Source organism: Nannobrachium achirus (genome assembly GCF_963921795.1).
Source record: "Nannobrachium achirus genome assembly, chromosome: 19".
Lineage (NCBI taxonomy): Eukaryota > Metazoa > Chordata > Actinopteri > Myctophiformes > Myctophidae > Nannobrachium > Nannobrachium achirus.
In genome coordinates this window covers 46,490,843-46,562,931 of record NC_137826.1, presented here as the reverse complement: position 1 = coordinate 46,562,931, position 72,089 = coordinate 46,490,843, and the positions used below count along the sequence as shown (strand labels likewise).

Genomic DNA, 72,089 nt, shown 5'->3' with positions numbered 1-72,089 from the left:
CATGAAAAGAGGGCATTTGCATTTCTTTCACCATAGTGAAAACTGCATTCATGGTCTGGACTGGAGAGGGCACTTTTTTTACAGACGGAAAAAAGGGCAGGGGCTCAAGCCCCCTTTTCATGTCTATGTGTGCACGTGCCTGCCCCACACCACCACCACACACCCACTAGCATTTTCCCTCCCAACATCCCCGCACCCTGGAGCTGCTGGGATGAGTTCAAACAAGAGAAAACAGTTGGCAGGAAAAAGAAAACAGGGACCAGAGAGCTAACAGGTGTTGTACGTTATCCTATACCCTACCTTCCCGCCAGAGCAGGGCTAACATACAGCACCTCAGTATAACCTCTATATGGTTGTTGGTCTCTCTCTCTCTTTATCCTTCTGCATGCTGCATAAAAAAACATAACAGATAGATGTACATTGTGATAAACAGTTAGTCTGTAGTATAACACAAAGCAAGTTCCAGGACATTCTGTGGTCTGGGCAGAGACCAGAGAATCAAACTCAACTGTCAGCACTTACAATAGTAAACAAACACACACACACACACACACACACACACACACACACACACACACACACACACACACACACACACACACACACACACACACACACACACACACAGAGAGAGAGAGCACATGAACACATTACACAGTATTACATGCATGCATAAATAATCATACATTCACATAATCTTCCGTATGACGTGTGTGTGTGTGTGTGTGTGTGTGTGTGTGTGTGTGTGTGTGTGTGTGTGTGTGTGTGTGTGTGTGTGTGTGTGTGTGTGTGTGTGTTTTGTTTTTAACAGAACCTTCATTTAACGTTAATCTACCCAGCAATCATGACTATTTTAAATTGTCCTGTTTCAGTGCATTATGAGGGAAACAAAAAAACAAACAGTTTGATTCCATTATGCTGAGGTGCTGCTGTGCTGGTGTCTGCGCTGATATCTTTCCATAATTCAATCATGTAGGTATTTACTTAAATCCTATACAGTATGACCAAATACTCACAACGGGACACCTTGTGAGCTTGTGGATCTGCTATCTTCACTGAATGTTGGCCCCCAGAATAGAGACACTAGGGTTTATTTGGTTGAGGCTCATCCTGCAAACCTAACGTTTAACTCCAGTTCAACCCAGATTCGGCACAAACATGGGTTGAATTTCAGGCACGTGCACACATAGACATCAAAGGGGGCTTGAGCCCCTGCCCTTTTATCCTTGTGCAAATGCCCTCTTTCCATGCCATACCTGAAGGCAGCATTCAAGAGAATTGCCTTGTCCAAACTCTCATGAACTTGAAGGCATCATCTTATGATGAAAGAATTGCCCTCTCTGTCTAGAAATCCATGCCGTTATGCCGCATCTCCAGCATTGACTTGATTATGCTTAGTTCAATGTGGTATCAAGCACCGGAAATAGCCGACCTCCAAGCTCACAATGCGTCGCAGCGCAACCTAGTGTGAGCTAGTGTTGATTATCTCTTGTATGTTATTGTATGTCTTTAAATGTCTTGATGAATTGAATACCCTGATCACAATGGAAACGAACCCTCAGGGCTGTTTGCGTTATCCTTTTTAGCATAATTGTATAATCGTACCGCTGTGGTTTTTGCAAACTGTTAATAAAGTATTAAATCAATCAATCAAAAACAAGTGCAGTAGCGCCGCCGCACTTCTGCATGGTGGATTGGGAGGGACAGCAGTGGCTCAGGGGTAGAGTGGCTCCTTGGGAACTGGCAGGTTCACAGTTCGATCCCCAGAGTTAGTGTTGAAGCTCCCAATGAGCAGGTTGGTTCCTTGCACGGGTTCCTCCGCCATTCGGTGTAGGAATGTGTGGGACATGTGTGCTGTGAATGGGTGAATGTAATGCACAATCATTGTAAAGCGCCTTGAAAAAAGGCGGCTTTTATAAATGCAGCATTTACAATTTACAGCTGAAGGCTTGTGGTTATCACCACTAACCAAGGCAGGCAGCCCTGACATGAAGAAGCCTTCAGGACATGTGCCTCTTAACATGGTTCCTCATTCCTCCCTGTGTGCCATCTGTTTGGGAGGGGAGGTTAGACTGGCGTGGTTTAGTAAGCTATGTCACGCCATCCTGATTTCACAGCCACAAGAACCTCATCTATAGCAGCCACAAATCTTGCAGTTCTGGTGACCACATCTTAATATCTAGAGCAGGTCTTCAACAGGGGGTCCGGGACCCCTAGGGGGTCATCAGAGTTAGAATATGATTTTTTTTTACAAATAAAAAGTAAAATGTGTGTCTCTGAATGAATGAGTTTACTTTTGTACGGTCGATCTCTAAATATAAGTTAGGGATGCACCGACTAAAGTACCATGCATAGTAGTACATAAGGACCGCAGGAATACACAAGCAATGGAGGGTGAGAGAACTTTACTCCGTTTGGTCCGGTTTGACTCCCAGTACGTAACACTCCGGATGATTTATCTCCGTATACGGACCCTTACGGACAACACCCAACTGGACGGACTCAACGTACAAGATGTATCCGTAGCAAGAAGTACCCACGGCCACCGTTGTCAAACATAGGCGCAGTAGTGAGGAAAAGTACTTTTCCTCTGCTCTATGACAGCGGTTCTCAAACTATGTGTCCCAATGAGAAATATATTGTATCAAGAAACGGTAAAAAAGGAACGTCCCAACAGGACGGCTTGACACACACACACCCGCGCGCGCGCAGTCACACACACACACCACCTATCCTCCTCCAACAGCTGCCTACAAGACGAGGCACACAAGAAGAGCTGATTAATTAGCTCAGCGGCTCATCATACTTGGGAATTATATGCGGGTGTGTTTTGGTATAATCACTCCGGGTCCTGATCCATATGTGGTTAAATCTGTACGCTCGCTGAGTTTTACATTTACCGCGAATCCGCAAAACAACTTTGCCGACAGACAGCAGAACCTGCAGTCCAGACTGTTACCACTACCAACATCACATCGTCGGGTCAAGAAATTCTGTGGTTCTACATATTTTGGCTGCTTCGCTTTTGTTAGCTATTCTGTTCTGTGCTGCGCGGCCCAGCGGAGAGCGGTCGGCACGGACATAAAGTAGAGGAGGAACTATGCATGTCGACGGAATTGCTGTACGTAATATCTCACCCAAAACGTACACAAAATCAACCATACGTAACTATAAATGGCCCTTTATAGGCCAACCATCTGTATTGGACCGAGTTGTAAAAATGATAATAATAAACTGTATATGTATAGCACCTTTCATGACATCAAATGCAGCCCAAAATGTGTTTACATAAAAAGATAAACAAAAGTAAATATAACATAATATTCAAAGTAATTAATAATAATAACAAAAGTTTAAAACAAAACTCCCTCCCCCCCAAAAAAGAAAACATCACTATCATCATCGGCTATCGACCAAATTGTTATTTTAAACATCGACGGGTATGAACCCATCATTTCCCAGTTGGTGCATACTGTAAGTATAATTACAGTATAAGAATTCATAATGTCTCTTCAAAATGTTCAATACATTGCATAGTAATATCAGAGCCTCCAGACATAGCTGCTTTGGTGTCACATGAGGTCTAATCTGGGTTCCCAGAAGGTCAGGATGAAAGGATTCCAGAAAGATTCCCGGTAGGAAGAGAGACAGGGAGTGGAGAGATGTGATGGACCGCCACCGCCACAGATGATTAATGGAGTTCCTGAGGAGAATCCCATTAATGTCTTAATACTTATACAGTTAGTTATGATAAGATCTCGGCCATGATGCAGCTGTGGGCTGTTTTCCCCCGCACTGCATAGCATCAGGGTTGAATGGTGCACTACTTTGCCGATAGGTTAGCAGAGTCCAGTGCAGGTAGATACATGTTATTTAACAGAACCCACACCAGCCTACATACCATTCCAGTTATGACAGGCACACCATCCATTTCTCTAGCACCCACACTTCACCCAAACTTGCACCCTTGCATCCCTCCATCCCAGAGCCGGCACTAGTCGACAAAGGTGGCGTGGGTGTGGTGGGTTGCATAAGTTAGGGGGGCGCGCGAGCGATGCCCATGCGTGAATTTAAAAATATAGTCCTTGCCATGTCATGTTTTTTTATTTGTTGATGACATGTATTATTGTGTTATTTGTATTCTAGGTTGATGAATTGAATACATAGGACCACAATGTAAACAAGTCCCCATGACTTGTATTATCATTTTAACTTAATGTCTGACCACGTACTGTTTCTTTTTTTATTCATGTCATGGCAACCACACTTGCAATTGCATCTTTCTAGTTACTTGAGCAAGCAGAGTGAGTAAGTACTGCGATCGGTTGGGTATGTATTTGGCAAAGTCATCATTTAACAGGCAATGATGGACCAGTATTCCAGGTGATGCCAGTCATTGGCATATCAGTTTTTCTTTGGAAGCGGTGATGCCAGTGGTGAGCGCACCTCATGGCACCTCATGGCGCGCCCTGCAAGTGCACAAGTTGGCACCACGACAGAGTGCATTTCTAGTTGACGTTGTTTTTGGCAGACAATCTGTGGCCCAGCCATACCTCTGTAATGTAGTTACTATATGAAACTAGAAATACTGTTCCTACGAAACAGTGTGGGCTGGCATGGAACACCATGTATGGTCCCAAAGATCTACCCAACAGGCACTCCAACATATATGGTCATAAAAATCTAGCCTGATTTCAGACCAGGCCATTCTATTTGATTGAAAAGGGGAGGGGATTTAAAATTTGAAATTCCCAATCACAAGAGATCTGGTGGGAGGGGTTGTGTTTGACTTTTGCACACAAAACATTCCCTCCTCCCCCTCCCCTCAATGACATGCACCAAACAGGTCATTGTCTTTGATGTTTCATTGATTAGAGAGAATCACTAACAAGCTATTCGACACTTGTATGGCTCAATCAATGACTGCAGTTCGGAGCCCTTTGAAGTTCAAAGGGAGCAATTAAGAACTCTGATGAGCCACGCAGCCACCCCTCCCTCCACTGTTTCTGTTGATTTTCAAAAGTTAGACGCGCCCCTCCTCCGCATTGCATTGATTTCATTGGTCGGTTTCGGTCGGTTTGAGAAGCTTTCGGTAGCAAGAGACACGTCATATGACACATCCAGACCAAGAGATGCAGTTCACTCAGAGAGTGGGCGGGTCTATTGGCTGGAGCCAGGCTAATAAAAATCTGCCCAACAGGCACTCCAACATTACTTCTGAGACTATATATTTTATATACTTTAGTATCTAAAGATTTGGGAGAACATACTACAAAATATTTCATGCGGGTGTTGTTGTTATTTATATCAGGTCGCACTTGTTGGTGGTGGTCACCAAGAACGCTGCTCCCTCATTGGCTAAAGGCTTTGCTTTTGTTCTGTCGGTCATTATTTTGAGGAGAATAACCTTGACCTATGAAGTTTTGGTATAAACATACTGGTCTCGCCTTTCAGCGAGCCCACAGTAATACAAAGACAGTAACATGTCCAGTATTGAAAGAAACTGACCCACAACTATGTATTAATCATCAAGATTGAGAATGATCAACAAAGAACTTGGTATATGCCCTGTTGCCAAAAGCAATAACAAAAAAAGATTATGTCATCAACAGTAGGGCTAATTGCTCACCAAGTGAGCTTGCTTTTGTTCAATTGTTCCCCCACAATCAATATTATTTTTAATTATTGATTTTTTAAAGATGAATTAAATTGATTTGTTTGATTAACTGCTGCGCCCCTTAATTCACAGACACGAGAGGAATGTGTCAAGCTTATGAAATAAAGTCATTATGGAGTCAGGAGAGAAGCATCAGTGAGCACCAGGTACATGTCGGGACAGCTGTTGGAGCAGATGTTTAGCTTACCCCAGTTCACCCCGACCGTGGACTGATTCTGGCAGAGGTTTAGTGCAGCCTCAAGGCCTCAAGGCCTGGACCAGAAGACTGTTGTACAGCTTTGTACACTACACACAACTAGCCTGCATGTTTCCTGTCTGACACACACACACACGCAGCACAAACACACACACACACGCACGCACTAGGGCACATATGTCAAAGTCAAGGCCCGGGGGCCAGATCCGGCCCGCGAATGAATTATCTATGGCCCCCAGGATGATATTTAATTACTATTGGAACTGGCCCGCAGGTCACACAACATGCTAAATGTACAGATAAGGCCAGCCAACCACACAGACAGACAGCTGAAGCCAACCAATCACAAACCAAAAAGGGAAAATTTGGATTTAGAATGGAGGATGTAAAACAGCGCTTTCATGTGTTGTGTATGCGGCCGTGACTCGTGCCGTCCTCCACATTGTCACATTGAAGCAAAGCAACACAAGCAACGCTGAGAAGAAAGTAATTTCCCCATCAAAATAAATAAACTCTGCATGCTTACAACGCATTGCCGCGATCCGTGACAGACACATTGTGAGTTTTAAATAAACATTGAACCAGTCCGGCCCTCAAATTTAGTTTTTTGGCCCTCGGTGTATTTGACTTTTACATACCTGCACTAGGGCATTAACGAAAAAGTCGACAAGTCGACTCAGTCGACTTCATTACACAAGTCGACTCCCACCAGAGAAAGTCGAAGTTGGAAAAAAAACGTTCTATTGTGAAAATAGCAGATCTACATTTTCACAATTTCTGCCTCTATATATTTGACAATTTGGACAATGTTTAATTTGCCATTTTAGAGGTATTAGAAAGTCCTTAAATTGGCACTTTAGAAATGTGAAGATACCCTCTATACACTTAAACTTTATGTTGGTTTGTTTACAGTTGAGTGAGAAAACAATGTTTCACATTAAGTTAATCATCTGGGGACCCCCCAAAATAATTGGGGGGTCGTGTGTGATGTGATGACGTCATCAAACGATAAAGTCGACTTCAACTCAACGTTTTACTGAGTCGAGTCGACTTGCAAAAATCACAAGTCGTTAATGCCCTAGCACGCATGCACGCGCGTGCGCGCGCGCACACACACACACAGTTAGTATTACAATACTTGTAACGACATCAAGGTTTTAGGATGATCATTTTATAAATGCCATTTTTTGTTGTTGCCGTTTCTAACCCTAATGCTAAATGTACGGCAGTGTTACACACCCAAAATAGCTGATCTACAAGCTCATAATGCATGGTATCGTGTGCTTGTTTTGGGTGTGCGACAGCAAGGCACAACTAGGCTAAGTATCAATCAAGCCTAAATCTAAATACAATTTACAACCATTTCTCTTGGACAAGGAAAATTGTCCTCAAATTCTACTTGTGGGGATATTAGGCCCTTGTAATGAGTGTACACACACACACACACACACACACACACACACACACACACACGCCTGCACGCCCGTGCGCACACACACAGATACATGTACATACACATACAGACAGACAGACAGACATATGACAATAAGTAACATTTAATTGCTTCAATCTCTCTAAACGTTAGCCAGTAATTAACCATCGAACCACTTAATGTTTGTAATGATCCCATCACATAATATAAACTCTTTCATCAATCTCAACAACACTCATTTATTATAGTCAAACAGCACTTCAGAAACCACAGTGTGATGGTTTGAAGTGAACATTCTATGGCAGAGGGATAGGTGATGCACTGGACTTGCTGTTCCAGTGAATGCCACATGAGGTCAGTCTTGTAGTGGTACAGATGAAGCCATTTGTAGAGATCACACCTTTTTCTTTACCAGATGTTTGCCCCAGTTTAGCTTAATTTTCAAGAAAATATATTCTCTTTCATACAAACCATTTATAAGTTTCTATAAATCTATATCATAAACATATTAAATAACCAAACAAAAGTAATGCTTGTACTTTTAGTTATGGCTACTAACAATATATTATATATATATATATATATATATATATATATATATATATATATATAATAAATATTCAATATCAACACAGTGGAGTGCTCTGTGGCTGATTCAAAATGAAATAACGTAACTACTTAATGAATTCTCTCATCATCTTGTACTTTCTACATTCCCATAACTTAATGATTAATTGCACTGTAATATGAGCAATGTAAACGATAGCGTTGCAACAGCATATAAAAGGACCAGCATACGTATATCCCTAATAAGCATAGTATGAAATGATATATCTGATGTATTATCAGTGTAAACTAAAGTATTTTAATGTATAATCCAGCGGTTCTTAAAAGTGGGGTCCGGGGACCCTCAGGGGTCCTTGGGGGACCCCCACCATGAAGCTAAACTAGAAAAGATGCATTTGGAAATTGCAAGTGTGGTTGCTGACGTGACTGTATTCTGCAGTAAGCTACAGTAACTGTCATGTGAAGCTCGACCAATTGATTCCCTATTGATTCCCACTCCCATTGATTCCCTACTGATTCCGACTCCCATTGATTCCCTATTGATTCCCTATCCCATTGATTCCCTATTGATTCCCATTCCCATTGATTCCATCAATTTCCAAAGGCAGCGGAAAAGTTACCCTAGAAGTAAATAAAGTTTCCCCAGGACCATAATGTGTTGCCCTGTTGGGCATCCACACTAATAATTAGTGTACAAATGGAACCCATTTGGTGCCATGTGTACACTCTGAGAGTTATGGGGGTCCGTAGCCCTAATGCATAGTAAACCCGGGGGTCCTTGAAATGAAGAGGTTTGAGAATTACTGGTATTTTAATCGTCGTGATTGTTCTCACTGCTGTTCTGCGGCTCTTATCAGTGAGTGAATCCATTGATCCAGTGAGACAGAGCTGATCAATCGTTGTTATACTGTAGGTCAGGGGTCTTGAACAGGGGGTCCGGGACCCCTAGGGGGTCCTCAGAGTTACTACAGGGGGTCCTCCAAATCTTTGAGTGATAGAAACCTTTTTTCTGCTTTTTTATATTAACCACTTGAAGTGAACCCTAGGGTCCATATTCTGAGAACTTTAGCCAAAAATAGCCGATCTACAAGCTCACAACGCCTTGTGAGCTTGTAGATCAGCTATTTTTGACAAAGAGCTTTGTTGTAGAGGGAAAAAATAGCAGACTAAGTACAGAGTGAAAGGTCAAGTTTATTAAGTTTTGACGGTTCAAGTGGTTAAATATCTGAAAACACAAATTGACATGAATCCAAAATACACTGATGATTGTGCTGTCAAACAATGAAACTATATGGAATCTATGAAAAGGTTGTGGGGGTCCCTGCTTCATCTCTCTCTCAACTAAGGGGTCCTTGGCCTGAAAACGTTGAAGACCCCTGCTGTAGGTAAATGATGTACTGAAGTGTACACATATTGGTGAATAAAATAACACATTTAGAAACCACACAGAGGTCAACCTTCTTTTTACGTTTAACCACATAAGCCTGTGCGACGAATAGCCACAAATAGCAAGATCTACAAGCTCACAACGCACCATATCCCAGTGCGTTGTGAGATTGTAGATCTGGTAGTCGAGCTACAAGGGCACAACGCCCCCTAATATAAAAACTGGAGGGACGAATAAGAACCCCTCGTTGGAGCAGTTGACAAACAAACATGAAATATGTATTGGAATTGTCAGAGTTGTAGTGCTGTGCAGTTGACATGCTTGTGTAAACCTCCAGCTTTATACAATAAAATAAAAACTTGATCACAAGAAAAGGGGTCACAACGCGAGCTTGTAGATCGGCTATTTTTGCAGTAGTGATTTTGGGTGAGGTAAATAACAGCTGGTCTGTCAGGTTTCTCTTCTCTGTCGGCGCCGCCGACAATGTATTGCTTCTTCGCTGTCGATCAGCATGTTCAGGTTTTGGTAACCAGCATTGGCCGGGTTAGACCATATTCACACAGCGGCCATGCTGGCATTTTGCAATGAAAAAATGGGGAGGCAACGGGGTGGCATTTCAAATTTCAATAGCAAAATGGCCAGTGGTCTATATAGTCAGGTTCACTATGTATTTATGTTGGATTTCTTTGGGGATTTGTAAAACTATACATTTTTGGAATCTTCAGAGCATGGGGAATCCAAAAATCTTTGTTGGCATTTGCACAGACACCTGCAAAGCCGCCATTTTGGATGTTCAAAATGGCCGACATAAAATACATAATTTGTGCTATCTTGGCTTCTAGACAACCTAGAAATTTTATTAAACATGCCAATCCTATATTTTCTGGGTCAAGGAATTGAATGAGTAAATGATGGGTGTAAAATGTTCCGGACCCCCACCCCCTTTCTTGAGGTTATCTATTTTGGGACCTCCCAGAACAGTACGCCAGCCAGTTAATGTCCGATTTTCATAATATTAGAGTTGTTTTGTAGGTTTTTAAACATCCTGAGTTCATTTATTACACTTCTAAAGCAGACTGAATAACCCTTCTGACTTTTGGTTGGGGTCTTTCCTCACCTGGGACCCCCTAGACAGACCCCTGAGCCTATCTCAGTAAACGCTCTGCTCCTGTTCCAGAACAATGTTAAATTAGATCATAGTTGAAGCATAAAAGTTGTTGTAGCTGGGCTCTGAAAACAAAAAATAGTTGTAGTAAATACCAGGGGTCTTCCACGGGGGGTTCGGGACCCCTGGGGGGTCCTCAGAGTCCCATCAAATCTTGATGGGATCTTTTTTTTTTTATGTAATGTTTTCTGGGGTTATGTATTGTACTTTGATGGTTTATTAGTATTCTCACACACACACACACACACACACACATACACACACACACACACACACACACACACACACACACACACACACACACACACACACACACACACACACACACACCTCTTTGTTATTGTCAACCCAAAACCCTCACCCTATCTTCTTAAAGAACCCATGGTCAATTATGCCCAAAGAGATTCACTACAATACAGTAATTTCAGACATGCACGATCTATTCGTCTTCATCATCGTCATCTTCAATGTCCAACCTAATAGTGTTGACACAGTCTCCACCATAGCATAGAGTGAAAGGCAGGTTATTTGAGCAGCTGCACCGTCCCTTGCAACCTGCTTAAAAGCTACATTGAGCTCACATACTGCCTTTGGAGCAGGGAGGGCAAGACACCTGACTGGAACAATCTCCAATCTCTGAATTCCATCTTTTTACTTTGATTGGTGGAAGCTCAGGGCAATTTGTCAGGTATGATTTATCCTGCATTGTGACGTAGTTGGCACAGAGGATATGGTAGCAGTGCAGCACAAGTTAAGTTGGAGGTAGCATCTCACCCTCCAAGTTCTTTGACAGAAATAGTTCCCATCTGAGTAATCGCAGGGTTGTTGGACCTTTTGAAATGTAAACACGGCATGCAAAATGCTTCAATGACTGCAATGTTGATGGAAGCTCACCATTAATAAGCTCAGGAGGAATGGAACCCTTGCTAATGGCTTTTTCATCATTATCAGGCTTCAATTAAGTAGGTGCTGACCAATGTCTTTTTTGGAGATTCCAACAAAATGTTCTTCCCGTCAGCACCAAGAAAGAATGTGTAGGCCAAGGAACCCTTGACATTTGTGACATCGAATAACTTGAAAACGCTCGAATATATTGATTTCCATAATTTTTTCCTACCTTTAATACCTTTGACTGTTGCAAATTAACAGCAGGAGGCCATCAGTGTCGGGTGACCAAACACATACAGTATGTCTCACAAAGCACCATAAGCAGCAGAGGCAAGGACTTGATGAGGAATCAGGGTATCAGCCTCTTCATGTGTGTGCACTTCCTCAAAATCATGTCCCTTGATGAAGGTATCAATTATGATTTGTCATACTGTAATGAGCTTGAGTTACTGAGTACTCTTCCACCTTTTAAAGTACTCCTCACGCCGCCCGGAACCCTTCCCAGGTCCTAAGCCCAAGAAGTTACCGGATCTTTTTAAAATGAAACACTGTCACTACACTACACCTTTAAGTTCACAAACAATTTCTCATTTGTGTAAACCCATTAAGTGTATTAAGTTCACAAACAGTTTCCCATTTGTGTAAACCTATGTAGGTGTACTAAGTTCACAAACAGTTTTAATAACCTTCCTTGCTTGTGTAAACCTACTATTACACATATACATATACATATTTAACACTAACATAAATACACTTCTCTGAATGAAAGCTGAGCTATCAATGAGACCCTCTTTAACTGGTGAATATTATTACTTTCTACAGCGACTATTTATTTTAGAGACCAAGATATGCACCTTACTTTAGAAATGTAGACCTTAGGTCTGAATGGAGAATGCAAACCCACAAAGACAATGTAAAGTATGAGTCTGACACCTAGCTCTCACCAGGGGCTCGGGAGCGACGCCGCTTGACTTATTAGTACAAACCGTCCAGTGTGAACATCAGTTCATCCGGTTTAAGGGGTTTGGAGATTTGTACTTATATTCTGCCAAGCTCGCCCACCAACTCAGCACGCGCTGAGTTGGCTTCTGAGAAGGTGAAAAGACTTTTACCTAAGAAAACACTCTTGTTGATTCTTACCAAAAGCCTCACTCAGTCCCACAGCCAGGAGATGATTCGAGTGCCTGAAGGTGTTCAAAACCTTCCTCCCATAAGTGCAGCCTTCCCCGTAGGGAAGGAGAGAAAGTCAGACCTTAAAAAGTTGTAAACTCTTAAAAAATGAGTTCAGACAGACACCAGATAAAAGTGAATAATAAAAAGCTTTACTGGTAAAAACAGTTACAAAATATAAAACCACCAATACAGTAATTGGCAATGAAAATAATGAAGAAGTACAATATAAGTACTTGACTAAAAACAGAGAATCTAACAGAGTCAAAGTCTCTCTAAGTACAGGAACAAGTGGTGCAGAAATTGCACTAAGTACAAAAAGGTCCATCCCCGACCCCTAACGGGCCGGGGATAGCTGCAACAACTCAACACACTCTCTAAAAAACACAAGCAAGAACAACTCAGACTAGAAACAAGACAGACTAAACAGGAGACACGAAGCAGTCTCCTTTATACAGTAGTCCGTTGCAGTCACAGTGACGTGATTTACACACAGAACATATTTTAGCACACACACGTTTGCACGCTCTCACGCACTTCTGCATGCACTAACACGCACATCCTTTCATAATCGAGACGGTGAAGGTCAGGCTAGACTCCCCCATCCATGCCAGGTTGGGGAGTCGTCCGTTCTCACATCAGAAGTCTTCTGGGAAACACGCTCTTCCCAGGATGTCTTATCTCATGTTGACGGATAGGAGATAACAACACGGACCAAATGCTAGGGAATCTCCCAGCACGGGCTGGCACCTCAGTCCAAGATTTGTGTTCCCAGACAGAGAAAAGATAACAGCTCGTTAGCGTGGCCAGCTGCATTTGATGAGTCATCTCCAGTCCAAGGCCATCTTGGAGCTGGATGCCTCTCTCTCTCCACTCAGCAGACACAGTGCACAGGGTTCCAAAAGACAGGGTGCCATACACCTGGGGTCACAGGCGGGACCCCTAACACCCCCTCTGGCACCCTGGATCCTCTCATCCGCAGCCACCACGGAGTCAGGTGGGTAGAGTGAAGTGTCTCGGACGATCTTCCGAATCCCAAGTTGGGGCTCAGCCAACTTCCCTCAGATCATCCGGGGTCCTAAGACAGCCCCCAGACAGCCGAAACGGTTCTGGCCAGCCGCCTGTGTCTCGACGGTAGCCCACACCATGCCGTGCTGGGAACGCACCTGTTCCTCCGTGACTTTAAAGATGGACACACAGGCGGGGTTGATGGAGTGCCAGTTGTCTCCGACCAGGCGTGTGAGGATCACAGATCTCTTGATGGAAGCGGCTTTCATCACCCAGTAGTCATCCCAGGGGGGCATCATGAACGGCTCCCTCCGGGGCAGGTGTCCTCTCCGGATACCCACGATCTCCTCCCAATTCTGGGGGAACTTAAGATCATCATCTCTGAGTTTATGGCCATTGGTGCCATAAAACTGCAGTCTTGGCATATTAGAGTCCTCATCGTCAGACAGAGACTCTAATGCAGGCATGATTGCACTCCCAGACCCCATCAGAGGGTCCAGGAAGCTCAACAGGCTCATCCATAGGTGCCGGAGTGAACTCCGGTTCTCCTCCGGCGGGTCCTCAGTGAGCAAGCCAGGCTCCACAGGGTCCGTACCGAAGAGGACGTCATCTTCCATGTCCCACCGGCGAATGATCTGGTCGTGTTTCTCCTTCTATGCAGTACATATAGTGCATATGGTTTCAAAGGACAGGGGGCCATATTCTTGGGGTCACAGGCAGGACCCCTAACACCCCCTCTGGCATTTGCATTCGGCCAGGGCAATGCCCAACCATGAGCAAGAACATCTGACCACAGCTTCAGCGGTCATAACAGGATAGGCTGCCAGGACGATGCACAGTCCATACAGGACGTAGCACCCCGGGCAAACCAATGCCCAACATCCCCTGGGTCCCTCCTTGGGCCCAAAGGTAAAGGCCTCGCCACCAGGGCAAAGGAGAGGCTTGCTATCATGCGGCACTTCGGGCATGAAGCCTTCCCTGGCCAACTTCTCCGCACCATCGGATACGCCTAACCAGGCGCTGGCACTCTTTCCAACTCCACTGTCCCCAGGTGGCGGGGACCGTCCTGGCGCTACACAGATCAACACTTCATGTCTGGCACACTCCAAGGCAAAGGGCATCTCCTTACGAGAACAACAGTTACCTGTCCCATGCCTTGGCGCAACCTCTCCATGCCTAACTAGGGGTGTACAACCCGAAGCTTCGGCCATTTCTCAGTGCTCACCTGGTCTTGCGAACTTGGTCAATATGTACTATTACCGAGTTCTCCAACCTAAGCTGAGCCAATGTGGGCTCGCCCTGCCGACCGCTCCCTGAGGTAGCATTATCTAAGAGGTAGTTATTGAGGTAGTTATTTAGGTAGTTATTTGCGGCGGTGGGATTGGCGAGTCCACGCCCATATAACTTAGGTTGGTCGCAAAGTCGTTAAAATATTATTAGATGTTCTCAACTGCTATTTTATCTAGTTCCTGATGGAGATGTTTTTACCGAACTGGCCGTCGGCTGTACACACCGACCTCCACTTCACTATGTTCAAAATCTCCGACGCTCTGGGGAGTTTTGTGAATAAAAAACACTTAAGCCTTGATAATATTAACTATCCTTTACTTCTGTAGTAAATAACTATACTCCAAGGGTCTCTCGGCTATTCTTTATGTGGCAGTGGACACGAATTTAATCAATCAATTATGCCTATAATCAATTTATTACTAATCAATAATATTATGCCTATAATTAATCAATTACTAATCAATAATATTATGCCTATAATTAATCAATTACTAATCAATAATATTAATCAATCGAATCCACCCAGGGACGCCATGTAATGAGCTTGAGTTACTGAGTACTCTTCCACCTTTTAAAGTACTCCTCACGCCGCCCGGAACCCTTCCCAGGTCCTAAGCCCAAGAAGTTACCGGATCTTTTTAAAATGAAACACTGTCACTACACTACACCTTTAAGTTCACAAACAATTTCTCATTTGTGTAAACCCATTAAGTGTATTAAGTTCACAAACAGTTTCCCATTTGTGTAAACCTATGTAGGTGTACTAAGTTCACAAACAGTTTTAATAACCTTCCTTGCTTGTGTAAACCTACTATTACACATATACATATACATATTTAACACTAACATAAATACACTTCTCTGAATGAAAGCTGAGCTATCAATGAGACCCTCTTTAACTGGTGAATATTATTACTTTCTACAGCGACTATTTATTTTAGAGACCAAGATATGCACCTTACTTTAGAAATGTAGACCTTAGGTCTGAATGGAGAATGCAAACCCACAAAGACAATGTAAAGTATGAGTCTGACACCTAGCTCTCACCAGGGGCTCGGGAGCGACGCCGCTTGACTTATTAGTACAAACCGTCCAGTGTGAACATCAGTTCATCCGGTTTAAGGGGTTTGGAGATTTGTACTTATATTCTGCCAAGCTCGCCCACCAACTCAGCACGCGCTGAGTTGGCTTCTGAGAAGGTGAAAAGACTTTTACCTAAGAAAACACTCTTGTTGATTCTTACCAAAAGCCTCACTCAGTCCCACAGCCAGGAGATGATTCGAGTGCCTGAAGGTGTTCAAAACCTTCCTCCCATAAGTGCAGCCTTCCCCGTAGGGAAGGAGAGAAAGTCAGACCTTAAAAAGTTGTAAACTCTTAAAAAATGAGTTCAGACAGACACCAGATAAAAGTGAATAATAAAAAGCTTTACTGGTAAAAACAGTTACAAAATATAAAACCACCAATACAGTAATTGGCAATGAAAATAATGAAGAAGTACAATATAAGTACTTGACTAAAAACAGAGAATCTAACAGAGTCAAAGTCTCTCTAAGTACAGGAACAAGTGGTGCAGAAATTGCACTAAGTACAAAAAGGTCCATCCCCGACCCCTAACGGGCCGGGGATAGCTGCAACAACTCAACACACTCTCTAAAAAACACAAGCAAGAACAACTCAGACTAGAAACAAGACAGACTAAACAGGAGACACGAAGCAGTCTCCTTTATACAGTAGTCCGTTGCAGTCACAGTGACGTGATTTACACACAGAACATATTTTAGCACACACACGTTTGCACGCTCTCACGCACTTCTGCATGCACTAACACGCACATCCTTTCATAATCGAGACGGTGAAGGTCAGGCTAGACTCCCCCATCCATGCCAGGTTGGGGAGTCGTCCGTTCTCACATCAGAAGTCTTCTGGGAAACACGCTCTTCCCAGGATGTCTTATCTCATGTTGACGGATAGGAGATAACAACACGGACCAAATGCTAGGGAATCTCCCAGCACGGGCTGGCACCTCAGTCCAAGATTTGTGTTCCCAGACAGAGAAAAGATAACAGCTCGTTAGCGTGGCCAGCTGCATTTGATGAGTCATCTCCAGTCCAAGGCCATCTTGGAGCTGGATGCCTCTCTCTCTCCACTCAGCAGACACAGTGCACAGGGTTCCAAAAGACAGGGTGCCATACACCTGGGGTCACAGGCGGGACCCCTAACACATACCTGACAAATTGCCCTGAGCTTCCATCAATCGAAGAAAATAGATGGAATTCAGAGAGTGGAGGGTATGTTCCTCCCTGCTCCAAAGGCAGTACTTGAGCTCATCAAATGTGGCTCCAAAGCAGGTTGCAAGGGTATGCTACCGGTATGGTAGAGACTGTGTCAACACTATTAGGTTGGACATTGAAGATCCTGCATGTCTGAAATTACTGTATTGTAGTCAGGGACGTACTGGGCCCCTGATTCAGCCCGGCAAAAAGAGTTGGAGAGGCCCTCATTGCACGCTATAGAGAGAGATCTCTCTCTATAGCGCTGCTGCTACTCAAAGATTTGCCATTTCAGATCATGACAAGTGACAAGCCAGTGGGCCAATTACTGTCCATGAGTTATATTTCATCGTTGTCAGGTGGAAACCTTGTAAGTCCAAAACCGTTTGTTTTGTATTTATCATTTTAAAATTGATTTAAACTAGTGAAAACAGCCGATCTACAAGCACACGCCTCGCACCGCGAGGCGTTGTGTGCTTGTAGATCGTCTGTTTTCACTACTTTTGTGCGACAGCCTTGTATGATGAAGCAGGGCTTTGCTTTGCGAAAACAATTACAAATTTGAAACTTGGAGATACAAGGTTTCTGCCCGATAGTGACGATTTACTTTGTTGGCCGCCCAGCCCCCAAAATGGAACGAAGGCCGACATTTTATTTTTAAGTTTTTCCTAATGGCCGGCCTGGACCGGCCAGGAATGAACCGGCCGTTCGGGAGTTGTCCCGCTTTTCCCAATGGCCAGCACGTCCCTGATTGTAGTGAATCTCTTTGGGCATAATTGACCATGATGGGCTCTTTAAGGATAGGGTGAGGGCTTTGGGGTGACAATAACAAAGAGGTGTGTGTGTTGTGTTGTCAGTGTGAGTGCAGTGCAATAAATGGACACGTTGTTCTGCGCGCCCAACGTGAGAAGTTGCAATACCTTCATTATTGCAATCCCTGCGGTAACAGCTGTCGACCATAACTGTCTAACACAAAAATTGTATAAATAATGCTGAGAATACTAATAAACCAACCAATAAAACAATACATAAACCCAGGATACATAAAACCATTCAAAGTTTCAAATGTAAAAAAAAAGAGATCCTATCAAGATTTGGCGGGCCCCCTGTAGTAACTCTGAGGACCCCCCAGGGGTCCCAGACCCCCTGTGGAAGACCCCTGGTATTTGCTACTACTCAATTTTGTTTTCAGAGCCCATCTACAACAACTTTTATGCTTCAACTATGATCACATTGTTCTGGAGCAGGAGCAGTGCGATTACTGAGATAGGCTCAAGGGTCTGTCTGGGGGTCCCAGATCCCAACCAAAAGTAAGAAAAGTTATTCTGGCTGCTTTAAACATGTAATAAATGAACTCAGGATGTTTTAAAACCTACAAAACAACTCTATTATGAAAATCGGACATTAACTGGCTGGCGTACTGTCCTGGGAGGTCCCGAAATAGATAACCCCCAGAAAGGGGGTGGGGGTCCGGAACATTTTACACCCATCATTTACTCATTCAATTTCTTGACCCAGAAAACATAGGATTGACATGTTTAATTAAGTTTCTAGGTTGTCTAGAAGCCAAGATAGCACAAATTATGTATTTTATGTCGGCCATTTTGAACATCCAAAATGGCGGCTTTGCAGGTGTCTGTGCAAATGCCAACAAAGATTTTTGGATTCCCCATGCTCTGAAGATTCCAAAAATGTATAGTTTTACAAATCCCCCAAAAAATCCAACGAATAAACATGTCTTAACATAGTGGACCTGACTAATAGACTCTATTGCATGGCTCTTGCTCCCTCTCTCTCTCTCTCTCTCCCTCCCTCCCTCTCTCCCTGCTCGCTCCTCTCCCTCTTTGCAACACGTTGATCAGCTTTGTGGAGGTTATGGTATGTGCAGCATTGGCCGGGTTATTGCATAGATGAAACAGGCCCTCTCTCAATCTCACTCCCTCAGTCTCTCGCTGACCGAGCTCTGGAACCACATAATCACGGAGGTGAAATAGCCTATCCTCTTTCTCTCTCTCTCTCTCTCTCTCTCTCTCTCCTTCTCTCCCTCTCTCCCTCATAGAGATATGTGCTGAATGTCAGAACCGGTATTGCATTATTGGGGGAAAAACAAACATTAGAGCTCAAAATCCTGCATGGTGGTCTTTTAATTCATGTAGCCTCATCTGTACAGTAAGAGAGAGAGAGAGTGGGTTGGGATCCTTTAAGATTTTAACGTTTCTGGTTCCCTCTTAATGGTACGGTTCCCTGTAAATATATATAAAAAATCATAAAATGTATATTTTGATGAACACAAATTCAATCCTACATTCCTACATACAGCATTGCATACATATTATTGTAGTGGTCGGTAACTCTGTGAAGAGTTGTGATTGGTCCTTGAAAATAAAAAAATAGAACCAACGGTATTGTAATTGTATATCAGATGTGTGAGGTCCACATGACCGGCTCTTGACAGTAGTGATGAAACTGGTTCCGGAAACGGTTCCAAATGTGATGGAAGTCATGGAACCCATTCCTGGTTCCTCAGTGTTGGATCCGGATCCTCCGGTTCCTCCGGTTCCGGATCCCAACCCTTTAGTGCCAACTAAACCTAAAACGATAAATCACACCCAGTGTGAAATTAGCGGTGTCTTTGATGAGAGAAACAATGTTAAAGCCGTTCAGTCCGTTCACTTCAAGGCTGCTCAACAGCGCCACTTGAAAAGGTAGGTCACCCAGCGGTATTGCAGCTGTCGAGGCCGTGCTCATACATAATGGACAAATACACACTCGGTCATCATACAGACTGACATACACACTCGGTCAGTTGTTGGAGCCGCTGGCACCGCTAAAAAAGAAGAAAAAAATTACAATCTAGGGCCTTAATGTGCATGTCCCCGTGTCCCCTAAGGTAGATTCCCTCAAAGAAAACATGCAGTAGTCTTGGTCTCTATACTGCCTCCCCCCTGGTCAGCTGGTCAGCCTGATGGAGGGGAAAGGAACTGGTTGGAATGACGTGTTCCTTTCACGCGCTACGTCGAACACGGGGAAACCCCCCCCCCCCCCCCCCCCCCCCCCGTGTCAATGCACTCCTTGTGCATTGAAGGAAGCATGAGCTCAGTTCCAGATTGGCAAAAAATTGGTTACAAAATCGTGGGATGATAAAAATGTAGTAAAAAAAATCTAGACCAGTGGTTCTCAAAGTAAAGATTCCAGGAACACTGTGGGATCCTTTATGGGGGTCTAAATTTAATTGACCCATACAAGTCTGTAACTCTGACAGTGACGGGTTAATTTGGTTCCATTTGTACACTGTCAGAGTTAAGGGAATACCTTGAAATGTGAAAGTTTGAGAACCACTGATTTAGACACTGAGGCTGGAGCAGGGCGTTGGGAGAGAGCCATCCTTCCGGTCTGCCATGGTCAGGAACTCTAGCCAGTTCCGATAGAAGCCCCGTGAGTGAAGGCCCGTGTCGATGACCAGCCCATAGAGACGGCTCTGACCACTGTGGCTCCTCAGGGCCAGCTGGGCCTCTCGCTCCGTCACGTTGTAGCTGACGTTGATCAGCTGCAGCAGCAGCAGGTGGAGCAGACCTCCCGTCACGATGCTGCTGTACCAGGCACAGGTGAAGCACAGGGCGGTGCTGTGTGGACAGGGATGGGACGGGACCATAGTTGTTATCAGCGTTTATCGCCATAAAGAAAAAACTCTCTCAATAATTGTATAATCGCAGAGTTTTTTTTTTTCTTCTTCAATTGCAGTACGGTATGTATACCTTGTGATTGTAGACCCCAGGACAGTAGAATTGTGTGTAATGTACAGTGACTACTAGTGATTGTAGACCCCAGGACTGTAGAATGGTGTTTAATATTATCTTTCATCCGAGGCCCTACATTATATTCATAATTTTCACTCCCAGCACCTTATATTTATGGCATATTTTAGCGATTATGTTGCGAGTAAAACATTGAGATATAAGCCATTTTGGTTAGAAATGAGTGAAAATAACTTTGTACTTCAAGTTTAAAATGATACTAAATATTGATTAAGTGTCCAAATAAATTCCAAATATTATCAAATTATCTCGCAGCACCCACTTTGAAATCCCCTGCTATAGTGATTGTAGACCCCAGACCAATAGTGTGGTGTGTAATGGACAGTAACAGTAGTACCTATATTGATTGTAGACCCCAGGGCAGTAGAGTGGTGTGTAATGGGACAGTACCTATATTGATTGTAGACCCCAGTGCAGTAGAGTGGTGTGTAATGGAACAGTACCTATATTGATTGTAGACCCCAGGGCAGTAGAGTGGTGTGTGATGGAACAGTACCTATATTGATTGTAGACCCCAGGGCAGTAGAGTGGTGTGTAATGGAACAGTACCTATATTGATTGTAGACCCCAGGGCAGTAGAGTGGTGTGTAATGGAACAGTACCTATATTGATTGTAGACCCCAGGGCAGTAGAGTGGTGTGTAATGGAACAGTACCTATATTGATTGTAGACCCCAGTGCAGTAGAGTGGTGTGTAATGGAACAGTACCTATATTGATTGTAGACCCCAGGGCAGTAGAGTGGTGTGTAATGGAACAGTACCTATATTGATTGTAGACCCCAGGGTAGTAGAGTGGTGTGTAATGGAACAGTACCTATATTGATTGTAGACCCCAGGGCAGTAGAGTGGTGTGTAATGGAACAGTACCTATATTGATTGTAGACCCCAGTGCAGTAGAGTGGTGTGTAATGGAACAGTACCTATATTGATTGTAGACCCCAGGGCAGTAGAGCAGGGCAGTGATCAGGTACTGACCAGGACACACGCTGCTCAGAACCAGACTGATGCCGTACAGAGACGTCAACAGGAAGACGGACAGGGTCAGCAGGAAGCTGCCGTGGTTGTCCTGGCCAACACAGCTGTTGATCCTGCAAGCACATCAGCAGGTGCACGCACACAACACGCACAGAAGATTTGTAGCACTAGTACCAATTAGAGAAAAGTAGCCTATGTCTTCAGATGTTTGATATATGACTTTTAGAACGACTGAACTGTATGCAATTTGCCAGGTAGTTTCAAGCTGTATGTGTGCACGCATGTGTGCTTTAATTACAAGGTACATGCCACTACAGTGATAGAAAAAAGGGATAAAGTGTCAACTGTTTTTTTTTTTTTACACAAATGTGTGAGGAAAAAAGGTGATTCAATGTCTCCTCTGGTTGGCCCATAACAATTGCCCTAAACACCGTAGAGCAAGGGTCTTCAACAGGGGGTCCGGGACCCCTAGGGGGTCCTCAGAGTCACTACAAGGGGTCCTCCAAATCTTTGCTTGATAGAAGCTTTTTTTCTCTCTTTTTTTATATTAACCACTTGAACCCTAGCGTCCATATTCTGAGAACTTTAGCCAAAAATAGCAGATCTACAAGCTCACAACTGAGCTTGTAGATCGGCTATTTTCGGCAAAGAGGTTTGGCGTAGAGGAGAAAAAGAGCAGACTAAGTACAGAGTGAAAGGTCAAGTTTATTAAGTATTGACGGTTCAAGTGGTTAAATATCTGAAAACACACATTAACATGAATCCAAAATACACTGATGATTGTGCTGTCAATCAATTAAACTATATGGAATCTATGAAAAGGTTGTGGGGGTCCCTGCTTCATCTCTCTCTCAGCTATGGGGTCCCTGGCCTGAAAATGTTGAAAACCCCTGCCCTAAACACTGGAGAGAGATACTTTAGATCCAGGTACATAGTCTGACCCACCAGATGCAGTGGTGGTCCAGTCGCCTGACACACGACCCGCATATTCGGCAGTGTCCGGCCCGCGGGGGGCGCACCGCCTGGCACAGCGGACACCTGCCTCTCTTCCTCACAATGCTGACCTAGAGGTGGGCGATATGGAAAAAATACAATATCACGATATTTTCCCAAGCTGTATCACGATACACGATATTATAACGATTCCTTTTCATGTCGGTTTTTATGGTTATTTTTCAAGTTACTCAACAGTACAACCACCTACAGTACAAGGTAACAAAAACTAAAAAAAAAGGAGTAACAGACCCATTTAGACCAGTGGTCCTCAATGTGGGGTCCATGGACTCTCTGGGTTCCTTTTGGGAGGTACAAATAGATCCTTACAAGTATGTAACTCTGACAGTATACAAATGTAACCAAATGGACCCTATGCTGTCAGAGTTAAGGGGAGACCTTGACATTTTAAAGTTTGAGTACTACAGATATAGGCCAAAATGCAGGTTTAAATGAATTCTGCAATGAATCTCTGTATTAACAATTCAACAGGATTTTTTATAAGGCTCCCTCATTGTATCAGGATATATACGATATCTCTGAAAAGGCGTATCATGGAGACATTGTATCGTCTCAGCGATAGTTATCACCATATCGCCCACTGCTGACCTCTGTCTGGGAGGCGGTGGCGACGGGGATCCCCATGACTGCATGATGGCTAACTCCGTTCAGTCCGTTGTGGTGCTGCTGGTAACCAGAGGCCTTGAGGTGCTGCTCTGTGGAGCTCTGAGCTGTAACAGAGGTGTGGTGGTGGGGGTCAGACACCTGCAGGGACCCCGGGGTCACAAGGAAACCCGGGCCCCGAGTCTTGGTGCGGACCAGAGAGACCAGGGTGAGAACCATCCCGCCGGTCACCGTACACACCTGCAGCGGTGGGAGAAAGAAAGCATACTAACATTGTTTTTTTATTTGAGTAAAAGTATCAATACTCAGTTAAAAAGTCTGCTATTCAGAATTTACTTATTTCTTTTTATAAGACTTTCTTTGGGCCTTCATTGCTAGTTTGCAGTAGACTGGCAGGAAATGGGGAGAGAGACGGGGAGCAACACGCAAGAAAGGCGGTCAAGAACGACACGCTGCCAGGCTGGCATTGCAGCCTAGGTGCCTGGTCCTTGGGTAAAAGTACAAATGTATTGGCATCAAAATATTAGAAGAAGTAGAAGTAAGAAGTAGAAGTAAAACAAAATATCGAAAGAATTGTAGCTACTAAAGTACGGTACTTGAGTTAATGTACTTTTACAACACACACACACACACCTGCAGGCGGTCCACATGGCCGCGTGGCAGGATCTCTGTGAGGAAGAGGTAGTACATGTATGCCAGCGAGTACAGCGACAGCGTGAGGAAGAACAAGGTGCGCCTCTTCCTGCGATGGGTGGCGTAGTAGTACCACAGCACCAGCGCGGGCAGCGCCGTCAGCACCGCCACCCCTAGGAGGCAGTGGAGAGCCGCCAGGCGCAGCAGCAGAGGCAGGAGCACCAGCACAGGAACCATGGAGATCTCCAGCTTGTCGATCGCGGCGCCCAGCGCGGAGGAGGAGGCCGTCTCGGTCTCTCCGCTTTTCAGAGGTGTGCGTTTCAGCCACCTGGCAGGGAGAGGAGATACGGTACCATGAGACAGTGGTCTCCAGGGGGGTCCCCAAATTATTTTGGGGGGGGTCCCCAGATGCTTAACTTAATGTGCAACGTTGTTTTCTCATTCAACTGTAAACAAACCAACTAAGTTTAGAGGGTATATGCACATTTCTAAAGTGACAATTTAAGGACTTTTTGGATGACAAATTAAACATTGGCCAAATTGTCAATTACTAGAATTTCGCCCGCCTTCGGCGGGCTCATCCTAGTGCTCACATGCACACACGCACAGCTGCTCCAAGCCATGTTGCCCACAAAAAGCACAGTAATGCTTCTCTCTCTGTGTGCGTGCTTCTGCACTGACTGTGCCTGTGAGGGGCACGTGCCTCTCTCTCTCTCTCTCTCTCTCTCTCTCTCTCTCTCTCTCTCTCTCTCTCTCTCCACGCGCTTCTGCACTGATAGTCTCTCGGAGGGGCTGCACTCTCTAGGGGCTGTGTGTGTGTGTGTGTGTGTGTGTGTGTGTGTGTGTGTGTGTGTGTGTGTGTGTGTGTGTGTGTGTGTGTGTGTGTGTGTGTGTGTGTGTGTGTGTGTGTGTGTGTGTGGCTACGCCCCCCTCGGTTGAAATAGGATCCGCCGGTCCCATAGCTGGGAATGAGCCAATGGAGGGCGGTCACCATGGCGACGGGGGGCGAATCAGCGGACGGCTGTGCCGTGCATTCTACCGACATCTGAGCTAGCTATGAGTTGAAGTCGATGTAAAGGGGGCGTGAAATGGGCTTGGAAGTGGGATGCGGCTCTAAGAAAAATGTAATAGTAGATTAGAGGCAGAAATGGTGAAAATAGCTGATCTAGATTTTCACTATAGAACCGTGTTATACAAAATGTAAAACTTCAACTCTTACAACTCTTAGTGCTTGTCAGGTTGGGGGGTCCACAGTTAAAATAGGATTATTTTGGGGGTCGCGGCCTGAAAAGGTTGAGAACCACTGTGAATGGAAAACCTGTGAATTCACAATGCTGCTACTGTATCTATCATTAAAAAAAAAAAAAAAACAATATTATGAAGTCAGTTAACCACCGAAGCCCTATAAAGTTACTTTTGTATTCCCGGTTCTCTGATGCTCTTTGTATTGTGGCATATCATACCAGCTCATTGGCCTTGTGGTTAAAGTGTCCGCCCTGAGACTGGGAGGTTGGGGTTAGAAACCCGGCCGGGTCATACCAAAGACTCTGAAAAATGGGACCCATTGCCTCCCTGCTTGGCACTCAGCATCAAGGGTTGGATTGGGGGTAAGTCCCTGCGAGTCTGCGACATACCAGCATCATGTCCAGAAGGTGTACTTGTACATCAAGCTGCCTCACGCTACAGAATCAGGAGATAAGCTCCTGACCTATGGGCCTCATGGCTTGGCAAGGCTTACTTCATGGCATGTCATAACATACCCAAAATTGGGCATGTTGCATTTGCAAGGGTCAAAGTAGTTCATAATGATGAATTGCATTTTTATAGAGCTTTTCCAAGTGCTCAAAGCACTTTACAATGGCTCATTCATTCATACAGTAACATTGGGAGGTGAAGCAGCGAACAGTCGACGCCAGCGTCCCCACATTCACGCACCAATGGTGGCAAGCTAATAACACTGACCGACGCATGGGAGGCAATGTGGGGTTCAGTGTCAGTGTTAATAACCAGTAAGGAAATCGTTTCAAGGCCCGGACCGCCAGGGGATCCAGACGGCCTTTGCTGCATGTCACTCCCCATCTCTCTCTGCCCGTTTCCTGTCCCGTTTCCTGTCTACTTCACTTCACTATCAATGAATGCTTAAAAAGGCCCCCAAAAATATGTCCTATTCAGGCTATTCTTCAAATTTATAAACATACTGTAAATTCCTTTTTTATTCACAAAGACAACAAGAATATAACTTTTGATCAGCACTTTGATTTAGTAAATAGATTAAGATTAGATGAACATGTATCACAAACAGTTTAGGTAATTGATTCCCCAAGTAAAGGAAGTATTTGGACATCCACTTAATTAGGATGTGGTGCGTTGGACAGTGAAAACTGAAACAAACATGAAAAAAACTATTTCCATGAACAGAATATCCCACACACTGCTCTTGCTCAGCAGCTTGTTTTTTTTATTTAAGTTGACAGATGTTTCGCTCCCATTGGACCTTCATCAACACTCTGGATGAAGGCCCAGTGGGACCGAAACGTCTGTCAACTTAAATGTTTGTTTCATTGATTCCCCAAGGAACTGTTCTGGGCCCTATCCCCCATAGAGGGTATGCACATGCATAAAGTGACTGGCAAATCGAGTGACAAATCAAGTTTAACGTCATTTAACGTCGTTTCATGCAATCAGATCGTAGCCGGGGACCCACAAGCCCAAAAGCTCAAGGAATAGGGTAGGACCTGTGATTTTCTGCCGTATTTTTATTTCTGTTTTATCTATTAGTTTGGTCATTAAGGTCCACAGAATGAGAGGCCTCCATTTGTATATATTCACTGTCCCATTGACTCCACTAGAACTGGAGGTTCTTCATGATTCTGAATCCATTGCAAGCATTTGTTTTGCATAAAAAAACATTGCTTGTGTTAACTTTCGGCAGCCAAAAACTGTGAAAAGTGGAAAAAAAGTGATGATTCATCACTTTTGACTGTTTTGGGGGGCCGATATCTAGCCCAAGGAATGTTTTTTCATGCAAAACAAATGCTTGCAATGGATTCAGAATCACGAAGAACCCCTAGTTTGACCCCTCAGGCCTCACATGCTAATTAAAGCAGACTTTTTTCTTTTTTTAAATATTTCTAGTGGAGTCAATGGGACAGTGAATATACAAATGGCCATAACTTTTTCTTGCGATGTTTCCAGCAGAGCAGGCCTCTCATTCTGTGGACCTTAACTCATTCTGTGCCAAATGCCAAAATGGCTCCAAGGTAGATGTGCCACGATTTTGTATGTTTTTCTTTACTATGCAATGAAAAAAAATGTTTTTAAAAAAATAATTTTTCTATACAAAAAACACAAAAACCGTCAAAACCGTCATTGGCACCCAGGGCTTTTGAAAAAAAAACGTCAAAAACCGTCATTGGCACAGAATGAGTTTGACCAAACTAATAGATAAAACAGAAATAAAAAGTACGGCAGAAAATCACAGGTCCCCTCCCATTTTGGTGACTGGGTCCCCGGCTATAGGACTTTTCTGTTTGGATGTATGGGCTGTCAAGGCCAGAAAGTAGTTTTTCCCACTTATATCAGATGATGAAAAAGCTAGACAAGAACTATAGTGTGGCAACCACACTATAATTAGCAAAGGTTAACACAATAATACATGTAACATACACAATAACATAGACAAAGTAAGACTTTTTCAATGAGTAAGATATGGAAGTCCCATTACAAGCTGGTTGGATTACTGTAACTATAGGCTACCTTTTTACTGGATTACCGGAACAATCTAAAAGAGAATTACAGATAATTCAGGGTGCCGGAATTGGAGCAGGAATTGTAACTAACACTAATGGCCACCTGTACCTTTTAGAATTGATTTTATTTTGCTTGTTTATTATAAAGCACTTAATAACCTGGCACCCTTCATACGGTACAGCATATCACACGCACTCCCTTTCATATTATCTACCAGAACAGAACACTTATCCCTTAAGATGTTCCCAAAGCATTTAACAACGACACTGTAGCTTATCCACAAGCTCACAAAATGTTGCGGTGCAACATGTTGTGAGCTTGTCAATGGGCATGGGGGTCCGTGGCAAAAATACATATCATTTTGGGGGTCCTTCACATGAAAAGGTTTAAGAACCACTGACATAGTAGTCTCTCAAGAACAGACTCCAAAAGACACTTATAGAATCGGGTCAAAATTCTAATTTTCACGATTTTTCAAAAATAGCAGATCTACAAGCTCGCAGCGCGGCACTCGGTGCCGCGCTGTGAGCTTGTATATCTGCTATTTTTCAATAGTTAAAGCATAAAATAATGATACACAATAATGTGTACCCGTTCTAAATGGGTTAAAAGGAAGGAAAGAAGGAAAGAAAGAAAGAAAGAAAGAAAACAGTTGCATATCGTCTCTGTCGGGTGGAAACTGGAAACCTCATTCTGTCCAAAACTGTTACTTTTCACAGATAGGCTTTGACTCAGGCATTGACACTAAAACTTTAGGGCAAGTGAAGTTTGCTTTCAGGTTGCCCGACCGGGCACGTGCTTGTTTGAGGGGACGCAACCGTCTCTAAACACAACACGAGATATCTGTTTTTAAACAATTGAACGTGGCCAGAGCGCTCTGTCTTCTGGTCTGTGGAATGCAAAATAAAAGCACTGTTTACCTATAATGTGCTGTTTTCACTGTTGCTACACTTAAAAATATATAATATAAAATAGGTGTGAACCCATAATCTCATTCAATCATAGCTATGTGTAGTTATTTGGCATTTATTAGCGCGAAAAAAAGTGTTACATTGAACAGTAATTACATTTTGACCTATAATTTTATAATGGACAATTTACTTTTCGGCAAGTGAGCATGACCTTTGGGCAAGTAGAACATGACCTGTACTTTCCCGACGGGCAAGTGCCTCTGAGACCTTAGTGTCAACCCCTGGGTCAGTTTCCAGTTTCACATTGCAGCCATCTACAAAGTGCTCTCTTTTAGAGCGGGTTTGAAGGACAGTAGGGATTCACACTCCTTTAAGACTGTTGGGCGTTCCAAATTTTTGTGGCATAGCAAGGAGAACAAATTTACCTCCTTGTTTGAGCCAAGTCTGGGTTGAATGTGATTTGTGGAGCTCCCTATGGTGTTGGACAACGTCATTGATGTTTTTGAAGTAGTTTGACAGGTACATGGGTGTAGTGTATCTTGTAGACCAGTAGTTTGACAGGTACATGTTAGTCTTAGTGGTGTAGTGTATCTTGTAGACCAGTAGATTGACAGGTACATGGGTGTAATAGTGGTGTAGTGTATCTTTTTAGACCTGTAGTTTGACAGGTACATGGGTATCTTAGTGGTGTAGTGTAGCTTGTAGACCAGTAGTTTGACATCATGGGTGTCTTAGTGTAGTGTATCTTGTTAGACCAGTAGTTTGACAGGTACATGGTTATCTTAGTGGTGTAGTGTATCTTGTAGACCAGTAGTTTGACAAGTGTGCCTTAGTAGTGTAGTGTATCTTGTAGACCAGTATTTTGACAGGTACATGGGTATCTTAGTAGTGTAGTGTATCTTGTAGACCAATAGTTTGACATGGGTGTCTTGTGGTGTATAGTGCAGTGGTTCCCAAACATGGTGACCCAAAAGCAGAATTATACTTTTGCCCGGGACCCAAACTAGTGAAAAAAAAATCAATCCTCGGTTCGAAGTGAAGCGGTGAACATTTATTCTATGTGTTCTAGAGTTATGAACTCTGTGATCTATACATTCTTTGTATTCTGAATGAATTAATGATTTTATCTGGAGGGCCGAATTGTCATGTGAAGCTTGACCAATCCTCAAAGTATCCAATCATCCGACCGGGACGGACACTACACACGTACGTACGTACGTACGTACGTACGTACGGACGGACGGACGGACGGACGGGACAGGACAGGACAGGACAGATAAAACCTGTTCATTCTGGACTGATATGACCATATATGGACATGGGACACACATTTTGTTTTTGAAAAACCCTATTCATTCTGGACTGATATTCTGGACGTACGGGACAGATAAAACCTGTTCATTCTGGACTGGAATGACCATATATGGACATGAGGTGACAGACATTTTGTTTTAAAACCTGTTCATTCTGGACTGGGATGACCATATATGGACATGAAACACACATTTTGTTTTTGAAAAAACCTGTTCATTCTGGACTGAAATGACCATATATGGGCGTGGGACACACAAAGCCACTCATTGGAAGCGGCTTTCACCGCTTCAAAAAGAAGAAGAAGAAAAAAAAAAAAAAAGAAATCCATCTGTGGGTCTACACGACCCACAGATGGATCTTGTAGACCAGGCTCCATTACCTGTGACAGGTCTCGTCCACTTCACTGCAGTCCCAGCAGCATCCGTACTGACCCAGGTCACACTCACAGCAGCACATGGGGTCATCCGGCTCGGGAGGTTTCAACTTCTCCCATTTCATGATGGCTCCTTAACGGTGGTGCACTCCCACGGATCTACGCAAACAAGCAGCCAAGTATACAATAGGAATATAAATAAACAAAAACGCTCGACTTATTGTGTTTAGCCTTTGTATTCTCTAGTGACAAACCCACATAATTCTACAGTGATGTACACTATTGATTTCTTTTCAACTGACGTTGAATATTGACAGGAATGTATCTTCAGATTCCACCTTAGCCCATGGCACTTACCGTAGCACTTGCCGTAGCCTCGACGTCCTTGCAGGCTTAATATGCAAAGGCTAAAATCTGATTTAGATAGCATGCTATGTAGACTGATGCCTGGTCATTGTTGACCTGACATCCTATAGTGCAGTGGTTCCCAAACCTTTTAGCTAGTAACCCAAACGAGAAAATAAACGTTTACCCGGAACCCAAACTAGTGACAACAGCAGATCTACAAGCTCACAACGCGTCGCTTCGTGCTGCGTTGTGAGCTTGTAGATCGGCTATTTTCACTATTTCTTAAAGATAGATTTTTCTTTTATTTCTTCAAGAAATAACTACAAAAATCAGATTTCTTTTTCTTTTTTGGGATTGTTTTTTTTTTAATATGTTTTGAATTAATAATAAATGAAAACAAAATGTAGGAAACCAAAAATGAATGGACCCATAAAAATGTGTCTGTGACCCACAAATGGGTCCCGAGCCAGTGTTTGGGAAACAGTGCTAGTGTGTACTATAGTTTGAATGTACATATTATAGATATTTTGGTTATTCTACTGTAGCAGCTATACAAGCTCAGACTCATCGCTTGTGGATCTTCTACTTCTGATGCTTTTGTGTGACACTTTAGTATGATCAAGCCAGATGTTAATTTACCAAAAAATATGAATAAATAAAAAGTTTAAAGATAAGAGGTTTCTGCTCGACAGCAACAATATAGCCTATTTGTGCATATCTGTCAAAAGCATAAACACAAACAAGCTTGAGGGCTTATTTCAGTTCTGGTCCTTTGAGTGCAACTGGGTGTTAAATTGGTGTAGAACGTGTTGTTGGCAGAAAGTTAAATCAATAAATGCATTCATACAGAAGGACTCAAAATACTAATAGGTTTACTCATATCAATGCTTAACGGTTAAAGGAGATTTTTACATGATATGTGTGAAAACTGTAACGCGATCAATAACATTTTAAAGGTTGTATTGATTGCTAGATAGTATCTGTCTAGACGTGCACTCCACTCCACTCCACCACGTCGTCGTCACATAAGTGTTGGTGCCAGTGTAGTGCATTATTGCGTCTGCAGTGCACACATGACAGCCCAAAGATGCTGATGATGCAACGTTTTTACAACGGGTTGTAAAGTGTTGTCAGTCAGATGTGAGTTTAGATGTTGTGACGTCACAGTCATCACGCTGCATGGCGGCGGCTAGGTGCTCACTACTCCGTGGTGAGAGACGTACAGTGCTGATGTCTGAATGAAAAGTTAGGGTATTTTACACACAGGAAAACCATTGTGGGCTTAAAGCATAATGTACTTTCAGCAAGGTTAATCTGAGATTCATTCAGGGACATGAATAAAGATCATGAAATTAAACACTTTTAGTGGTAGCTTTTAATATGTATCTATTAGTTTTAATACAGACCAGGTCAGACATACAGAATAATACTCCATCTGACAAAAAGAAAGAATGAAAATGTACCGATGCCCCCATAAGAGAACAATTGTGTTATTTGTACAGTTTCAATATGTTTCTACATTTGCCAACGTGTTCTGCAGCTTGTAGAATGGCTATTTTCGAATAGCCGTGAAGTATATAGTGTATAAATTGTTACACAGATTAACATTTGGGATTAAGCTCTCGAGTTTTCCTCGTGACATACTGAATCTATAGGGGGAAAGATTTACGTATTTGACATAAACGTAAGGTACTGTAACAGGTCCAGGGCTGCCTCGGAATACTTTGATAATATTTGGAATTAATCAATATCACTTCAGTTAAACCACTTAAACTGTACTTGATGCAATGTTTTTAAGCCCAAAGTACACCTGTCTCTTCATCAAATATAGCAGATCTACAAGCTCACAACGTGACGCGTTTTTGGTGAATGTCGGGATGCTGGGGTTGAAGTGGTTAAATGCTAAAAGTTATTTCGAATATGTCCTAATGGAAACAGATATTATCTCAAGTTTTCCTGGTCACACATACTGTATCTTAGGGGGAATTTGGAGAAATGTCATATTTGACATAAATGTAAGGGTACTGTATAGTAACAATGTCATTCAGGGGTGCCGTTGATGAAAAATGTATTTACAGGGGAGACCTGAGACTTAAATGTCTTGAGAACCACTGCTGTAAGCAATAGTATCCCTTAAACACCTACTACTATAGATCCTACTACTATCACTAATGTTCTAATCTAAGATATAAAAGATGTTCTATAGTTGGACCTGTTCCCCAGGCGATAATGACTAATTTGCAGAAACAAGGACAGTATTTCTACAGGGACAAACTATCTGGGCCAATAAATCCCCATCCTAAACTCTTATCTTCATGACAGACACCATTTCTCTCATATGATGATTTGGTTCATACATGTAGAATAGATTAGTTTTTCTCAACCATAATGTGTGACTTAGATAGCGTGTTGTTTAGGCAGACCTAAGTTACATTGTTACTACATTGTTCTCTCTGGACTTTATTTATGTGACTATAATTGAATGTTTAACTGTAATGTTTACGGCTCATCCTTACTCTGCGTATTCAGAGTTGCGAGTTAGTGAATTATTTTACACTACTTTGTTTCATACAACTCTCCTCTCACTGTATCTCTCTCTGACTGAACGGACAAAGGTACAAATGCAACAGCAATGTGGAACAAACAGCACACTGTTGCATCCATTGCCAAAATATTCAATCTAATTTTCACCCACATTTTCTTTTAAACTATACCATTTTGAAATAGAAATGAAGATTTAGTCTACTCACCTTTTGTTTCCACTAGTCTTCAGCATTTCTTAGAAAATATAAAATCCATCAATAGCAATAAACGGCACGGCCAGAAAAGTGTCCCCAAAGTCAAGTGCATAGGCATACTTTCATGCCCAAAAAGTTATGTCAAGTTTATATGCTTCCAAAAATGTCGAGACTAAAATGCAGACGAAACAAACACTAAAGCGCAGGTTAATCCCTCTTTAATCCATCATTTGTCAACGCGTGTTGAGAAATGAAATTGAGCTGCGCTCCGCCTGGCACGATGGCAGCAGTGAGCAGCGTGTCACCGAGGAGAGAGCGTGTCAGGAGACTCCGCTTATTTCCCACGCTGCCACTGCCAGTGCTGCTGCTGCTGCTGCGTGCGACCCGGCGGCACACGCATTCCTTCAGAGGGCACATAACTGTCATTCCTTACAAGTGGTCTCATAACTGGCATTCCTTACAAGTGGTCTCATAACTGGCATTCCTTACAAGTGGTCTTCAGCTGTAGTAGTATATCCTCCTGACCTTGCATTTCATCCTCCTCCTCCTCCTCCTCCTCCTCTTGCAGAAGTCAAGAAATTGTCCAGAAAGCATTATTGCTTTTAGTCGGTACTTTACTGTGGTTTGTTATGGTCTGTCTATCAATTTGCCATTTAAGGTATATAGGCTACACCTCCAAGGTCTGCTTGGGTAAATATGGGTGCTGCCTCACCTCACTGCCTGCACCGGCCCCAGTATAAGCTTTATTGCCCTTGTACCACAATAGAGGGGCTATATTGAGGTGTCCCAGTGTCCAGTACAAGCCCCTGATAATCCTCCACACTGAGCCCAATGAGGCGCCATATGAAAGGCATGACAGGCACTCATAAGGCAGACGTGTGAGAGTTGATCTGCAGCCAGGGCAGGCCACCCCCCTACTCCCCCTCCCCACACACACACACACGCACGCGCACACGCACACGCACACGCGCGCACACACACACACACACACACACACACACACACCACACACGCACACACGCCCATTAGGATCATATTTCTTACCACAAGCAACCTGACCCCTCTGCTCGCACATGGAACAGTCTGGAACACTTGTGTGTCTGTCAGTGTGTTAATAGATCAAAACTGTGTGTATACAATGTGTAAACAATGAATATCGTCTTATAATATAATAATAATAATGATAAATAAATAATATAATAAACTATAGATGACGGGTTTGACAACTAGAACGTTTCTTTTTATGTTAATGCATAATGTTAAGGCATTTCCAGCTGAGATCAACGGAATATAATCAGACACATGAGAGTCACATCAAAGGATGTAAGCAGTTAATGACAGATTGTAACTTTTGCCACGATGTTGGAAGAACGAAAGGCGAAATTGTTAGAAAAAGTCCTGCTTTGTGTGCACAGATGCAAAATGATGTGGGTATCATATTAGGGATGGAGTGTGTGTGTAACCAGGGATGGTGTGTGTGTGTGCGTGCGTGTGTGCATGCATGTTTGATGTGTGTGTGGCTGGGGGGAGGGATAATAAAATTAGTCTTAAAGTCAAGTTTAGGCGCCAATGGCCTCATGGTTGAGGCGCATCGCATACTACATAATCGTCACTGTCGGGCAGAAACCTTGTATCTCCAAGTTTCAGATTTGTATGTTTTTTCGCGAAGTAAAGCCCTGCTTCATCAGACAAGGCCGTCGCACAAAAGTAGTGAAAACAGCAGATCTACAAGCACACAGCGCCTTGTGGTGCGAGGCGTTGTGTGCTTGTAGATCGGCTGTTTTCACTAGTTTAGTAAATGTTTTATGATAAAAACGAACGGTTTTGGACATACAAGGTTTCCGCCCGACAACGACGAAATGTATAGGCTCTATCGGTTCGATTCCCGAGCCTGAAGGCCTTTCCTGCGTGTCACTCCACGTCTCTTTTTCTCCCTGTTTCCAATCATGTCATACTTCACTGTACTGTCCAAATAAAGGCAGATATTTTTTCCCCTTTTTTTGTCACAATAAGGCTACATGCCAAACATGCCTTTGGAGAAAGGCCTCCCCCCACCCCCTGGCCCAAGGAGCAAGTGGATCCATGATGCTGCAACTTGAGAAAGAACATTAAAGGAGCAGATGGTTGTGGAGCTGCTGCTCAGAGAGCTCAGAGGGCACTGCTCATATTTTAGGGGTCATCAACATGTCCAAACTGCCCACAAATGTGTCCATGCATGGCAAAGACCTGTTCTCTGGGTGCCTGCTGGCCTAGTGGTCCAGGGCAGGCGCATACCACATAGGCTCTGATGCCAGACAGGGTGTTGTGGGTTTGAATCCCGACAACATTCGCTGCTTGTCACTCCCCCATCTCTCTCCCCATTTCCTGTCAGTCTACTGTCCTATCAATAGAGGCAAATCTTAAAAGAAATACACCTGTTCTTGTCCGTGGGAAATTTTATATTTTCTTTTTTACACACCATTATAATGTCCTTATTTTGATCATGAGACCCAATTCGTCACTGTTGGGCAGAAACCTTGAATCTCCAAGTTTCAAATTTGTAAATTTTTTCGCAAAGTAAAGCACTGCTTCATCATACAAGGCCGTCGCTCAAAAGTAGTGAAAACAGCAGAAGTACGAGCTTGCAGATCGGCTGTTTTCACTAGTTTAGATCATTTTTAAAATGATAAATACAAAAAGAACAGTTTTGGACATACAAGGTTTCCACCCGACAGCGACGAATTACCGAATGTCAACTCTCCAGGTTTTCTTCAGAATGTGTTTGACACTTACTAACTACGACTCTAAATGGCGCATTATGAGTCCAACTGGTACTAGTGGCTCTTATGTCTTAAGACGTTATGGCTGAGAAGCCATCATGTCCATAATGTCCAGCTAATGTCCAGCTAGCTATACCATATGGAAGCTACTCAATCAATGAGAGGAGGAGAAGATGCTGCCCTCAGCCCAGCAGATTAGAGGGGCGTCCATTAGTCTTGATGGAGGCCGGAAGCGGAGCTTCAGAAACCCCCCTAATCTATTTTGGTCACATTAATGCACTCAGCAGCAGCAGAGAGTAAAAACTCAACATAAAGAATTGTTAAACCGTCCTCCTCAGCAGTCATATCCATAGGAGAAATGTAACCTGACCAAGCAGAAGCACAGTGTGAAATGCAGTGGTGTAAAGTAACTAACATTTTACTCAAGTATTGTAAGCCAAATTAAGTACACTTTTGAGGATTTGCTTTCTTTAATTTGCTGGGTTGTTTCAATAGCATACTTTTACTTCTCCTCCACTACATCTCAGAGGGAAATAATGTACTTTTTTACTCCACCTCAATTATTTGACGACTTATAGTTACCAGTTACTTTGTAGATTTTGATTAATATTACAAAACACAATAGCCACTTCAGCCCTATGCCTACAGTATATACTGTGTATTTCGGCCATTTGACAATAGCAGATCTACAAGCTCACACTGTCTTGTGAGCTTGTAAATCGTCTATTTTCAAAATATCTGTTTTTTATACATATTGAACTTGTGAAATGGGATATTCTGCACAATGAGTAATTATAACTTTTGGTACTTTTGGTTAAAGTACCAAAAGTAAAAATTAAAATGTAAAAAGTTAAAATGTACTTTAAACTTTTGGTACTTTAACTTAAGTATATTTTGATGCAGATACTTTCGCACTTTTACTCAAGTACATTGTGAATACGGGACTTCTATTTCTACATTGCAGTATTGATACTTTTATTTAAGTAAAACATGCGAGTACTTCTTCCATCACTGGTGAAATGTTCATGCAAGACAGTCCATCGTGTTAAACAAGTTTTAATTGTTTTTAAATGGTGTTATGTTGTGGAGAACAGCTGGGTTCTTTCCTATGGATGAAGACGTGGGTTTTACTCTCTAATTGCTCTCAGATTGTTTTATTTTGTTGGTTAAATATTACTCTTATTCCACAGAAATATCTGCAGTTCATATTGAAGTGCATGGCAGCAGAAAAGAAAAGAATAAAACCCAAACTGTACAACAACTGTAAGCATAGGAGCAAGTGTATATTTGAATTTCCCAGTTTTGTACCTGCCTCAAGAGGTTTGACATATACCATTCTACTATAACTTGATGTTTATGTTTATCTACAATTTGTTCTTATTTATATCTATTTTTATTCATTACATCTAGTAGTATTAATTGTATTAATATCATCTTGTTGACTACCAGTATGAGAAACACTGTGTAAACCCCTTGATTCTTCCAAGCAGATTGCAAGATCATGTCTTGATGCCGCCACTAGGTGGCACCAGATACTTGTCTAGAAGAGTTCAGGATGCTTTACCTACAAACATCACAAAGATGCACAAACTAATAATAAAAGACCCCTACTGTACCACAGCAGAATGGGCTTATTGAGCATCTGTGTGTGAGCTGTTGCCATTTAGCCAATAAACTGTCTGGTGGCAACTGGAGCAAAGCAGACAGGTTTCACTGGGTGGATTATGTTACTACAGTATGTTGTTGTTTGAACTTGAAGGTAAGAGAAGGAATGTTAAATTATGTAAAATGGAAGGCTTATTCGACCCTCTCTGCTTTCACCAATTGTGAATAGCAGTAATTAGTCACATCAGCGTGGCTTTGTGTTGAAAGGACAGCAGGCTCTGAGCTTGTGACTGGAAGATAAGAGCGATGGCTGGAAAGAATGTGTGTGGAGAAAGTGAATGAGTGACATTATGCTCCCCCCCCCCCCCCCCCCCCGCTCACCATAAGTGATGGAAGAAGTAGGCTTCTCAAATGTTAAAACAAGTAAAAGTAACAATAATGAAATGTAGAAATACTCTGTTCCAAGGAGAAGCCATATTCAAAATGAGAAATAGTACAAAAGTATTGCCATCAAAAATATAGGCTCTACTTAAAGTACCAAAAGTAAAAGTAGGCTACATGTGCAGAATGTCCCATTTCAAAAGTTCAAAATGCATAAAAAATCTTTTGAAAATAGACATCTACAAGCTCACAATATCTGCTATTTTCAAATGGCCAAATTAAAATGTATATAGGGCTACAATGTTTTTTTTTATTTTTTTATAATACAAAATAAATAGTAACAAGACTAGAGTAAAAGTATAATATTTGCCTCTGAGATGTAGTTGAGTAGAAGTAAAAGTATTGAAAATTGTAAATACTGAAGAAAGTAAAAACAAATACCTCAAAATTGTACTTAAGAACAGTACTTAAATACATGTACTTCAGTTACTTTACACCACTGACCATGTAACCTCCCAACTACTCCAGAGATGATCTTTACTGCCTGGTGAAAACAGCCCTCCACATTTAAATAGGCCCATGTCAACTATATATCAACTTGACTTTTATCATGTGTAGCTGCCGGGTTCATGCTTTGAGGAGGAGACAAGGTCAGAGGCTGGTGATTTACGGCCTTCCTCCACGGTTTGAACGGCACTATAAAGTCCTATGTAATCTACCACTATGCGGGACATTTGAATAGCATGACACGCATGCATGCATGTGTGCACACGCACCACAAAATCAAAGTTCAAACTTGATATTTTGCTTGTAGTATATACTGTTGCTGTTGGGCAGAACAATCTCATCTCCATACTCTAACATTTTGAGTTTAAAAAAATGTAATGTCCTACTTGATCATACTACAACATCACACAAAAGTTGAAGAATTTGAATCCTGAAAAATACGTTTCGGACATCGACAGAGACGATATTACGTAGGTCAGTGCATCGTTTAAAGAAAATTGCATTTGTGCCGGGCAATCTTTTCCATAAATCATTAGCTTCAGCCAACATGGGAAACATCATGTTAATGTAAATAAATCATCTCTTGGATTCTGCTATTTTTGATGTTTTAAACATGTATTTAACTGTAACCTGTGTCCTTTACAATACATGTAATCATTAATGGTTAGGTGACAGAAATTACTCTCAAGATGGCACATCGGAGGAGGATGACTGTTGAAAGTTACCTAGTATTTAAACCAAAATAAAAGGAAAATATATGAAACGTAATTTCTTTACCCATTCATTTATTTCGTATTCATACATCAATTGAAATGCATTTCTATACTTGATACAGTAACGGGTCATAAATATATAATAGTGTGATATCTTTGACAACAGAACTAACACTTCATTCACATCTTCACACACACTCACACACAGAACAAACCAACCCAATAACAAATTCAACAACAACAACAACAACAACATGAACATCAACAACAAAGTCACTATTGCGAGGTACTTCAGGAAGAGGAAGTCCATCCATCCTAGCTTCCTGATAAATTACAGCTAATTTAAACTCGGTCGTACGAAGAAGAATAAATTAGGCTTTTTAGACACGGAAAGAACTGCCTGTCCCTTTACCCTTGTGCCTGTTCCCATTTTTTAAATTAATTTATACAGATTGTTTTTACATCGGGGGAAGTACTGGAGTATGCTGCAAGTAGTTGATAACTGTTTGTGCGAGGGGTAGTGCGCAAGTTGATTGGGTCGGCCCATTTATTTTCACAACGACAATATGGATGGAAGTTACAAGTTCTACTTAAGTTGCGTGCCGAAAATGGCAGATATACAAGCTCATGATGCGCCACGATGCCCTGGCTTGCGAGTTTGTAGATCGGCTATTATCACCGTGCGACAGTGGCCGTGCAACTACATGTAAACGAGGCTTAACTGTCTGGTAACAAACTTGTTGCGTCTTGTAACTGAGCTGATCCACTTATATACTGTTAAGTGCTGATGCTGATGAAATGGACTTGATAACGGGCGTAGCTATATTGTCACAGGTCACATATACTACACTGTAGGACTTTCCAGCGCCTCGTAGAGGCAGACAAATAAAATGCTTACAATGAATGTAGGTGTACAGTACGGCCATGTGAACAACTGAACAACTTCGGAATGTTGAAAGTTGGAAGTAAGCACTCGAGGAATGAAAAAGAAAACAAAAAGAGATCCAATGGCCTTTGGTAAGACTTCTTCAAAGCAGTTTGGGGGCCACTGGGCTTGTTTTTGCACCACACCACACTGCACAGCACTGGGAGTAAGAGGGAGAGGATGGAGAGTTCAGTGATGATGAGGAGGTTCCTGCTTCATTCCTCCAGGGTTCGGAAGGCGTTCTGCATGTCTTCCAGGAGCTGGGCGTAGTCTGCTTTGATCTTGGCCTCGCCGTCCTTCACTGGGTCCTGAGAAGCATACGAATAAAACAAATTAATCCAAAGAAAATGGAAGTACAACAGATTCATTAACTCTCTTTACGCCCAACGAGCGCTCGTTTTAGTTTTTGCGTGTCCCCGGTGCCATAACGAGCGATCGTTCTTTTCCCCGCCAGAGCCTGTCTGAGCAGATGAGGGGTAGCGCGGTGTCTGCAGCAGAAGCCGCACCAGTTAACACTAGTCTGTTATCTTCAGCGCACATAAATAATAATGGCGGTGGGATCACTTCTCTGGTCGTTTTCTCAGCCTGGATCTACTTTCTCTATTTCTATGTTTGAAAACTGGAGCAAACCGAGGAGGGGGGTACTAGCTCCGTAATGGCTGTGCCCATACTGTTGTTTTTTTTTTTTCACGCATCGGTGAGCGATGCAGCTGTATTTTACACAAGACCGCGATTGGAAATAAGGGATGGCTATTTTTCTATAACATCGCAAAGGTAAGTTACTTTGATGGTGGTGAGCAGACTAACAATCTAAATGGCAGTAGAAGAGTTAAAACAAAACTAAAACAATGCACAAGATACTGTATAGTTCATGTTTACACAGCGGGAACGGCAGCATAGGTATATCAAAACAAGAGTGATCGTTGCTGGTGGATCTCTTATGCATGTTTAGAATCGGTCGTCTTCATTTCTTAACTCAAGCACAGAATGCACAAATCTGAGAAAATAAAAAAATATAATATATCTGCTAGTATTTCCCTCTACACCAAATCTCTTCGCTCAACAGTCGATCAACAAGCTTGTTGTGAGCTGGTAGATCTGCAGTTTTAGCCGAATGCTCGCCTCAGAATAGGAACGCTAGGGTTCGTTCATGTTGTTGAACATGTGAAATAAAAATAACTCTGTGAGGACGTGTGTGTGGCACCTTGAACTTCATGGAGCTGATCTTGTAGAGGATCTCTCCCATGTGCTCTCTGATCATGGACCAGGTGATCTTCTGGTCGCTCTGGGCCGTGCTCTCCACGGCGTGCCGGGCCATGTCGTAGAACGCGATCATGTTGGACAGGATGCCCACTGTCTTGTAGAACGGACAGAACCTGAGTGTGGAGAGGAGTAGAAAGGGTTAGGGTTAGGGTTAGTGTCAAAGCCTGGTAGTCAGCTGGATTAATGCTAAATAATTGTTTTAAAAAATGTATATTGCCAAGTCCTAATGTGTGATTTGTGAAACAGTGTTCAAAGGAGCAACTAGCGCCGTTTCCTAAACAATCAACCCATGTAAAATGAAGATGTTTTTAGATAATATTGTTCCTGCTGTTCTGCATAATGCCAACCAGGTAAAGAAATCAGATTGAGGCTTTAACCTTTGCTTTCATAAAACATGAGACCATTTGTTTTTTATGGAAGATACCTCTTAACATAATTGGTTGTTTGACCACTTCAAATGCTCTAATCAAAGCGTTGCTCTAGTCTGCAACGCATCGACAAAAGATTTTCACTGTGCAACATGGACATGGCTTCTATGGAATCCAAATGACTGAAATCAGTTGTGGCGATTGAGAACTTTAATCCATGCGAGTTTAAAAATAAGTAAAATAGTGTCAAGCCCATTAGTCAGCTGGACAAGGAATGGAAAAACGTCACATTAGTGGTTGGTTGGTGATGTTTGGTTGTTATTTTACCTGTCATAAGGGGTGTAACCGTTCTGTTGCAGGAAGTCGTCCTTAAGCAGCTTGGCGACCTCCAGTGTTATCTTGTCCGACTCAGCCAGAGATGCCTGTTTCCACCACAAACGGGATGAGACATTAGAGGGGAGGATAGACCATTTGTGGATGTTTTACTCATAAGCTTATCAATCAAAATATTTCATTTAAAAGATTCAATGGAAGTCTTTCAGCCATTTCAGCCAACAGGTGGAAGTAGCAGGCCTGTATTTGACTGTAGGGTTACATCATGGCAAAATTCAAAGGACCAGTGTTCCATTTTAACATTTTTGAGGCAGAAACGCCTAAAAAAAAGTAGCAGCTGGTTTTGAGCTTGTAGATCTGCTACTTTTGCCACTTTAGAATTTGAATCGTAAAAAGTAAACAGTTTTCCACCCGACATAGACGATATACATAGCTAAAATCTAAAACAACTTTCCCAGTTTTAATGGGTTAATGGGTTTAAAACCATTTAGGCCTAGAAGCAGATATACAAGCTCACAGCCTGCGAGCTTGTAGATCTGCTATTTTTGAAAAATTTTGATTTTTTTTTTTTCAAGTTTTTGAATATATATTTTTAAAAGCGAACATTTGCAACTCAAATATTAGCTTCTGTGGGTCCCTGGAACTAAACATTTTGAGATGGGGGTCCGTGGCCAAATACATGTAATTTTGGTTGTCCACTGACATGGAAAAGTTTGAGAACCACTGATTTAGAAGAAGGATTTAGAAGACATTTATAGAATCGGGTCAAAGATATTCAAAGACTTGTTTGCGATTTTTCAAAAATAGCAGATATGCCTTCAGGTCTAAATGGGTTTAAATGTTATCTTTCGTTCTCACCTTGCCGACGAGCTGCACGATCTCGGCCAGGTCCTCCTCTTCCTGAAGGATCTCCTTGGCCTTGGTGCGGAGAGGCACGAACTCGGGGAAGTGCTTGTCGTAGTACTCGTCCAGAGCGCGCGTGTACTTACTGTAGCTGATCAGCCAGTTGACAGAGGGGAAGTGCTTTCTCTGCGCCAGCTTCTTGTCCAAACCCCAGAACACCTACAAAAAGAAAAGGTGTGGAAAAAAACAATAAACTAATGGAAGTTATGAAACTAAAAGAAAACTATAACACTGCCGACATAAAAACGTGGTCAAACCCTGGCATTGGTCTAGAAATGAGAACATACCTGGACAATACCCAATGTGGCTGAAGTCACAGGGTCTGAGAAGTCTCCACCAGGGGGCGATACGCTGAAAAGAATTTACATTGTTGTTAAATTGGAGTGGGACAAGGAGAGGTGTAACAGTTCATCAATAGTTGCATAATATTCAACCATAAACTATGTTGACATGACATGGAACTAGGCATGTAACGATTTAGTGTAAATCAATTAAAATTGATTCAAACTGGTGTCAATTTAACATGATTTAATAAAAAATCACACCCGTGTGAACTGAGCGGTGGTTTACCCACCAACCCCCCCCCCCCCCCCTGGGGGGTGTGTGTGTGTGTGTGTGTGTGTGTGTGTGTGTGTGTGTGTGTGTGTGTGTGTGTGTGTGTGTTGATGCACAGGCCAGGCTAGACTCAACAGCACCTCTCTGGTCACCCAGGGTACTGAGGCTACATACACCAGAGGCTACAGACAGACAGACAGACAGACAGACAGACAGACACACACGCACGGATACACACACGGCCACGCTATGGAGACGGTGTGACCACCGCTCAAAAATGTATTGCGACGCAAATAGCCAAAAAATAAGGAAGTGCAGGATCTTTGTAAGAGAATTGATTAAAAAAATAGTTTTCAGTAATTTGCTACTGTATTAAAAAGAGGGTAAGCGTAAACAGCATTGTAAAAAAAAAAAGAAGAAAATACTAGATTGGAGTAAGAGAAATAATAAAGAATATATTTTGGTTTTGCCTGGAAATGTATTTTGACATGAAGAATCGTATCGTGAACCCACTATCGTGATTCGAATCGTATCGTGAGTTGAGTGGATCGTTAACATGCCTACATGGAACAGGAGCAGGCCTAGTAGTCACAGTAAAATATGGCAGAAATTTTTTATGTACAACACCGTGCACAACTCACGCTCCTACGATGCTGACGCTGCCCTCTCGCTCCGGGTTTCCGAGGCACTTGACACGTCCGGCACGCTCGTAGAAGGACGCCAGCCTGGCACCAAGATATGCAGGATAGCCACTGTCTGCACAACCACAGGACATACAGCAAGGATGCATTAAATACCACACAACGCTGTGACTGGCCTTAAGAATGACGATGCAAAAAGATTAGTCCACACAGTGGGTGATGCTCCAACGTTTAAAATGTATTGTTTCCCAATATTTGGAGTTTGACGAAGAGCCATAAAACGGTTGACACTAAGGTTTCAGAGGCACTTGCCCGTCGGGCGACTGTCGCCACTCAGCAGTTATCGATTGGATTTAACCTGTATTTAACCTGTACTTGCCCGAAAACTACATTTTCCATTATAACATGATTGTTAGAATTTGCACTTATTGAATTTGAACATTATTATGTTAAATCCAATTGATAACTGCAGAGTGAAAAAACAGAACGAGTGCGACAGCTGGTCGTAAAAAGGTGGCATTGTCCTTCATGAATAGGCTAACATTTAATGAAGATGGAATGCACTTGCCCGTCTGGCAAACTGAAAGCAAACTCCACTTGACTGAACGTTTTACTTACTTGCCAGTTTCCACGGGCAGTCGGTCAACCGTGTGTCAACCCCTGATCATCCTTTTAAAAGTAAACCAATACATTTTAAACTTTAAGGCATCACCCAGTTTGCAGACTTTATCCTTTTTGGATTCTGACCGGCACGTGGAACTTGTTGTGAGTGGATGTGCATGCTTAATTATTGCCTTGTTTCTAAGAATGAGGATGCACGTTCCCCCTGGAGCGAGAGGGACTCACCGGCGGGCATTTCAGCCAGTCGTCCAGAGATTTCCCTCAGAGCTTCAGCCCATCGGGAGGTGGAGTCGGCCATCATACTGACATTGTAGCCCATGTCTCTGAAGTACTCGGACAGTGTGATCCCTGCAGAGACAATTCAAAGTTGTGTTCAAACCTTGATTAGACACAGTGAGCCTATAGGTTCTGTCTTTGTAGTGCTCCCCCATCCAGTCATTATTACACTGGTCCGGGGCGCAGTCCGAAGAAAAGAGCATGGCCCTCTAAACTAAAGCTTGTTCAGTGGGAACAGAGATAAGGATGTGGTTGTGATGTGATGACTATACACACACCGAAATCATTTGTTGTTGTAGTTGCAGGCCTGTTTGTTTACCTGTGTAAATGGAGGCCTCTCGTGCAGCCACAGGCATGTTGGAGGTGTTGGCAACCAGAGCTGTTCTCTTCATGATGCTCTCTGTCTTACCGTCCACTTCCATAGTGAGCTGTTGGATGTGGATCACATTATTCATTAGTCTCGCGTAGCCAGAAAGCTATTCCACAATCTCTGAATGCCAACAAGAGTCTGGAACTATGCCTCCCTAAAGGAAGCCGTCATCTGTTCGTCATTTGCGTTCACGAAGGTTTTAAAATATCTTTAGATTTAATTTTTGAATTTCCACTTCTGATAAGCAGCAAGCTAGCTATATATGCTTAGATGATTTAGATTTATATTTAGGTCACATTTGTGTGACTGTAAAGACAAAACGGAAGTAGGAGGGAGGTGTCACATCGGCTTTATCCTCCGATCATTTTCAGAGCTTCCGTTGCTCCAGACAGTATAACGGAAGCTTCTGAAACATGTGGGAGGCAACCATCTGGCCACGCAAGACTACATATTCACAAACAGGGACATTTGTATCAAATCATAAATGTGTATAATATTGTTACCTCAGGGAAGTCCCTCAACACTTCAGACATCTCGTTTCCTCGCTCTCCACAGCCCACGTAGATGATGACATCACTGTTGGAGTACTTGGACAGAGACTGAGAGATCACCGTCTTTCCACAGCCAAAGGCGCCTGGTATAGCAGTGGTACCGCCCTGCACACAGCTATGGAATAATGGACACATTACTACTTTATCTTCCTGGTATAGCAGTGGTGCCCTGCACACAGCTATGGAATAATGGAAACATTACTACTTTATCCTCCTGGTATAGCAGTGGTGCCCTGCACACAGCTATGGAATAAGGGACACATTACTACTTTAGATTCCTGGTATTCCTGGTATTAAACATTTGTTTTAAAAATGTATGCCTCCTCCGGCTCTGGGGCATCATTAGCGACTTTAAGCAAATGCCGGCTACGGCAGATGACAACGGTAACCGGAAATGATCAGCGCTCGTTAGATAAACCTGCCGCCGTCGCAGCCGTCTCTACAACGCCAGAAGCTCCCTTTCCATGTAGCGTCTACAACGTCTGCTGCATAGACACGTCGCCATGGGAAGCAAAGAGTTCTGTAAAAGGGGTGGGACCCCGTCGCCGACAGCTGTTTGCTTAACGTTTTTGACCGCTACGGCGATAACGTCATAGCAGCCGTATTCCTGCCTCGTGTTGCGGTTGTAGAAACGGGCTCCTTAAATTGCCTATTATCTCGAGGGAAGGCAAGCTTCCGGATTCTAGGGGACCTTCGTTAGGCCAATCAGAGGCACTCGTTTGTTTTCTCGTGCCAATAAAGCTCCTATGAATTGAATTTTCGGAAAAAAAGTCGCTTTGAGTGGCAGCATGCCTTCCACACTTCCGCCTCCCCTGGGAATACAGGTCGCCCTAATGAACTGCAGCGACGAATGAGGCATCTTGGTTTTTATATGTATGGTGGTACCGCCCTTCACACAACTATGGAATGGAAACATGACTTCCAGGGTCTGAGTAAAAGATCACTCACGGGAACAGAGCATCCAGGACTCTTTGTCCGGTCAGCAGTGGATGGTTGGCGGGCAGCTTCTCTGTGACTGGCCGGATCTGTCGTACGGGCCACACCTGAATCATGGTGAACTTCTCCTTTATGCCTTCAAACTCTAGCTCCAGAACCACATCCTGGTGAATGAACACACACACACACACGCACACGCACAGTCGCACACACGTCAGAAAAGTAAGATGTAAGCTGATGAATGTGTTCCCACTCCTGAGTGGATACCTGAAAATCTACTTTCTGTTTACTAAAGAGCTGGAGAGATCCCTGTTACTGAACAAACACTCTATAGCAATGATTAGTAATAGAATATAGAGCTTTAACTTTTTCAACAAAAACCTTGTTGTTTCATCCTTGACGAGCCACTCACCGAGACGTCGTAGTGTCCGGGCGGGGCGAGGTAGGTGACGGTGCCTCTGTTGCGAGGCGGACACATCAGCTTGTGTTTGATCAGGGTGTTCTCCAACACCGTGCCATAGATGTCACCGCCTGTGATGTGACTGCCCACCTGGAGAGAGCAACGTAAAGCACAACGCAACACGCGGTCAGACTTAGCGGGGCAGCACACACTCACACTCCACCACATTGTGTTTGGCTAAATCTACACGTTACCATGTAAAGAAATGCTTTCTGAATTAGCAACAACATGGAAAAACTGGTTTTTCAACCAGTTTAGAAGACCAAAAATATATATATAATAATAATAATAAAAATGCGTTTTGAGCTTATGTAAGTTATGTAAAGGCCAGAACGCACCAATGCAACCAATCGCAAGTTGCTACAAAACAGTTTTAAGGCCTGTCCACAGCTCCACACCAATGCAACTCCTTGCAAATGCCATTGGAGATAATGGTTGCGAGTAGCTGCATTGGTGTGGACTGGGAGAGGGACAGATATTTGTCACATCTGCCCCAACCTTTTTCTTATTATTTACAAAGCCGAAATGCCAAACAGAAAATGTTATTTTTATCCACAATGTTCAACGACAGAAACACAATTTAATCGTTGATCGCAATTAATAATTTGAGCGACAATAAAATCGACAAGTAAAACATCATAATCTTGACAGCCCCCTAATGGTATGGTTTCTTACCCTGAGGCTCTGCCCCGGAGAGAACTCCCACTTGGTGTCTCTGTTGAGAGCACCAAAGTTGACTCCCCTGGGGATGTAGATGCTCTGCGTCACGTCGTTGATGTCCTTCAGCGGCCGCTGGATGCCGTCAAAGATGGAGCCCATGCAGCCTGGCCCCAGCTCCACCGAGAGGGGCTTCCCTGTCCGGAGGACCGGGTCGCCCACCGACACACCCGCTGCAGCACGCGTTCAGGAAAAAGAAAGAAAGAAAAGACCCCCATACAACAGCAGAGGACGAGGACAAAACGGGTGGCGTCTAAGTTAAAATGGGTAAGCATTTCGGTACAGCTGCACTTCTTGTACCATGTCAGGCAGACCAATGACTTTTGGCCTTGACAGCCCATACATCCAAACAGAAAAGTCCTATCTGATTGCATTAAACAACGTTAAACTCACTTTGCCACTCGATTTGACATTCACTTTATGCATGCGCATACCCTCTGTACAGGGTGTAATAATGGTCACTAACTATAGACCTACAGTTTGTTTATTTACTCTGCTTCCTAAAATAAAATATTGGCATTTTGGCTACCAGTGTGTGCGGCCACAATCTTGTCTCTTGAAGAGATAAGGACACTGTGGTGTGCGTAGCATTCTTGTGCACAGAGGTGGTTGTGTTTTTTTTGCATGAAGGATACAGGTCTCCTCGTAGACCTGGATGGTGGCCATGTCTCCCTCCAAGCGGATGATCTCCCCCACCAGCTCACAGTGGCCCACGCGCACCAGCTCGTACATGGCTGCTCCTGCCATCCTGGTGGCTGTCACCACTGGCCAGGGAATGGGGGTTAGACAGCACAAAGACAAGGATGAAATGATTAGAGACTTGTAGCATCTGAAGAAGAAAACATCAACCCAATTAGGCTTAGAATTATTGAATGCTTTAACCAGTGAAAAATAGCAGATATACAAGCTCACAGCGCGGCACCGAGTGACACGCTGCGAGCTTGTAGATCTACTATTTTTGAAAAAGTCGTGAAAATGTGTGAAAATCTTTGAATATATGTATTTTCAAAGCAAACGTTTGTAACTCAGATTTTGCTTCTGGGTGGTCCCTGGAACGAAATATTTTGAGAAGCGGGTCCGTGGCCAAATAAATATCATTTTGGGGGTCCTTCACATGAAAAGGTTTGAGAACCACTGACAGTAGTCTCTCAAGAACAGACTAACAGAGCTCAATTTAAGTGAAAAGGACCTTTTCTTTGACGATGGCCAGCCAGATTGCATAGAAACGCAGGTTTTAAAAAAAATCTTAGGATTCAAAAGACACTTATAGAATCGGGTCAAAATTCAAATTTTCACGATTTTTCAAAAATAGCAGATCTACAAGCCTGCAGCGCAGCACTCGGTGCCGCGCTGCGAGCTTGTAGATCTGCTATTTTTCAACAGTTAAAGCATAAAATAATGATACACAATAATGTGTACCCGTTCTAAATGGGTAAAAAAAAATATATATAACAGGGAATTAGGCCGTCTCTGCACACATTTAGTGCTATAGTGGGGTGCCTGGACACTCAGTCATTTCAAATCTGTGTTAAAGTTTATTTTTCACTTCCAATTTGTAGATTATGGTCTATAGAACAATTTTGGTTCGAGTGTCAAGACACCAGATTGAAGAAAAATATATTTTTTACCCTATTAACACAAATAACCAAAATCGGAATTAAGATTTTTTTTTTTACATGTCTTAATTTTCCCACAATTGCTTGTGCAATATATTTTTCTATTGCTATATCAAGTCAAAACTGTGTGAGGAATCAGCTGGAGTCAAATATTTGTTTTGAATATTCTGATATTTCACACAAATTAGACAATAACATGGTTATTACACTCAACATCAACAATACAGTTACATTTAACACCACTGGCTTTAACAACTACTAGAACAATATTTTAACAAAGAATAAACATTCTAATCTAATATACAGTCTGCTCTGGTCTAGCTAGTTCTAACAAGTACATTTGCAAAGACGTGTGCATTTCAATTTTGCCTTTATGCAACTGCACCGAGTGCAGGTTGGCATACAGGGACTTTTACAAGTGCACTTCACATCAAGCTTCAATATGTCCTTGGCGAGGGGCAGAGACTACTGGAAAGACTACTAGGATGATCTCCTTAAATACCATGCATCGCCACAAACCTGGGCATGACAACATGCAAGGGCATGGCTCTCTTCACTGGCTCAGACAGCACATCGTCTTTCAAATTCAAGGGTAAGCGATCCTGCTGCAAGATGATGCACAAAGTGCCATTCCTCATGGAGGAATTTGCAACCCTCGTCGACACTCCATATAAAGCATCTCCAAGGCTGAAAGAAGTGGCAACAAACTTTGTCTGTAGGCTGTACACTGACGACTCAAATGAGGGCAATGATGTTGATCGTGTCCGAATGGCACAATTCTTGCAAAAAAACAGGGACGTAGAGAGAATTCCCCCAACTAGGGATGCATTGGATCAACATCTGTATAGGAGCATCTTCCAAGCAAGCGTCTGGACGACAGCCCATATGTATGTATCTGCAATATGTGTATTGTAGTACTATGTAAATTTAACTAATGAATTAAATCATTCATTCATTCATTCAATCATTCATTCATTCATTGATTCATTCAGGTCCATGATGCCCATCCACAGTCCTACTGATTTTGGGTGGAAGGAAGAGGACGGCAAGCTGCTTCCCATTTGGACCACTTTGCCCCTCGCCAAGGACATATTGAAGCTTGATGTGAAGTGCACTTGTAAAAGTCTCTATATGCCAACCTGCACTCGGTGCAGTTGCATGAAGGCAAAATTGAAATGCACACGTCTTTGCAAATGTAGTTGTGAGAACTAGCTAGACCAGAGCAGACTGTATATTAGATTAGAATGTTTATTCTTTGTTAAAATATTGTTCTAGTAGTTGTTAAAGCCAATGGTGCTATATTGTGTTACAGTTAGAACAAATGTAACTGTATTGTTGATGTTGAGTGTAATAACCATGTTATTGTCTAATTTGTGTGAAATATCGGAATATTCAAAACAAATATTTGACTCCAGTTGATTCCTCACACAGTATTGACTTGATATAGCAATAGAAAATATATATTACACAGCAATTGTGTCAAAATTAAGACATGTACAAAAATCTTAATTCCGATTTTGGTTATTTTTGTTAATAGGGTAAAAAATATGTTTTTCTTCAATCTGGTGTCTTGACACTCGAACCAAATAGTGGGGCTGTTAAGCTCATTATATGGAAGATATTGTGCATTTTATGATAGAAGCATGAAACTTTCTACAGTGTTTCTATATACTATGAAGTTTATTTTCAGACGTGGAACCACTTCTGAATTGACCTCTGCGGCACCCGAAATCCAAGATGTCCGTCCAAAAAAGTGTTTTTACCTTTATAACTCCAAATGCATTTATTTTAAGACCCATAAATGTATTAAAGTTGAATATAAAATCAGGCATTGCGGACATTTTGGTACCAGGTACGTGTCTGTATCCATTTCAGTTCTTGAGATACAGCATATAGGTACACCTGAGTCTGTAAAAGTACCTCTATGTTGTATCTCAAAAACTGTAATAGATACAGACACATACTTGGTACCACAATATCCGCAATGCCCAACTTTATATTCACCTATAATATGTTTATGGGTCTTAAAACCAATGCTTTTGGAGTTATAAAGGAAAGAACACTTTTTTGGACGGACATCTTGGATTTCGGGGGCCGCCATCTTTGATTTTCACGTGGCTCGGCTTCTTAAATCAAAAAGTGATGTGTACCAATTTTCACGCTTGTATCACAGAGTGAACGATTGCTCTTTATTATTTCCTGTACTATGAGGCAAGACTCCTGATCAAGATCTAATTCTTCATTGTCAGTTTCTTCATTGTCAAATTAGTTTTTGTAACAAGCTGCACAGGCACATCCATATGCTCCACTTCAGTAAAGCCCTCTTTTATGACAGAGACAATGCCCTATACTGCACTGGTTTACACTTGCCTGTAAGTGGAAACCAGTGCACAAACTGTTCCAAGCATCTGGCCTGAAGAGGTTCTTAAGTTTAAAGCTGGGGGACCAACCTGCCTTCTACCATGTGCCAGCCACAATTCATTGGTGAGGGCTTTGGATACCCTTGTTGATAGTGGATCCTCACTGTATACTTAAAAGTGGTAAAATCAGATTTAGCTGCTATAATGTTGAGTGAATTTCCAAACGTATTACTGCTAACGTGGTAGTGAAATGAAAATGCAAGTAGCAAAGCAAATATTAGTTGATGCTGGCAAAAGTGATAATGAATAATTGTCTTTGGGTGTGATGGAGGATATGGCTGATTCTGTGTGTGCAGACATTCCTGGTTGTCAGGGGGCCAAAGCTGATATTGACTTGACCTAAGATAACACCTCCTGGTTGTATTCTCACTAATCAGTACTGACCATTTATTTAAAATTTGCTGCAATAATGTTGAGCAAAGTTGCATATGTAAATGTACTGCTAATGTGGTAATGTAATGAAAATGCAGGTAGCAACGCTAATATTAGTTGATGCTGGCAAGAGTAATGGTGAATATTATTTCAAGAGCATGATGCCCTGGTTTGCTGCTTATGATCACAGACATGAGACAGTTATAAACCGTTGGTCCATCACCTACAATGAAGGTGTTTGTGGAACCTTGGCAGAGGATACCAGATCATGTTTTGGACTGACACATGATGATGAAGACACCAAGAATCAAAAGATATCACATCTTCCAATAGGAGAATGTTTATGATCTAGTGTCTCTGACAACTGGTGATGTTGATTCAGAAGATACACTGAAGGACCTTGGAAATGCTGCAGTCTGGCAAGAAAATTATCATTTAATTTGTTGGGAACCAACTGATCACAAAGTATAAAGACTTCCACGAAAGACTTCCATGACAGCCTCTTCAAAAACATCCTCAAGCCTCTACAGTGCAGAGTGCTCTCACTGCCAGTTCACTATAGGAAAAAAGAAAGCCTGGAAATTGTTCCAGCCCTCAACTTCTCCATAACTTTGGTGAGGATGAAGTACCAAGTACAGCACTACAGCTACTATCTCATTGGCAGTTTGTATGCACACTCTATGACCCCAAATCAACAGCAAATCAATTCATGCAGTTTCTGTGGCCTGTTTTGAAAACTGAAAGCCAATATTGATATACACAGCCGCCAACAAGTGATGCCCTGACTCTGCACATCATGAGGACCGACTATCAACAAGGGTACCCAAAGCCCTCACCAATGAATTGTGGCTGGCACATGGTAGAAGGCAGGTTGGTCCCCCAGCTTTAAACTTAAGAACCTCTTCAGGCCAGATGCTTGGAACAGTTTGTGCACTGGTTTCCACTTACAGGCAAGTGTAAACCAGTGCAGTATAGGGCATTGTCTCTGTCATAAAAGAGGGCTTTACTGAAGTGGAGCATACGGATGTGCCTGTGCAGCTTGTTACAAAAACTAATTTGACAATGAAGAAACTGACAATGAAGAATTAGATCTTGATCAGGAGTCTTGCCTCATAGTACAGGAAATAATAAGAGTTCACTCGGTGATACAAGCGTGAAAATTGGTACACATCATCTTTGGAGGCCACTCTTTGATTTAAGAAGCCGAGCCACGTGAAAATCAAAGATGGCAGCCCCCAAAATCCAAGATGTCCGGTTTTAAGACCCATAAACATGTTATAGTTGAATATAAAGTTGGGCATTGCGGATATTTTGGTACCAAGTATGTGTCTGTATCTATTACAGTTTTTGAGATACAACATAGAGGTACTTTTACAGACTCAGGTGTACCTATATGCTGTATCTCAAGAACTGAAATGGATACGGACACGTACCTGGTACCAAAATGTCCGCAATGCCTGGTTTTATATTCAACTTTAATACATTTATGGGTCTTAAAATCAATGCATTTGGAGTTATAAAGGTAAAAACACTTTTTTGGACGGACATCTTGGATTTCGGGGCCGCAGAGGTCAATTCAGAAGTGGTTCCACGTCTGAAAATAAACTTCATAGTATATAGAAACACTGTAGAAAGTTTCATGCTTCTATCATAAAATGCACAATTGGTTTGGTTAACCGCCCCACTAAAAATTGTTCTATAGACCATAATCTACAAATTGGAAGTGAAAAATAAACTTTAACACAAATTGAAAATGAAAACAAAAAATTACATGTACAAGGAACCCCACTACTATGATGATACTAGGGGTACACATTGTTTTTTCAACCTCTTGGATTTATTTCTTACCTGCATATCGTTCGCTGTTGGGCACAAACCTGGTTTCTCCATGTTTCAGCTTTTTTTTTTTTTTTACATTAAGGCCTACTTTGTGCAGCAAAAGAGGTGAAAATAGCTGATCTAAAAGCTATTTTCATTTTGAAAGTTAAAGTGGTTCAGTCTGTCTGTAGGTTTTATAGTTACTAGCCAATGTTTAACAAGAGCTTGTGACTAAACAACTATACCGTCTGGATCGATTTTTTACTTTTCCTGAAAATAATGGTTTTGGCCATACAAGGTTTTCACCTGATGATATCAGATTCACTTTTTTGCCCCTAATCAATCCTAAAGTGTCCATTTGTCATTATGCACAATATGCAGAAATAATCTCTGTATTTAGACTAAATAAAAGTCTTCCCCCTGTGTGACTGTAACAAAAAGCCATGTTGTTGTTGGTTATGAACCATACCTGGACCAGACACTCCATGTACAAATCCAAACTGGCTTTCTCTGTCTTCATCCTGGATCTTAGGAAGTTTAGAGGTATCCATCTTGAAGGTAGGTGTATCCTGCAACATGCATTGAACAGTAACGTGTCAAAGAAACATCATTAGAGCCCACTCCAGCTACCACTGCTCCCCTTCCCCCTTGCCCTCCTTGTGGGCATCACTGGGTTGAGTTCAGCTGGGTCAAAGCTGATAAAAAAAAGCAGCTGGGTTGGGCTGCGATATCTGAATTTCCCCCGCGGGATAGTATAGGTATTCATTATCATTAGTAATCTGTGGGATAGGTGTTCTGTCCAAAATCGTGATCATCTGACCCGGAAATCTGACATGGTCGGGCTCTAAAAACAGACAACTGATTATCAGCACTGCACATCCAGACCATCTAAATGTGCTTGCTGTTTCTTTAGTTGCAATCACCAGGTGAAACTGGGAACACACTAAGAATACAATAAATGTCCTTTTCATAGTTATATTTACCTCTCCGACAGACAGAGCAGCGGACGCGTTTGAACCGAACAGGTATTTTAGGTTGAAATGTGTCCGTTGTTCCGTCTGTGGAGAGGTAAAATTGTGTGTTTTCTCGGTTTAGAACCTTGAGACTTTTGTTTAACCTGGAGTGTTGCAGGCGTTTCTGCTTTGCGGTGCTTTCTCTTAACACACAATGAACGCACAGCCTTTACTACAAAACTGGAGCTGTTCAGACTGCAACAGTAACATAGAGGTTTAGCCGGTTTTAAAAGACAGAGACCTGACATTAATGGTCGGACTTCGTAGTTATGATAAAATAATTTTAACCCATTTTAAGGGCACCTTCTGAGGCCTGACCTAAGTTTTCGGAAAAACTTCAAATATTATTCAAAAATTACAAAAACAAATGACATTGCTACATACTGTACCTTTACTGTACTACACAAAAATGTGTTCCTTTTCATATTGGTTTAATAAGATCTGTCAAAAAGAGCTGAGGATAGCTAAGCTTAATGCAGTGCTTCTCAAATGGGGTCTGACTGGGGACCCCCACCCCAGGGGTCCATGGGGGGGTTCCAATATCTCCCCAACTAAAGGAGGAACATAGTTTCACCACATAAACCCCCATTTTGTACTTCAGCTAGTTGCTGACATATCAAATTTCTAGATGTTTTTGAAAAATGTGGAATATTTTTAATATGTTTTAACACAAATCTCCTCTAATATAATGGTGGCAATTTCAGAGAGGGGTCTGCAGAGCCAAAATACATGCCAATTTGGGGGTCCTTGACTTCACGTTTGAGAACACTGTCTTATAACAAGACTATATCATGTATCAGAATGAATGAGCAGAACTGTGGGTGTCAATTAGCACCCAGAAGCAGTATGCTAGCTGTGGTGGTTGGTTAGCAAACCTTTGCTCAAGTTCAAGTTCATCCATGGAAGAAGAAAAACGTAACGTTCATAGTTTACCAACTGCAGATCCGTCAATGTTATTGATGGATAGATCAGCGGTACTGATCGATGTCTATGATCAATAGGAGAGGTTTCGTGTAGTGTGTGTAGGTGTAAAGCTGATTTGTATGGGCGCTAGCGTCTATGTGTCAGTCAGTCAGGCAGTCAGGTGACCACCAGCTATAGTGACTCAGTTTACATTTCAGTTTAGATGTTGCTGCTGAATCGTCAGTATAATAAGACACAGACGATCGTCGAATTAATGCGCGAGAGAACAGCAACGGTGAACGGCATTGTTATCTGATAAATGAGCTAGATAAATACATGATAATATTGATAATAACCTTGTGCTGCTTCTTGCTGTTGATCCAGGCTGTTTGTGAGACCGAGGAGGGGGATAAGAGATGATACAGTGTTGCCAGGTTTTACGATATTAGAGAGAGAAATAAGCAACCAGGTCTATGAAATCGGCTATTTGAAAATAGCAGGTCTACAAGCTCACAAAAAATACTTTTTTCTTTCTCTTCTTCTTAATAATAAAAAACAACATTAAAACAACACAAATCTTGTATGGAGGTCCCTGGCACAAAAATAATGTTTATGGAATAGTATGGAGATAATGTGGGGGGTTACCTTGATATGAAAATGTAACTACCGGTACACAAAAACAATCCAAAAAAACTGCTAACCGCAGCTACCAAAATAAACAGACAGTGGGCAGGCACTAGTGATATATGGGCAGTTTGGGCACATCGATGTATAGGCTATTTTGATCCGAAATGGCAAAAAATAAAATATTTGGAAAATGTTTTTAAGTAAAGTAAAGAACATGATTAGAACGTGCTTAAACATTCAACAATTAAGGTCTATCCAGTCATTTTGGGGCATAAACAGGAAGTTGAAGGATAAAATTAAAGGCCCATTCCCACTGGGCCAGATAACAGATAAAAAAAATCTCTTTCTCCAGATATTTTTCCATTCAAAGTGGATGGTAGATATAGATAAAAAAAAATATCTACCACAGATATTTGCCACAGATACTTTTATCTGTGGCAGCTATTTTTTTTAAATCTATATCTACCATCCACTTTGAATGGAAAAATATCTGGAGAAAGAGATTTTTTTTATCTGTTATCTGGCCCAGTGGGAATGGGCCTTAAGTCTGATAATGTAATGGTGTACCGTGCATGTTCACATCACTTCACATTACTTTTTCAGATAGGGGCCTATTGTGTTTTTAACATTTTGGACAAAATAGGCAATTTTACATTGAGGTGCCCAGATGCCCTTATATAGTGTTCACCTATAGACGGGTTTCTGGTCCACGTCACACTGATGGGTCGGTACCAAAATTAGCCAATAAATAGAAACCATGCAGCGCTCCCCAAAACAACAGGTTTGGGGATTGGTGGGAATTGATTACATGATACATTCAGCTGTGCATTTAGTCTCAATGTTTGTAAACAAGAAACCCGTCTATGCTGTATGCGACTTTACATAAATACAAGACCAAAGTAGCTTATAATAAGCAGACTTGGCAACACCGAGGAGGATCAGGGATGGGGCGGGGCTTCGACGTTAATCACCTGCCGTCTGTCACACGACTGTCACGACCACTCATGTGAGAAAACACCGCCATTGTGGCTCCAGCCCTGTGATCTGGCGTAGCGTGACCTCCGTCTGCTGGATGGAGCCAACATGGCGGACACAGAGCTACAGTTTCTCCATGAGTTTCTCTCACTCATTTCCAGACGTCGCATTTACCAGCAACTACAGAACAGCACTCTGGCAAGACCGCAAGAAGAACATGTAAAGATATGCAGGTGCCAGGTGGCAGTGCAAATGTCTAATTAAACGTTAATTAGACACACTTGGGGTAAACCCTACACACAATTATACAACCAACGTTATCGAATACGTTTATTTTAACGCATGTTTGATGAACTTAACCACTTATATTTATTTATAATATTTGAAATGGACTTTAAAATAATATTTTCCAAGATTAATTTAATCAAAATGAGCTCACCATAATGCTTCTCGTCCTTCTAGTTAAACTAAGGACACTGTGTGTGAAGTGAATGTCTGCCTAGTGCCTACAGCTGCATCCAACTTCAGGTAAGTTAAATTAAACAGTTTAATTTTGTACCTCTATAAAATATGACCAATTCAGACACTATAGTCTATTATAGCCACCTAACCAAGAGAACATACGCAGCTTTGTGCTGTAGCTAACACGTTTCCATGATACAATGCTCTTGTCTTGAACGTTGAACTTGAAGACAAGTAGGCCTACACAAACTGAAATGTTTACTTTATATTTGTATGCCTCCTGCAGTCATGTGTACCAACCCTGCCATCCAGTGGACGTGTGGTTGTTCTGCAAACGCAGTTACATAAAGACATAATGCAACACCACTTTACACTTAGATTTTAGAACTCTACCAAAATGGATGCTAAAGTTATGTGGATTAGGCTACTATATATCCTGATATGACAGTCATTTTTTTGTAAAAATAGAGAAAGAATGATGGCCAAAGTGAAGACCTGCTCATGTTGAAAAATGATAGATTGGACTTTTATTTTTCAGACGCCATATGATTTGACAGCAAATTGGAATGCACAGCAAAAGACAGCAAGACAGCAAAATGATACACAGGTACATGATGCAGACACTATGGGACAATCAATGGACAGATGAGGTAGCTAATAAAAGTGAGAGGCTATTACTTCATATTTGGTCATGTTGCTACTTGCTAGACTAACCACAGAAGGAGTCATAAGCATTGTTTGAGAGGATTATGTTGTTGGAATGTTTAGGGGTTTGCTCGCATGCTTAAGCCATTTAATGGTCTTGGTGTGCTTTAAACATATACAGTATAGGCCTATAGACCTATATCTTTGGGTATACAATTTCTGTTGGGTGGAAACCTCATATGTCCAAAACCTTCAAAAATAGCAAAAGTTGTACTGTAGATCTACAAGTTGAAATCATGGTAGCTTTTTTTTTGTTTAGTTTAGTTTTTAGTGGAACGCTGTAGTATGATCAGGTAGGACGTTTATTACGGATTGGAAAAAAAACAAACAAAAAGTTAAAATATGGAGATAAAATACGTCTCTTCCCGACAGCAACGATATGCAAATGCTTGAGTAAAATGTAGCCTACTAATAGTTCACAGCATTACAAATAACTTACAGTATATGTAAACATCACACATTCTTAAAATCCATATGTATATAAAAGTATACTGACATGTAGCCTGGAAAGTGAACCAGAGGGATCTTCCAGCGTGCATTTATTTAAATTTGCTCTGTTCTGTCCTGTTAATGTGGCGGCTCCGGCCAAACTGAAAGGTTGTGGGACATCATCACTGTCTATTGCAGCACTCTGAACACACTCAATTCTCAATGTGGTCTCTGGGGACCACCAGGGGTCCAATGGACCTGTGAGAGAGTTTTGTACTCAGAATTCAGTCAGACAAACTCTTTGATTGAATAGGCCTATATATATTGAGCATATAAATATTATAGCATATTTGGCGTCACAGCTTTGTCTAATTTCATTAATTCCCTGTGTGAGCGTGACATATTATAATAAATGATTTGCCAAATAGATTTGAAGGGAATCATATAGAAACGGAGACCCCAGGTGGATGCTGGGGTGGTAGTGCGAGCACACAATTTGGCATTGTTTTTTTTTAAAGATTCGTTTTTGGGCTTTTTATGCCTTTACTCGATAGGATAGTAGACTGACAGGAAACGGGGAGAGAGATGGGGAATGACATGTGGCAAAGGTCGTCCGGATCGGGAATCGAACCGGCGACGCCAGCAGGCATCATAGCCTAATATGTGGTATGCACCTTGACCACTAGGCCAGCGGGCGCCCCCACAATTTGGCATTGTAACCCCATTTGGGTGTGTTTTTAGTGTCATTACCGATATATCTTTTATTCAACTGTTATCATTCTATTTAAGGTTCGCTCAGTGTGCAGGGGTTTATTTCTTGGTAAAACAAAGATGTATTATTTGTGTCCGTCAGGCTGGTCAGTCTGACCACTCGTTGTCGTCCAGCTCGGAGTCGTCCTCGGAGTCGCTGTACTCGACGGCGATGCGGCGAGACAGGATGGTGGCCACGTCGTTTCCAACAGGCTCCCGCTTGTTCTGCTGCTCCTGCTGCTCCTGGACCTTCTTCAGCTGGATGCCTGGTGAGTGCACAGGAGTTTGAACACAATGTGTTAGGGCACTCAACTACACTACCATATCTAATATGTACAAGCAATGTCTGGTGGCCGCGCAGGCATGGCCAATGCACATACTGTATACACAGTATGGACTGTATATGCCCGATCAGAGCAAATTGGTGTTGCTAGTGTGATATCAAACCAGAGCGAGAGGGAAAGAGAGAGGCACGCAGTCAAGCGCGCGCACACACACACACACACACACACACACACACACACACACACACACACACACACACACACACACACACACACACACACACACACACACACACAACAAGGGAGGGGAGAGAGAGGGAGAGCACGATCAACAAAAGAGAAGGAAAGAGGGAGAGGAGGTTGCAATTACCCACACTTCCATTATTGGGAATGATGGGCCATCTCAAGTGCAAAGTTAACAGGTGCAAAGATCTCACAAATGTGACATTTCTGTCCAAATCCAGGGTTTGTGTACCCTGGAGTCAATTACGCTGTAGATATGTTAGGTCACGTGTCATCATGTCACAAAAGTAAGTGGTCACCTACAGTGGCGGAACAAGTGAACACTGGGCCCGTATGCGAGCCACAATGACCGGGCCTCGCCGCCGCATACTGGATCTAAAGTGTTGACTTGTCAGCCCATAACTCACCCATGCGTATAGCAGAGAGCAGGTCACTCCTGGCGTCTCTGACCGGCTGCACGTCCGTCCTGTTGGCCTCGCCGTGTCCTGAGGGGTGGTGGTGGTGGGGGTGGGAGGATGCAGCGGAGGAGGGGGCCGGAGGAGGTGGGGGTCCAGGGGGAGGAGGTATGGGGGGTAGCGAGGAGGTGGAGGAGGGGTAGCCCCCCTGGCTGACGTACAGCGGGGCCGGGGGAAGCCCACCCTGCTGGGGGGAGCCGAACGCGGTCTGTGCAGAGGGGATGGTGGGGCCAGAGCTCACTGTGTACTCCATCGGGCTGCTTGAAAAGACACATCAGATAAACACAGTTGTTTTGTTTCACATTATACTATTATTAACTTGGTAATAGAGTAGTTACTTGTTCGGCTGCGTATGTAGGTTTGTATGTAGGTAGGTATCTAGCTGTGTGTGTTTGAGCCCGGCTGTTAATGATGGCAACGTCATCGTTAACAGCCAATGAGGGACCAGAATTCCTGGTGATGCCAGGGGAGTTTGGTATATAAGAGCATTCAATGAGGCCAGCAGAGCACACCTCATGGCGCGCTCTGCTTGCGCACAAGTAGGCCATACGTGAATCGCGGGTTCGAGTCACGATTCCGACTACCTTTTTCACTCCCCGTCTCTCGCCATTTCCTGTCTATACTGTAGTATACTGTATATAGACAAGTATACAGCCTTTAGTGATAGTATACAGTGTATACTATCAATAAAGGCCAAAGAGGCCAAAAGAAATCTTAAAAAAAGATGAAGATAATAATTGAGAACCTCAAATTCGTTCTTTATCTGACTATATACCTGATGGTGGGGATTGAAAACCAAACCTACTTGTAATCGACAGGTGGAAGCAGTGAACCGTTGTGAGGTGGGGGTGGAGGTGTTGAGGGGTTGACAGGGGTCCCTCCCCGGTATGTAGGCCCGATGATGTGGTACTCATGCTCCGTTAGAGGGGACGGGGGGCTGTTCCCACACACGTACCCTGGAGGGACGGGGAAGTCTGGGAGGTCGGGTCTAGAGAAGAACCAACAGTACAATGACTTGATGACTGATTTGATGTTTGGTTTAGCTCATTTAGACCTGGAAAGCCTTTACTTTACGTTGTCATACCAGTACCTTTAAATCCGAGAAAGCATCTGTGTCATATTAGTTGTTACTATGTATATCGTTGCTGTCGGACAGATCTCCACCATGTTTTAACTTTCTGTGTTTTTCGTACATTAACGGCCTAACTTGATCGTACTACAGCGTCACACCAAAGCATCAAAAATCTCTTTTGAGCTTGTCGATTTGTTACTTTTGATGTTTTTGAATTTGAATGTTTTGGACGTATGTGTGTGTGTTTGGTGGTTGTAAATCAGTGGTTCCCAAACTCAAGACCCAAAATAGTTGTTTGCCCGGGAGTCGTTTGCACGGGACCCAAACTACCCAAACTCACAATGCATCGCTTTGCGCCATGTTGGTGCAGATCTGCTATTTTCTAATTTAGGGAATTTCTTGTGATTATGTGGCCGGGTCGGGGTAGTGTGGGTTTGATGCCGAGTATTGTGGTTTGTGAGCGTGAATTTCAGCGTGGCTGGATGGCAGCTGGAAGGATCGGCAGCAAACATTTTCCCTCTGGGGGACACGCATCACGAGCGATAAAAGGGTGCGTGTAGAAGTGACCAAGTACATTCATTAAAGTTTCATTCATGAAAATTTGTGGAAAATATTGGTTTTCAACCAATATTTTTGGAAATCTTTTAAAATAATAATTAATGACAACATTTTGGAAACTAAAAAAACTATAAGATAATGGTTCCGCGATCCACAAATGGGTCCCGACCAACAGCTTTTTGAAACAGTATTGTAAATGACAAACACTATAAAAGCTACACACTAACCTGCCGTCTGGAGAGAGGGAGCCCTCTGACGACGCTCCCCTGCGCAGGGTGTGTGGGTGGCGGTGGTCGGGCCGCAGCTCCTTGTCGAACGCCATCATGTTCCACTCCTGTCTGCGGTTCCTCACCTTCCTCACCTTCTTCACCTCGCGCTGCAGCGTGCTGTCAACGCAGCGCTTCTGCTCCTGCTGAGGGCAGGGAGAGATCACTGTCATATACTGTATGCAAAAAAAAACATTTACAGTATAAAATAGAAGAGAACAGAGTTGAATAGAATCAGACATCCATGCAGGTTGAAACAACTAAAGCTTAACGTTTGTAAAGGAATGTCATAAAACTCCTCAACTAAGGTCGGGTGATTTGAACAAAATCAAATATCACAATTATTTTATCAAATACCGCATTGATATTACGACGAATGATGATAATGTTTTGTGACAATAATATCAATTTACTTATTATGTTTTCAAAAATGTTCAAAAATGTTGAAAATACCCGATCTACAAGCTTACAATGTGTTACTTGGCTTTGTGCTATATTTCACAATTTATGACATTTGTCAATTTATGAAAATCTTTGCAAAGTGCTTAAAACCAGCGAAATCCCAGACAATGTCTTGTCTAATGTCATGCTATTGATATTATATTGATATACTGTACAGCGTAAAAGTACTGCCCAGTGCGGCAGTGCCCAGCCCTATCCTCAACTTGTCATCGCTTCTTTTCGTCATTCTCCACACATTGCCTCTTTCCATCTTCCGTCTTGCGTTATCATAATGATCCTATATTGTATTTTCTGCTGGAAACCATGTTTTCAATCTGGGACTTTGTAAGACAGTGTAGATCGCCATAAATAACAATTTCAAGCAATAAATGCAATGCATGTCATGCAACAAGATATATATTAGTCTTAAAGCAGTCTGTAAGAACTCACAAGCTCAACGCATCGCAACTTGTGAGCTTGTAGGTCGGCTTTTCTCACTCACCCTGAGACGTCTCCTCTCCCTCCTCTTCTCCTCCGTGTCCTGTAGCATCCTCTCCTTCCACAGCTCAAAGAAGTACTGTGGGTCCGTGTAGAACTTCATGGCATCAATGTGGTCCTCCCTGAGTTCAGATGCACAATATAAACCGTTGTCATAACACACACCTATTACCTGAGAACCACATTTTCCTACACAGTATCATCCTCGGAGTTAATTTATACAGCCTCTGAACACAATTGGTCCGTGTTTGAGCGAGGTAAGCCTAGGAGTATAGGACGAAGGCTCTACGGTGAGTCAGTAGGATACAACAGCAGTGACAACACACAAATGTGTGGGGGGAAGAATCGATTGAAGTAGTGAATTAATTTTGGGAGAAAAGGGGGTAAAATGCTCTTTCTGTGTACCTGTAAGCGGTGAGGGCACCGAGCGGCGGGGCCTTGTCACAGGTGTTGTACATCTCTGCCACAGAGTTGGGTTTGCTGCTCTTGGACACCACCTGCTGGTTCTGGACGGTAGAGCCTTTAAACGACTTCCTCATGTTTATGTCCTGAAGAGAGACTGCAAAACAATCATAATTAAAAGAGGTTCTCATCTCCCATCAGAAAGCATGGGAATGGCTTAAAAAGCATCAGCATTATCTCAAGTTATATAACCTGTTTTAGCTGTACAATTATACTCTTGTCACTGTCGGTTACAATGGCAGCGTCACTGTCATTCTGATATATGGCATCATGAGAGAATGAACGGCAGAGTAGAAAATAAGAGCAAATATCCATATCGTTTGAAGACATTGCTGGCACATGTTGACTTTTCGGGGTCTTCCGCATTGCTGCAAAGTGGAAGTCCAGTTCTCAGTGATTTTGACCATCTGACAACATCTTGAGCCTCGGGAGGCACCGCCGAGCGAATCACCGTGCCGAGCGCTGAGAAGTCTGCTTTGAGCAGACTCATGATAGGCCCATAATCGTAAATCATATCTTCCCCAAGAGTCAACTGTGACTTTTTTGCCCCTTTGCGTCACATGTTGATGTTTGGTCACAATATGCCTTTTGGCAGTGAGACAGCCTTGAATGAACAGGCAGCGTGTGCAACCAGTGCAGAAAGCTCTGGCCCTCTCGCCTGATTGATTGCTTCCCTCCATGCTAACCTATCAGAGACCGAAGCCAGGCGAGAGGATGCGTTCTTTCACCGCACTGGTTGCTCTGGCAATGCCAAGCCGGACGTACCATGGAGGATTCAATATAGTCTCCACGGTCGGTGGTGGTGGGCAGGAACTTTACCCTCCTGTACCACCCCAGGTCTTTGCCGGTCTGACCTTTTTTGAAAAGGTTTTATAGGGGCTTTCTGTTTCATTGTAGCCTACGTAGCAACGAAGAATGACTGCTTAAAGGTGATGACGTGGTTCATTATGCAGATTGTAGGTAATGACATCTCAAGTAGCTGCGTGTCAAGTACCGTAAAGTGGCTGTGTCATACTGTACCGTGCACTTTATATAATTTATGCCCGCATTTTCCATGATAAAACCCACCCTCCACGCTGTGCCCTGTGACCCCCAACTGACCCTCTTCCACGCTGGAGTCCAGCTGGGTGACCTTGAGAGCCAGGCGGTCGATGCGGTCCTGGAGAGAGTTGGCGCGCACATAGAAGGTGTTGGCCTCGTTGAAGAGCTCGCCGAAAACGTTCTCCGCGTGCTTGCCTGCAGGGACGTGCACAGAATGTTAGAGAGGCAGGGGCTGAAATTTCTAAAAGTGCCTTTTGGTGGAAATATCGAAAATAGCAGACCTCCAAGCTCACAACGCATTGTGAGCTTTGAGGTCGGCTATTTCTGGTACTTCCACATTAAACTAAGTATAATCAAGTGAATACTGCAGATGTGGCGTAATGGCATGGATTTCTACACAGAGAGGGCAATTCTTTCAACATAAGATGCTGCATTTAAAGGAGTAGTTCACCCCCCACAATACTTTTTTTCTATTGATTACTCATGCCATGGAGACTTGAGTTCAATAATATTTTTGGGTTTTGGTTGCATTCCTAAGACAATAATTTGATTATAGTAAATGTACCCCCATTGATTCCGGATGGGGACCCAAATGCATTTGGTTCATGATAGTAATTCTCTTAAATGCTGCCTTCAGGTGTGGCATGGAAAGGGGGCGTTTGCATTTCTTTCACCATAGTCCTTTAAGTTCATGATAGTTTGGACGAGGTAATTCTCTTAAATGCTGCCTTGAGGTATGGCATGGAAAGGTTTGCATTTCTTTCACCATAGTGAAAACTGCATTCATGATCTGGGGAGGGCACTTTTTACAGACCGATATAAGAACAAACCAGAGCCGTTAACGCATTCCACACAAAGGTTATCGTCAGATTCTTTGTCTCTCCATGGCAGGGGTTAGGCAACCTTAGGCACGGGTGCCAACATTGGCACAAGGGAGGGTGATCGATCACTGGCACACTGAGAGAGGATCTTTCTTTTAAAATGTAAAATGTAAAAAAGAAATGAAGTCCCCCTCACATCTGTATGTAAATTACACCTTTGCACATAATTCTACATTCATTCAAACTCTTAACTCTGACTTGGGAGGGAATCTGGATGATGGAGGTCAAAATCTGTTGGAGATATAAAATGTTGATGTGGTTTCATAATTACATTTAATGTTGGCACTATGACCAACCAAGAAAATAAAAACATGGCACTCCATGTCAAAAAGGTTGCGAACCCCTGCTCTATGGATCACACACACACACACACACACACACACACACACACACACACACACACACACACACACACACACACACACACACACACACACACACACACACACACACACTCTCTGCCTTCTGTGACACTAAGCTTTAGAGTAAGCCCTAAGCTCCTTTAACTTCACAAAACCCCACTACAAACACACAGACACAACACAGACATAGTAATGCAAACACATGTACACTCAAACCACACAGAGTAGCACAGATGTGGGGTGAATCTAGTTTCTCAGCTCTCTTTCTCAGTCAGCTGTTTAAATGTACAGCTCTACCATCGATTACATATTATATGGTATATACACTGCTCAAAATAAAGGGAACGCATAATCATTGCAATGTAACTCCAAGTCAATCACACTTTTGGGATATCAACCTGGCCAGTTAGGAAGCAACACTGATTATGAATCAGTTTCATCTGCTGTTGTGCAAATGGAAAAGACAACAGGTGAAAATGAGGCAATTTGCAAGACAGCCCCTAAAAAAGGAATGGTTTTGCAGGTGGTGGCCACAGACCATTTGCCTGTCCTCATCCTTTCTGGCAGATTTTTGGTTAGTTTTGGATTTTTCCAGTGCCCTGACCACTAGAGGTAGCATGAGGCGGTATCTGCAACCCACAGAAGTTGCTCAGGTAGTGCTGCTCATCCAGGATGGCACATCAATGCACACTGTGGCAAGAAGGTTTGCTGTGTCTCCCAGCACAGTGTCCAGAGCATGGAGGCGATACCAGGAGACAGGCCAGTACACCAGGAGACGTGGAGGGGGCCGTAGGAGGACAACAACCCAGCCGCAGGACCGCTATCTGGTCCTTTGTGCAAGGAGGAACAGGAGGAGCACTGCCAGAGCCCTATAAAACGACCTTCAGCAGGCCACTAATGTGAATGTTTCTGCTCAAACTGTGAGAAACAGACTCCATGATGGTGGTATGAGGGCCCGACGTCCACAAGTGGGGCCTGTGCTCACAGCCCAACACCGTGCAGCCCGATTGACATTTGCCAGAGAACACATGGACTGGCAGGTCTATGTTAGGTTTTTTGGGTGTTCCCTTTATTTTTTTGAGCAGTGTATTATATGACCGGTGTTACGATACCACTGGTAGTCATCAGATTACTTGGTTAATATATACTGTACAGTACATGCAAGTCATTCACGAGTCAAGTCTTAGGCTACTTTGCTTGTTTTAACTGAATATTTTTTTAGATCTACTGAAAATGTTTTGTGCCAGGGACCCCAAAATTATTCAAAATGTTCCAATACTTTCAAGATTATAAAAATAAAATATCAGATCACAGAGCGGCATGAGGTGAGCTAGTAGATCTGCTATTTATTTCATAGCCAACTTATAAAACATGGATACATTTTTCTTTTTTTTATTATGATTGTGAAGCTGTATTAACATGTTTTGCTGGGGACCCCCTGGAACCTCCCCAAGGACCCCTGGGGGTCCCCGGAACCCACTTTGAGAAGCAGTGCTGTAAAGATAAAGTGATTAAGGTTCTCTTACTCAGACTGCTGAGCTGGCGGATGATGGCTGACAGAGTGTTGTTGGTGACACATTCCAGCTCGTTGCCAATCCCATCAGGCACTGCCCCCTGGCACAGGTGGCGAGGCTGGATGTTCCTCTTTACCAGCGGCATGACCCCGCAACCCCTAGTTACATCTGGACCCTAACACCTGCAGGGAAAACAGGATTAGAGACCGACCGATGTGGATTTTTGTGACCGATACCGATAACCGATTTTAGAGAGGTATAGTGATTATAGCCGACTTTTTCAGCTGGAATGAAAACAGGCCTTTTTCTGTGTGGATTGTTTGCACAGATATGATTATGCAAAGGTACAGTGACAGTAGTACAGGCAGCTGCTTTCTTAAACCAATGACTTTATTCAAGACGCTTTGTGTGATTTTAGGGCAAAATCTGTAGGAGCATTGTCCAAAAATGTGTTTTGCAAGAATCAGCCTCATGGTGACCCTAACCCTAACCCGACCACGCAGCATTTGTAGACGCTACGTGGAAAGCTAGCCTCTGCCGTTGTAGGGACGGCTGCGACGGCGACAGGTTGATCTACCATTGTCATCTGCCGTTGCCGTAGAGTTGCTTAAAGTCGCTACTAACTGCGACCTGATTTTTGCAATTACATTGAAAGATTGAAAGATGGAAAAAGATTGAAACAACATCAAAACACTTTTTTAACTGAATATTAAAATGTTCTAGGCCAGTTTAGTTTTTAGTTTTGAAACCTATGTATGGAGAAATAAGAGTTTGTTCCTTGACTGAAGCAGTGCATTCAGGCGGTGTGTACTGTATGTACAGTCTACAGATTATAATGCGTATTTAGGGGAAACTTTAGGTATGAGTTCTTGAACCCACCTTTCAGTTGAAACACAGGTGACACTAATTCAATGGCGTATTGTGGTGCTCTGAAAGGACTACTCTTCCCACTGATTAAGTGCATGGTTCATTATCTCCTGTCTCATTTCGTAAAAAAAGAAAGCAGGATTATCCTGCCAAAAGTAACACCTGCTGCCAAAGTGTTCCATTATTTTGTCATTTTATACTGAGGTCATCGTCATGCTGGCTTTTGGTGGCCATTTTTGTCAAAATAATTCTTTTGCCATGGACATACAAAATGAGCTGACACTAATACCAGAAACACTTAAAGAGATATCCCTGAATGACCATCACAGGTCGAGGTCTATAAGGGCCGATTCATACTCCACTTTTAGAGACGAATTTATTTCGGTTCGGCTCTGTCCAAACTACATAAGAACATTATAATGTTATGTACTGTAAAAACTAAATCTAGAACTTGCCACGGACAAGGACAAGTCTTTCCACGGACACATTTTGTCCGTGTACGGTCATATTGATGACCCCTGGCCCTGATTGATATTTTTTGTCAACCAGTCCTATTACATTGCCTGCTTCTTGAGTGTGTGCACTTGTAGTTACACTTTTAAGACGTGAGGCCGATTCTACAAATACCTTAAATCAGTAGTAATGTTATGTGCCAGGGACCCTCCCAGAAGAGAATTCATTAAAAAAAAAATCTGAAATGGCAGATGTAAGCGTGGCACGAAGTGACATGCTGTGAGCTTGTTATCTGCTGTTTTAGAGAACCACTGTTCCACTGTTATAGAGAGTTTATCTGAAAAAACGACAAACGTATGTATGTACTGTATAGCTAAAATCGGCTTGCAATGACAATACAATGACATGCTTTCTCAGTTTTAATGGGTTAATAATTTCACATGCAGTGCTTCTGGATTGGTCTGTAGTTCTCCTCTGCAACATTAGGCAGTGCATGAAAGTACAGTCACACCACTGCTGCACTAAGAGAAAAAATATAATGATCTATGGTAAGAATGTGTGTTTCCATGCTTTAAGTAAATCAAGTAAGTAAGGAACAAAATGAACTAGAAACTTTATAATTTAAAAATCAAAACCAGCAGAATGTGATTCATTGCAACAAGCCGTTTACAACTAAAGTGTTTTCTTAGTAAACCTTTACAGAACACAAGTGCATGTTGAGTACACAGTCCTATAGTGCAGTGTAGTAAAAGAGAACTTACACGCTTACCTAAATCCAGTAACATTTCGGCCCCATTATTGAGTTTGATTAATTCCACCGCATATTGTTTTCACATCAGTACACTCGGAACGGGACAGCGAACCAATAAGTCAAAGGGACAGATTTAAAACCCAACACATGTATTTACAGTAGAGGTGACCTGTCCTGCTGCTACACATGTAGTGGACGCTGTGTGGTGTCATCATCATCTCCTCCTGGGTGGGAGGGATTCACCCTGAGTGACGGCCTCTCTCGTCCAGTACCAGAGCTTGAGCTGTGGGATTAAACCGAATAGATTTACCAGTGTCGTCCAATCAAGATCGCCACAAGTAAATCATGTCGTCCATTTAACCTCATCTGCTGGTTGGAGAGATGAGCCTTTTATTTTAAGACACACTAATCGCCGTGCATGACTAATAGGCTCGCTCTTTACTATCACTTCATTTTTGATTATCTTTGTGATTTCTATCAGAATTAAGGAAGATACTAGCATTGTTCTTCTTTGGCCGTTTGATGTAGTTTTGTAGTTGAATAGGTAGTATGGTAATTCATAATTATAGTACATACTACATACCCATTCCTTATATCATGTTAGACTTGTTTGACACACTTTTTTAAATCACTCTTTGCTCACCACACACTGAGTTGCTAAGTATATCATATGGGGCGGCGGCATAGCTCAGGGGTAGAGAAACCGTTATTAGAGCACGAAGGGGTCCCGAAGGGGTCCCGAAGGGTTCCCAGTTCGAATCCGGGCTCCCCCTGAGTTAATGTCGAAGGGTCCTTGGGCAAGACTCTGAACCCCACATTGCTCCCAGTGAGCTGGTTGGTGCCTTGCATGGTTTCCTCCGCCACCGGTGTATGAATGTGTGTGTGAATGGGTGAATGTAATGCACAATCTCTGTAAAGCGCTTTGGATAAAAGCGCTATATAAAATGCACCATTTATTTACCATTTATCACACACTGTTCATGTTTTATGGCACTTTACTGTTGCATCATTCTATCTATGGAGACCCAAAATGACATGAGAGAGAGTGCAGTGGGTGTCATTTGATTCAGGGAACTTAACTGCAGTACAGCAGGCCTTTGCAAACTCTGTAATTATCGGTTTACTTTCATGCTTGTATACACAGGTGTTGCCTGACATTTATTGTATTTGTACATGTGTTACTGACTTCTTTCAGTGGGGTTAACATTGTTGCAAAAAACCAGAAACACACACACATTACACATCTACCTGCAAACACCCACATATAATCAGTCAAGAACAAGTTAAAATATCATTATTTTGGGGGTTCGCTGCCTGAAAAAGGTTGAGAACCACTGAGATAGTGTATATGAAAGCAGGTATAGTATGTATACATGATATTTAGAATGTTAGACATCATATATGCAGGTGTGTTCTTTTAGAGATATTGGCAGTACCAGCATT

General features: G+C 42.6%; 4 protein-coding genes across 5 annotated transcripts in view; all 4 read right to left on the bottom strand.

Annotated features, from left to right (window-relative positions):
* LOC308304870 (lipocalin) overlaps positions 1 to 1,825 on the bottom strand; it is a gene marked incomplete at both ends in the record, with an annotated part of 8,803 nt that extends 6,978 nt beyond the window's left edge. Inside the window, 2 exons of the mRNA XM_080749498.1 lie at positions 164 to 206; positions 1,754 to 1,825. Coding sequence (XP_080605624.1) covers positions 164 to 206; positions 1,754 to 1,825 — 115 coding nt within the window. The remainder of the gene's footprint in view (positions 1 to 163; positions 207 to 1,753) is intronic.
* An 18,568-nt stretch (positions 1,826 to 20,393) lies between these two features.
* On the bottom strand, positions 20,394 to 30,563 carry zdhhc23a (zDHHC palmitoyltransferase 23a; the record flags this gene model as incomplete). The annotated part of the gene is made up of 6 exons (XM_080749497.1): positions 20,394 to 20,673; positions 21,786 to 21,953; positions 22,786 to 22,904; positions 23,443 to 23,697; positions 24,091 to 24,418; positions 30,445 to 30,563. The coding sequence occupies 6 exons, from the start codon at positions 30,561 to 30,563 to the stop codon at positions 20,394 to 20,396; spliced, it is 1,269 nt and encodes a 422-aa protein (XP_080605623.1).
* Positions 30,564 to 39,606: 9,043 nt separating this feature from the next.
* Positions 39,607 to 58,621, bottom strand: LOC308304264 (V-type proton ATPase catalytic subunit A-like). 2 transcript variants are annotated; one of them, XM_080748830.1, is made up of 15 exons: positions 58,592 to 58,621; positions 55,104 to 55,203; positions 49,044 to 49,172; positions 48,367 to 48,581; positions 47,644 to 47,781; positions 47,244 to 47,395; positions 46,248 to 46,410; positions 45,694 to 45,802; positions 45,324 to 45,446; positions 44,478 to 44,592; positions 43,569 to 43,632; positions 43,237 to 43,440; positions 42,373 to 42,467; positions 41,619 to 41,790; positions 39,607 to 40,722 (listed from the first exon to the last, which is right to left on the bottom strand). In XM_080748830.1, exons 1-15 carry the CDS (start codon positions 58,592 to 58,594, stop codon positions 40,630 to 40,632), a joined length of 1,875 nt encoding a protein of 624 aa, XP_080604956.1. In that variant the 5' UTR covers positions 58,595 to 58,621; the 3' UTR covers positions 39,607 to 40,629. The 2 variants fall into 2 exon arrangements, with proteins under 2 accessions (XP_080604956.1, XP_080604957.1); XM_080748831.1 differs by lacking the exon at positions 58,592 to 58,621 and adding an exon at positions 56,907 to 56,939.
* Positions 58,622 to 60,606: 1,985 nt separating this feature from the next.
* LOC308304868 (actin-binding protein WASF3-like) lies at positions 60,607 to 68,720 on the bottom strand (the record flags this gene model as incomplete). The annotated part of the gene is made up of 8 exons (XM_080749496.1): positions 60,607 to 60,764; positions 61,433 to 61,740; positions 62,286 to 62,468; positions 63,338 to 63,519; positions 64,320 to 64,437; positions 64,721 to 64,874; positions 65,879 to 66,013; positions 68,588 to 68,720. 8 exons carry the CDS (start codon positions 68,718 to 68,720, stop codon positions 60,607 to 60,609), a joined length of 1,371 nt encoding a protein of 456 aa, XP_080605622.1.
* Between the last annotated feature and the right edge of the window lie 3,369 nt (positions 68,721 to 72,089).

What these genes read in the sequence shown, in the direction of transcription:
- LOC308304264 (XM_080748830.1), bottom strand. An exon ending in TGTTGAGGGACTTCCCTGAG is followed by an intron (nt 45,803 to 46,247) that starts GTAACAATATTA and finishes CACATCCAACAG; the next exon opens with CTCACTATGGAAGTGGACGG. An exon ending in CCACATTGGGTATTGTCCAG is followed by an intron (nt 43,441 to 43,568) that starts GTATGTTCTCAT and finishes TTCTTTTTGTAG; the next exon opens with GTGTTCTGGGGTTTGGACAA.